The sequence below is a fragment of the Barbus barbus genome, assembly GCF_936440315.1.
Source record: "Barbus barbus genome assembly, chromosome: 21".
NCBI classification, from domain to species: domain Eukaryota; kingdom Metazoa; phylum Chordata; class Actinopteri; order Cypriniformes; family Cyprinidae; genus Barbus; species Barbus barbus.
In genome coordinates this window covers 3131567-3194035 of record NC_136749.1, presented here as the reverse complement: position 1 = coordinate 3194035, position 62469 = coordinate 3131567, and the positions used below count along the sequence as shown (strand labels likewise).

At 37.5% G+C, this 62469-nt stretch overlaps 2 protein-coding genes across 2 annotated transcripts; one reads left to right on the top strand and one right to left on the bottom strand.

The window, feature by feature from the left end:
* Window positions 1-1797: 1797 nt before the first annotated feature.
* Window positions 1798-33691, bottom strand: LOC306887348 (adenylate cyclase type 3-like). The gene is made up of 20 exons (XM_079445007.1): window positions 31034-33691; window positions 28001-28150; window positions 23741-23871; window positions 23529-23640; window positions 22674-22801; window positions 22382-22540; window positions 20615-20780; window positions 20416-20535; window positions 19830-19972; window positions 19368-19529; window positions 17132-17219; window positions 16220-16336; window positions 13761-14029; window positions 11987-12068; window positions 6645-6803; window positions 6411-6557; window positions 6208-6321; window positions 4461-4587; window positions 4262-4386; window positions 1798-3978 (listed from the first exon to the last, which is right to left on the bottom strand). The coding sequence occupies exons 1-20, from the start codon at window positions 31706-31708 to the stop codon at window positions 3796-3798; spliced, it is 3357 nt and encodes a 1118-aa protein (XP_079301133.1). The 5' UTR covers window positions 31709-33691; the 3' UTR covers window positions 1798-3795.
* A 4219-nt stretch (window positions 33692-37910) lies between these two features.
* On the top strand, window positions 37911-46454 carry preb (prolactin regulatory element binding). The gene is made up of 10 exons (XM_079444731.1): window positions 37911-38101; window positions 39160-39316; window positions 41475-41670; window positions 41752-41984; window positions 42059-42139; window positions 42262-42389; window positions 43329-43502; window positions 43590-43662; window positions 44018-44177; window positions 44608-46454. Exons 2-10 carry the CDS (start codon window positions 39182-39184, stop codon window positions 44700-44702), a joined length of 1275 nt encoding a protein of 424 aa, XP_079300857.1. The 5' UTR covers window positions 37911-38101; window positions 39160-39181; the 3' UTR covers window positions 44703-46454.
* Window positions 46455-62469: the final 16015 nt, after the last annotated feature.

The window sequence follows — 62469 nt, the reverse complement described above, 5'->3', positions numbered from 1 at the left end:
AGCATGAAGCGGTCTATTAAATAGTTAGTCATAACCTCTGACTAATGATCAGACTGGAGGGTTTGTGACCGTGGGATACATGTACACTTCCCAACGAAGATGTGACATATTGGAGCTATATGATGATATGGAGTTAATAAAACGATACTTGATTGTTGAGATCAAAAAGTTTTTTGTAACTGACAAAGTAAGAAATTTAATAACCTCTTCCACTCAAGTCAATGCTCTAACTGCAGAAATGAAAGTAGTAATTAATTTTTTTTTGGCTGGAAAATTGGAAAAATGCAGCAATGATGACACTGTAAGCAGGGTCTTACATATTGTGGCACTAACCCAACCAAACACAACAGTGGCCAAAACCCCACATTTCACTTAAACCATTAAAATACAAAGGACAGAAAAATACTGACCAGTGTTGCCATCTGCTTTCAATTCTAAGTAGCTAAAACTGGTCACTATATTGCAAGGTGAGTACACTGATCTATATTTACACTTCTATAGCTCAGTGAACTCACCTCTATGATGTCATGCGAGAGTCTCGGAATGTAGATCAGGTTTGTCCAAGAAACTGATTTTGTTGCTAGGCTTTTGAAAAAAAGTCTCTAAAGGGACGAGGAAGTCACTAAATCTAGTAACAAATCACTAAATTGGCAACACTGGCACATTGACTACAACATAAGTTATTAGCTTTTCACTGGTCCTCTTGTTTTTGCATGTGTTCATCATTTCTTTGTATGACAAAACCTGTGACTGCACAATTTGGCATGTTTCATTGCATTATTATCACAAATAAAACAACTGACTCTAAGCAACTATGCAATATGCTTACAAAATCTTGCACATTATAATTTTTTTTTTAATTAAGGGTGAAGATGTCAAATTTCTTAGGCCGGACATCACTTTGGCCACTACTATATGGCAGTTTATTGACTTTCCAACTCACCGCCAAACCATATTGCAAAAACAAGCCACTTTTATGAGGATTGTGGGCTTTCCTGGAGTTGTCGGAGCCATTGATGCAACTCATGCCCAATGCTCCAGCTGTAAATGAGGAGACGTACCTATAGAAAACAAAGCATCAGTAATAATTTGTGATCATTTTGCACATGTAAAAAAATACATTTAAATATTCAAATATTTCAGTGTCTTAATTAAATGATTTTATTGTAGTTACATTAAATGAGTGGTGTTCTTTACATGGCTCATTATTGGCTGATTCAGAGGTCTAGGTTAGCCATTTTGTGTTGACACCATTGCAGTCTTTAGGTCACAACACTTAAGCGTCACCTCAGTCAACACTTAAGACTTTACTGGAAGTTGCTTCTTTAGGGTCTCTTAACTAGTCGCTTATTAGCATGCATATTACTAGAATATTAGTAGTAATTAAGCACATATTAATGCCTTATCCTAAATATTTAAAATAAAGTGTTACCCTAATATTTTAATAATTTTGTTTTTGTGCTAAAGTGCCTAAAACTCCTCTAAAACCAGACCAGCAAACCTGATTTTAACAATTATATCAAGTGTAAACATTGTTAATGAAGTATTTGCCCAAACAGCTGTCAGCTGTTAACCATTCTCAAACAATTATAAATATCAGTTTTCCTCAAAACAGCAGAACTTTATGTGTTGCTTTAATTATTTTGTTGATGACAGTGTTGTAATACCCCATTACCAAACTTTTAATGTAATAGCAATAATTGGAGTATTTATGGTAATTGGTGAACCATTACGTTGAATAAATTCAAAAATGTTTTTAAATTAAACGTTTAAAATAATCAAACTCAGACAGGATTTGGTAACAGATCATTCAAAGTGCCATTTTATTCCATATCTAAGGATAATTCAAAAATATCAAATTTTAGCAAAATCCTGCATCAAACCACAGAGATTGGCCACAATTGTCATGCCTTCATAAACCATTTCAACATCTGAAAGTCAAAATCAAATGCATTTCTGCTTACCGACAGAGAAGGTCCCTGGCACTGGTAATAAATGAACTGTCTGGCCAGTTTATAAGACCAGCCTAGAGTCCTGTCTCTTTGTACAATACTCTTTAACTACAACTTTACATCATAATATAAAAATATGAGTTGCTGGGAGAGGAGGGCTCTTTTGAAAACTGCACCGGAGAGCAGAATGCCGTAAAAGAATAAACTATTGCACATTCATCTAATCCTTGAGGAAAGACACCATGGGGAATATATTCTGAACTAAGAAATGTTCATCCCTGCAATACTGCCCATGAATGACACGCACAATGAACCCGTTCACAGTGATACTCAGACACCTCTGCTATACTTGCATCCTCAGAGTACCACAAACTGACGCACATAGTGGCTTGTATTTGGCACACGTGGAACACTAGAACGTATGATGAGGTCCAAAAGTCTGAGAGCACCAGTGAAAGTGCTTCGGGTTTATTTTTAGAATTTAGTACAATATTTTTTATTACTACTTACATTGACAACATAATCATTTTAGTAAAACTTAATTTTTTGGAGTTTTACAGTTGAGGTCAAAAGTTTACATACCCCTTTCAGAATCTGAATTTTTTAATTTGAAGATCAGGGTAAATTTAACTTATTTTGTCTTCTGGGAAACATGTAACTATCTTTTGTAACCTCTGAAGGGCAGTACCAAATGAAAAAATATGATATTATTTAGGCAAAATAAGAAAAATGTATCACTCATCAGTGAGCGTTTGAACCTTCTGTAATAGAGTCCCTCAGTTGTCCTCAGTGTGAAAAGATGGATCTTAAAACCATACAGTCATTGTTGGAAAGGGTTCAAATACACAAAAATGCTGGAAAACCAAAGAATTTGTGGGAGCTGAAGGATTTGTCTGAAGAACAGCAGACAGTTTAACTGATCAGGACAAACAAGGGACTCATGAACAACCATCACTAAACAAAAATCACAGCTGTGGATCATTCAGGAAACAACACAGTATTAAGAATCAAGTGGATGTAAACTTTTGAGCGTTATAAACAATAACATGCATTTTGCATGATCCCTCTTATCTTGGTAAAATAATGAACATTTTGCAGAATCTGAAAGGGGGATGTAAACTTTTGGCCTAAACTGTAAATATTCTTATTTTTTTAACCTAGAACTGTACGGTTATTTCCAGGGTTAAAACCCATGATTTAATGTGGTCTCAGACTTTCAAAACCTCATGTATGTCCATTATTAATGGTTGAACGTCAAAAAAAGAAAAAAGGTGACTATAGAGTTTAGAAATGCATGAATACACACACACACACACACACACTTTCATAAGAGGCAAAGGCAGTCAGAATGCTTTCCTACAGTCATTTGGAGTAGCTTTTCAATGGCAAACAACATTCAGATATATCAGGGACTTTCAGGGCAATCTTTAAATAAAGGATTAAATAATGAAAGGATTTCAAATGAAAGAAGAACAAAAATAGATAATTCATCGGTTCATTTGAGCAGCGCAGTGCGTAATATACAGTAGAGTTCATTGTATTCGCTGCGGTTTAAGTTTAAAACCTGTTCATCTCTTTAGCAACCTAATAAAATCATTCAGCTTGTTTGATTTCATTCATTCATCTCTGTGCACACTTCCAAAATGTATATTATATAGTACTTCTCTCATATAAACAGAAAGTCTCTCTCATTTCCTGGCAACATTTCTTCCCTCATCCTAATAAATAGAGAAAACACGTTTGAAAGTACTAATTACTGGAGCACATGTACTCGGCAGAAGAGGCATGAGGTGAGGTGTGCGCGAGCAAGAGTTTGGTGTAGGACAGTGTGTGTGCGTGTCGGTCAAGAGCTGTCCACCACTTGGTGCGGCAGGGTGACAAAAGAGCCGTTAATGAAGGAGCCTTGTTTTTCACGTCCCTTTAGGAAATAGGTGAGCAGCTCTCCTTTCCCCTTGACGAATATGGGTCCTCTCCTGACGAAGCGGAAGCCGTAGTCCTTCAGGATGCAGTAGCAGTCCTCCACCACCTGGGGAAGCAGAGTTTGTTTAGCTGTCCTACAGCGCCGTCACTGATACACTGCAGTAGTAGAGTGGTGGAACTATGAGTACAGCGCTCTATTTCTAGTGTTGGGGAAGCTCCTTTGAAAGAAGCTCACCTAAAGTCAAGCTAACTAGCATCTTTTTTAATAACCAGATGAAATATGACAGCCTGTAGTATTGCTACCTTTAGTAACAGAGTCCCTGATGCTGAACTAAATTTAGCAAAATTGTTTCCAGAAGGTATCATTAAAACAATGTGAAAGCCATCACCTGGATGTTTCCCATCACCCCTGTGGACTCCATGCGACTGGCGACATTCACAGTGTTTCCCCAGATGTCAAAATGAGGTTTACGGGCCCCAATAACACCAGCCAAAACACCCCCTTTATTCAGCCCTATGGAGAAAACACACAGCATGAGGCGTAATCATTGTGTCGTTTACACACAGCTGGAAGGTCATGCCACTAACCGATGCGGAGCATGAAGTTATTGAAGGACTGGTAGTTGATGTTCATTAATGTGACTTTCATGGCCAGAGCAAAATCTGCAAGATCTGCCAAGTGCTGCCACCGTTCCCGGTCTGAAATCTCTTCTTTCTGTTGGGAAAGACAAAACAAAATTGTTTTATTACAACCCCAATTCCAGAAAAGTTGGGGTGTTTTGTAAAATGCAATAAAATCGAGAATCTGTGATTTGTTCATTCACTTTAACTTTGACAAAAGTACAAAGAAAAGATTTTCTAAGTTTTCACTGACCAACGTAAATGGATTTTGTAAAAATGAACATATTTTGAATTTAATGGCTGCAACACACTTGAAAAAAAGTTGGGACAGAGGCAAAATAAAAGTGAAAGGTTTATAGAATATCCATGTTAAACTGTTTTGAAAGAGCTCACAGTAAGCAGGTGAATTGGTAATAGGTCAAGGTATCATGTTTGGGTATAAAAGGAGCATCTCAGTCTTTTATCATGGCTCGTCACTTTGTGCCAAATTTCACAAGAGAAGTGTCAAACAAATCAAAAATCACATTACACAATGCAAAATAGCAAAGAAATTAGGTCATTCACCAAGTACCATATATAATATTGTGAGAAGATTCAGGGAATCCAGAGAAATCACAGTACATGTAGAGTAAGGCAGGAAAGCTCAGTTGAATGTGCTTGACCTTTGAACCCTTAAGATAGCATTGCATAAGAAAGCAGTGTTAAATATAGCCACATGAGCTCAGGAGTACTTCAGAAAATCACTGTCATTTACCACAGTCTGCTGCTGCATCAAGAAATGCAACTTGAATCTCTGTTATAGGAGAAAGCTATACATCAGTTCTGTGCAGCGATGCTGCCGGGTTCTCTGGGCCAGAGCTCACCTCAGATAGTCAAGAAGACAGTGAAAATATGTGCTGTACACATTTCAACTTGTTTTCTGGAAAAATGGATTTCGAGTTCTCAGTCCCAAAGACCAAAGGGACCATCCAGACTCTCATCAGCGACAGAAGCAAAGCAAACGTCTGTCATGGTATGGGAGTGCAGCAGAGATAACAGCATGGGTGACTGGGATATGTGCAAAGGTACCATTGACATGGAGGCATATATTGGGATTGTACAGAGATATATAATGCCATCAAGATGATGTCTTTCATGGGAAGTCCATGGTTATTGTATCAAGACAATGCTAGGTCTCATTCTGCATGTGCTACAAGCGTGGTTTCGTAGAATCAGAGTGAATGTGCTAGACCGGCCTGCCTGCAGTCCAGATCTGACTCCTGTTGAAAATGTATGACCAGTCATGAAAAAGAGAATCAGACAATGAAGATCACAGGCTGCTGAGCATCTGAAGTCTTGTATCAAGTGAGACTGGACAAAAAGTTTGCTTGCAAAAATTTAACAATTAGTATCCTCAATTCCTAAACAATGAAACATTGTAATTAAAAGAAAGGTTGATGTGACACACTGTTAAACATGCCTCTGTCCCAACTTTTCTGGAGTGTGTTGCAGCCATCAAAATCAAAATTTGTCTGTATTTACTAAATAAAAATGAAGTTGGTCAGTGAAAACAATGGACATTTTTTTCTTTGTACTTTCGTCAATTAAATATCAGTTAAAGAGAATGAACAGATAACATATTCCCTGATTTTATGGCATTTCACAAAACGTCCTAACTTTTCTGGGATTGGGGTTGTAGAACTAGATGGATATATATCACATGTACCTCCTTTACCTTCATACAAGCATAACCGTTAGTGCTATTGTCTGTGACTCCTGATGCTGCCATGTAGGTGCTGCCAATAGTCTTGATTTTGGTTATACAGCGAAACTGAGGCTCGTCTAAAAGCTAAAGAGCAAACAAATAACAGTATAAAGTCTCAACTTGTCCTTTTATTGGCAACAACTGGGAGAAATACTCCTACTACTAGTACTTACACTATCAAAATCGGAAATGATTTCATTGAGGAACCTCAGACACTCAATCCCGCCATTGTTGATGCTTTCCTCCGTATAGAAATCAGAGAAGTTTGGGATGGAGGCGAACATGACTCCAATCTCGTCGTAGGACTGGCTGTAGAGCTCCTGGGACGTGTGCAAGGGAAAGTTCATTGAGTTTGACAGAATTTGTGTCAAACATGGAATCTGAGACTGACAGGCTGGATTTCTCACCTCATCCCTCTTCTTGGAGCCCAGGAAATGCCGGGCGACGTGCTCCGGAAGCATATTAGTGACCAGAGCCTCGTTCCAGCGCCGCATCTCGTACACCTTCTCCTTCTGCTCATGCACTTCAATCTTCCACAGGAACAGCGTGCGTGCCAGCTTCTCCACCTGAGCGACGCCAACAGAGAGAAAGGTGAGAATGTACAAGACCGCTCAAAGGTTTGGGTTGTTTCTCCAGTGTAAGATTATTGATGCCATTTGTCTGAAGGAGACCACAGTCTGAGAAAACAAAGAACTTTCAAACAAAGAATCAACGCCTGAACTCTGTCTCGCAAGTTTAAGATGACACACCCAACTGAGAGAGACAAATGTTCCACACCTTATGCATGAACCTCCACCTCCTTTGTTCACTCTACCCCTCTCTCTCCCCTCATTTCCATCTAAACACAGGACACTATAGTGGTCACTGAAACCTTTCTTAATCAGAGTTTATTATAATGCAACAATTCATGTTTGAAATCGTTTGAAAGGTGTGACTGGTAAAAGGGTCTCATTCACCTCAAAAGTAAAAGACAGACTACTCCCAGGTCTTTCACACAAATTACCCCTCTATGTAAATGCTAAGTTATTTACCTAAAACCGGTGATATGCTAAACCCCTGCAATAAACAGACAATGCCATTTGGTGACTTCGGGGTTCTTCTGGATATTTAAGGGAGAGTGACAAAGAGCTCAAGGAATCTGTAGGCAGATCTCCCACATACTTGCTGTGTGTAGTCTTTCGTTATCAGGTAATATTTCTAGATTCTCTCATTTCGGTATTATTGATTTTTTTATGTGATTGATCAGTGTGTTTAGAATGTTTGAACTGAACTTTGAATTATTATCTTGATTATCTGATTAATAAATGATGCTGATTCCTCCGAAATTATTCATTCTAGTAGATTACATTGTATCCTTGTTACCGCATTTCTACATCAGGTTAGTAACAGACTAAAACTGTACACATCAACTGTATTTTTAGAGATCCGGCTAACGCTTGGCATTAGTTCAAGTGTACTTAGATTGTAAAAGCTAAAAGGGAATTTCCGTCTAGGTCAACTGAATGTTGTTCGACCAACCTAGATAGGTTAGGCCTAACCTCTGTTTATTGTAATATTACTCTAGCTAAGTGTACATGGGACACCATGGCATGACCATACCAAAGCTACTATTAGAGAAAGCAATGTTGGTTGGCTTATATCTTAGTAGTGGTGATGACCTCTGACTAAGGTTAATGTTGCTTTATTCAAGTGTGTTCAAATCTAAGCGGACTACATAAAAATGCTGTTAGAATGAGCAAGAATAGGAGCGGCCATCTAAAGTATTAGTCAATTACCTCTGTCTAATAATCAAGACTGCTGAGTATGTGATCGTGGGGTACGCTAACGGCTGATGCGATATCGACATGAGAATCCAAATGAATGAACTAATAAATAAATAGTTAAATCAGGAACTGTCAAACATTTATCTAAATTTAATAAATTCTTGAGTATCACTAAAACCTTATTAATTTTTGGAGTCAGATGAAATCAAGAGGTAATACATATGAGAAAATGTATTTATTTTAATGTTATTGTATTGCATAAAAGGAAAGACAGCATCACGCAAGAATCCTTCTGCCGTGCCATTGGCTGCCGTCGTTGGACCAGTGGGCGTACCTTACACCAGTAAGGATGCATTAAATTGATCAAAAGTGACAAAGAATCAAAGAATCCTGAAAAATAAAATGTTTCACAGTTTCCACAAAAATATTGGCCAGCACAACTGTTTTCAACATTGATTTTTTTTTGCAGCAAATCAGCATATTAGAATGATTTCTGAAGGATCATGTGACATTGAAGACTGGCGTAATGATGCTGAAAATACAGCTTTAATCACAGAAATAAATTACATTTTAATATTTCTTTAACTTCACGTTCTTCCAAACCCACATGACCTTTTTTCTTCTATGGAAAACAAAAATTGAGTGTTTTTAAAAAAAATATCCTGGATGCTCTTTACCATATATTGCTGGTAAATGGAAACTCTAAAGCTCTAAATTGTCAAAACAATCATCCTAAAAGTATTATAATAGTAGATTGTTTTACTAGTGCACTGCATCCCAAGTCCTTTAAAGCCATATGATAGCTGTGAGGAATAGGCTAAAATTGAAAACGTCCTCTCTGCCGAAGTTCAAAAACAGACTACACAAGCCGTTCGGACAAAAATAGTGCATTAATGTCATCTGATGCAACAAACATTACTTCTTGTATCTTCTAATCAAATGTCACTGACGTCAAACCTGACAGAGCACATCTAATATGGCATTTTTTTTGACAGTTTTGACAATAAATAACAACATAAATTTCGGCTTCAGAAGACTTGGAATAGAACACATGAGTTGTATTTGTCAGGGTTCTGTCACTTCAGTCTAGTTTATTCATGGTTTTGTGACAGAGCCCTGACACTCCCTTCTTGTCTTGTTTACTGGTGTGCATACTCGGAACTGCGCGCTCTCTTGTCTATGTGCTCTGTTTCATGTTGGAGCGTAGGGTTCGGATCCCGGCACTCTTGTCTTGTTCGGGCTCATTTCTGGTTTCGTGTCGGGGTTCGGACACTCATGCTCCAGGTTTGTTCTTGCTGTAGGAGCGTGCGATTTCGAGTTCGCTCGGGCCATGCGCTCCTCTGTCTGTGTGTGTTTTGTTCGGCGTGCTTTTTCGTTGTTTTGTTGCACGCAGCTCGTTCTTTGGCTGCATGCTTTCTCTTGTTTTGTCTTGTTCTGTGTTGAACGCAGCTTGTGTTTTTTCACTGGCTGCGTACTTTCATGTTTGTCATGTTTTGTGAACACATGGCTTATGAGTCTCCTCATTAGCTGCGTGTTCGTGTCCTGTTTTGCACATGGCTAGTGATTTTGTTTTGCTGGCCATGTGCTTGTGTTTTTGTTTTGTGTGCGCACATGGCTTGTCTTGTTTGGTTCTATGTGCCATGTGCTCTCATGTCAATTGTCTTGACCCCACCCAACTTGTTTCCTGATTATTGGTTAATTTGCCCCACCTGTGTTATCTCGTTACCCTCCTCATTTGCTCCCTTCATAATCTCCTTGTGTTTGCAGTCCTGTGCCAGTTCGTCATCGAATGTCATGTGTGCCTGGTGCCTTGCCTTGCCCTGCCCTGCCCATCCCATCTGTTTTCCCTTACGGGGTAGTTTTTGTTTGTTGATTTTATTTTATTATTAATAAAGCCCTATTCCTAGTCCTTGCTCTCATCCCTTCACCCACACCTGACAGAACGAACTGGCCACTATGAGGACTCAGCGGAGGAAGGGCTTAGGCCATCCACCACCCTCCACTCTCTCCAGCCCCCTCTACCAACGCATCCTCCAATTCAAGGCCCTGAGCTCCCTCCGTCAGTGGGGGACAGATGTCAGTAGGTTTGCCCTGGAGTTCAGTGGTGCAGCAGAGGCGTTGGGGTTCAATGATGCGGCCCTCAAGGACCGCTTCAATAGTGCCCTTGATGAGCCCCTCGACTGGTGAAGGATGAGGGGGCTGGACCACCTGACGTTTGGGGGATTTGTGGAGTTCCTGGCACGTTCCCCGGCTAAGGAGGCTGGTATGCCTCAGGTGGTGACCGATGAAGCTGCAGAGCCCCCAGTGGTGGCTGACGATGCTGCAGTGCCCCACTCTTGGAGGAGGAGGAAGGCTTCTTCCACCCTTCAAGGCCTGGAGGCTGTTCCAGAGCCCTCTGCTGGCCAGAAGGCTGTCTATGAGCCTGCCAAGCTCCTTTGCCTGCCGGCGCCGCCCAAGCTCCTTGCTCCGATGCTGGCACCGTCCAAACTCCTTGCCCTGCCGGCTCCACCCAAGTTCCTTGTCCTGACGGCTCCACCCAAGCTCCTGGCCCTGCAGGCTCCGCCCAAGCTCAAGCTCCTGGCCCTGCCGGCTCCGCCCAAGCTCCTTGCCCTGTTGGCGCCGCCCAAGCTCCTTGCTCTGACTGCTCCACTCTTGCTTCCTGTCCTGCTGGGGCCGCCCTTGCTGCCTGCCGAGCTGCTGGTCCTGCTTTGGCCTCCTGCCGGGGTTTCAGAAGCGCAAGAGCCCGCCTGGTCCGTCCCTCCAGCTCCACCCTGGCCCTCAGCCAGGTCTCCTGAACTGCTGGAGCCTCACTGGTCCTTCCCTCCAGCTCCACCCTGGCCCTCAGCCAGGTCTCCCAAACTGCCTGAGCCTCCCTGGCTCAACCCTCCCGTCCCACCCTGGACCATCCTAAAGACTTCCTGGGCTTATTTCCTGGTTCTGGCTTGGCTTCCCTCCTTCCCACCCTTCCTTCCTTGTCTCTGTGTGTTGACCCCTGTCTGTCTTGTGTTCTCATGTTTGTGCTAGTCTTGTTTTGTGTCAAGTTCCTGTCTTGTTTTTGGTGTCCTCATTAGGGACGCCAGGTGGAGGGGGTAGTGTCAGGGTTCTGTCACTTCGGTCTAGTTTATTCATTGTTTTGTGGTAGAGCCCTGACACTCCCTTCTTGTCTTGTTTTCTGGTGAGCGCGCGGATCCGAGTGTGCTCGGGCCACGCGCTCTCTTGTCTATGTGCTCCGTTTCATGTTGGAGCATAGGGTTCGGATCCCGGCACTCTTGTCTTGTTCAGGCTCCGTTCTGGTTTCGTGTCGGGGTTCGGATACTCACGCTCCAGGTTTGTTCTTGCTGTAGGAGCGTGCGATTTCGAGTTCTGATTTTGTTTTGCTGGCCATGTGCTTGTGTTTTTGTTTTGTGTGAGCACATGGCTTGTCTTGTTTGGTTCTATGTGCCATGTGCTCATGTCAATTGTCTTAACCCCACCCACCTGGTTTCCTGATTATTGGTTAATTTGCCCCACCTGTGTTATCTCGTTACCCTCCTCATTTGCTCCTTTCATAATCTCTTTGTTTTTGCAGTCCTGTGCTAGTTCTTCATCGAATGTTGTGTGTGCCTGGTGTCCTGTCCTGCCCTGCCCTGCCTTGCCTTGCCTTGTCCAGGCTTGCCAGTCTGTTTTCCCCTATGGGGTAGTTTTTGTTTGTTGATTTTATTTTATTATTAATAAAGCCCTATTTCCTCCTGCAAGTGAGTCCTCGCTCTCATCCCTTCACCCACACCTGACAGTATTTGGTGTAATTTTATTTTTAAGGTGCTTTTATGTCATTTTTAAGCTTGACAGTCCCAGTCCTCACACTTTCATTATATGGAAAAGTATGACCAAGGTATTGTTCAAAAATTCTACTCGCTAAAGAAAGTCATAGTGAATAATTACAGAATCTCAATTTTTGAGAGAACTAAAAATGATCACACAGAGAGAAAGAGAGAAGTAAATCTCACATGTCGGGAGAAGTAGTAGAAGCTGACCATCATGATGAAGATCATCACACTCATGGAGTATTTGGAGGGCACAAGATGAACTCTGTAAAAAAAAATAATAATTACTTGAAAAGTACCACACAATTTCTCTATGATATTATAATACCTAGAGATAACAATCAATGTAAATAAGAGATGTTTTATAATCCAACAGTCACAATCACTTAAAGGGACAGTTCATCCAAAAATGAAAATTCTGTCATTTACACACTCTGAAGTTTCTTTCTTGTGTTAAACACATTTTAAATAATACTGGTAACCCAACTGTTGACGGTAGCCATTGACTTCTTGAAAATTCTTTGTGGGGTTCCACAGGGCTCTGTCCTGGGACCAAAATTGTTTATTTTATATTTAAATGATCTCTGCAGGGTCTCAAGTGTTCTCAAGTCTATTCTTTTTGCGGATGATACCAATTTTTTTTATTCTGGGAAAGAGTTAAAGGATATTGTGAGAAATGTGGAAAGGGAGATGGAATGGGTTAAGAAATGGTTTGATATTAATAAGCTGTCCCTGAATATGAGTAAAACAAAGTTTATGATTTGGGGTAAAAATAGTGTGACAGACATGAAAGTAAGAATAGGGGTGGAGGAAATAGAAAGAGTTAATGAAATAAAATTTTTGGGTGTTATATTAGATTCTAAATTGGGGTGGAAAAAGCACATTGATTATGTAAAATCCAAAATCTCAAAGTCAGTTGCGATATTAAATAGGATTGGGAATTTGTTAAATAAGAAGGCATTATTTATGTTATATTCATCATTATTTGTTCCATATTTAACTTATTGTCTGGAGATTTGGGGTAATACGTACAAGACATACACCCAACCACTTTTTATTTTACAAAAGAGAGGCTTACGTATCATCACAAGATCACAATATAGGGATCATACAAACGATTTATTTTTAAAATTAAATATTTTAAAATTCTATGATTTAGTGGATTACAAGGTTACATTGACAATGTATAAAGCATATTATAAAATGTTGCCTGATAAAATTTTGAGTATGTTTGAGAAACGTTATTGTAAGTATGAGTTAAAAAGAACATGTTTGTTTAAAAAACTGAAGGTACGAACAAATATTAGATGTAGAACTATCTCTGTAAGAGGAGTGAATTTATGGAATTGTTTGCATATAGACCTTAAATTGACACAAACAATAAGTGGATTTAAAAGGCTTCTAAGAAATAAGATGATACTTTCATATAGATAAGTTTTGGGTAATTAAATTCTATGACTTTGTTGTTTCAAGTGTTTGCAAGAAGAGAATTGAGCACTGATTGACTGTTTGTGAATATTGAGAGGGATAGGCGTTAATAAGCTTTGAGCTTCAGCCTATACCCTTTGGTTTAATGAAAAGTTATGTATATGAGTTGTATATTTGTTATTGTATATTTGTTAGTGATAAACCAAATAAACGAAACGAAACGAAACGAAACTTCCATAGTATGGGGAACAAAAATGAATTCTACGCAAGTCAATGGCTACCTCCAACTGTTGGGTTACCAATATTATTTAAAGTATCTTCTTTTGTGTTCAGCAGAAGAAACTCATACACGTTTGGAAAAACATGAGGGTGAATTTAGATTTTGGGGTGAACTATCCCTTTAAATAAGTAAATAACCTCTGCTAAACAGACTGCTTGATTTGAGATGTTACTCACATGATACTAGAGTACTAATGGGTAATAACGGTGTAATACTGCAGATCCTTGGTGTGATTAGTGCTTGACCCACCTGTATTCTTTAAAGCGCGTCAGATCGTACTGGTCAAAGATGTCCCTCCAGCTGTAGATGTTGACCACACCTGTAGCTCCGGTGATCAGCAGCATGAGGGTGAGTTTGACCATGTGGCTGACCTGCACCAGCATGGTGGTGGCGATAAGAGCCAGTACTGCGATGTAGCTGTAGTATTTAGGATTCTCCGAACAGCCGCTGGCGGCCAGAGTGACTGGAGTGACCACAGTCGCCTCATTGGTGGAGGACTCTGGTGGACGACAGCTCAACTACAGAAGACATCAGAAAAAAGTACAGCTTTCAAAAACATCATCTTAAAGGTCATGTGTGTTGCTTTTTCTCTGTTTTAGATGTTAAAATTTAATCTCACTGGTGTAATAAAATGTTGGAGTTATATGACCATTCAAAAGTTTGGGTTGTTTTTGAAAGAAACTCTCTTCTGCTCAACAAGGCTGCATTTATTTGATCAAAAATGCAGTAAAATCAGTAATATTGTGAAATATTATTACAATTTTAAAAAACAATTTTCTATGTGAATATATTTTAAAATGTAATTTATTTCTGTGATCAGTTTTCAGCATCATTACTCCAGTCTTCAGTGTCGCATGATCCTTCAGAAATCATTCTAATATACTGATTTACTGCTCAAGAAACATGTCTGATTATTATCAGTTGAAAACAGTTGTGCCGCTAACTATTTTTGCAAACCGTGGTACTTTTGCCCACTATTTGGTGAATAGAAAGTTAAAAAGAACAGCATTTATTTAAAAATAGAAATCTTTTGTAACATAACAGACATTATAAATGTCTGTACTGTCACTTTTGATCAATGTAATGCATCCTTGCTAAATAAAAGCAGTGAATCTTATTAAGTATTAAATCCTACTCACAAAATTATGAGCGGTAGTATATATAATCTATGTAAAAAAAAGTAGTATTATGATGATTTACCTTTAACGTAATCCCATTTTTTGGTAGATATGTAAATATTTTAAATTATACATAGCAGATTCATAAAATATAAGTAAAATGATCATAAACCATTATTAGTCATAAAATACAGGACAAAATATATTTATATAATTTAAAGAGAATTGTAAATCTACCAAATTACAATAAATAAATAAATAAATACATAGGCCCCAAATTACAATTAGTTTGAATTTGCAACACTGTTTTTCCTTATTTATTTTACAGAAAAAAATACATAAAATAAAATAAAACTGACTTTCTGAGGTAGATGATTTTTTTTTGAAGATTAAGCACCTGGATCATTCCTAGTATTCGGTGCCATTTGAGTCCTCATGACATAATGTGGTATATTTAGCATAAAAATTAGTTAATACTTGTTTCTGAATACTAATCTTACAAAGTTACTGCCCTCTACAATCAAACACAATAAATATGTGCTTAAAAAGTAATGAATTAAAAAGAATTACTCTTATTTTAGTGCAAGTAGGCTAAAATGCCATGTACCCAAGTAAGCCACAAATATCAGTAATAAAAATCAAACAATTTTTTTCAATATTGTTGTATATTCTTATTTATAATATTCCTCAACAAAATATATTTATTGTTATTTATACATTTTTAATGTTTAAAGTCTTGATGTTGTGTCCCTGAATTGAATGTCCCCCCTGTTACTCTGATGAAAAGTCCCTCTGAACACAGAATGTTTCTCTAATAACACGATTCTCAGGAAGTATAACACTTTTTTGTGGCAAACTATCTACAAGAAGTAGAGTAATTAACTTTCAAACTTTAAAATTCACCCTTTTTCAGAGTTTTATAATAATTCACTGATGTGGTAAAGCATAACATGTCCACTCTGTTATGTTTATTTCTAATGGAAACTGATAATTTTTTGCAATTTTGAAAATATGGTTAATTGAATGAAGGTGGATATAATAAACACGAGTAGCAATAGCTGACTTTAGCATAAAATGTCCCTCCTGTTACTGTTTTGCACTGTAACAGGGTGGACATATTCTAACATTTGATGTAAAAATGGCATAAATAAGCGTTTAAAGCATGTATAGGTACTTATATTATATAATTAATTTATTATGCATTTAAAAGAAAGAGTTGCTTAAATAGTATGCATGTATTATCAACACTTTGTTCAAATACATTGGGGACATTTTAGCTCTTAGAAAATGTAAATATTACAATCACTGTGCATTCAAAAAACGTATTAATTGAGATGAGAATGTCCTGTAACAGGGTGGACATTTGGTCCTTGCACATGTGAGCATTTTTGTGAAAAACTATTAAAGAATAACAGCTGGACCAATATATTTTTCTTATAGTGTAACAAGCCCTTCTTCAGATAAAATGATTACATCATGGAAATTTAAACATTTTTTATGGAAAGTTACCAAGTTACCCACCTCATTTCATAATACATTTCTTGAATTAGAAAAAAAAAATTTTGTTTACTTAATTCACTTGTTTCTTACCATATCTACAATGTCAGCCATTGTGACTATGACGATGGCCGCCATGGCCCAAGTGTTGCGAGCCCAGCGCGTGTGATCAATCCAAGTGGAGAACGACACCAATCTCTTAGGAAATACCTTTGAAAAACAAAACAAAATGGTACATAAACATCCAATCACAGCAGAAGTTGTTAACCTTGTACGCACATGACCTGTTCTGACAGTAAGTGAGCAGAGAGGTCAATGAACAGGCCTGTGATCTAATCACAGTGTGCATGTGTTCAGCTCAGCCCCGCGGCGGCTGCATGTACAGTGATTGTGGAAACAATTGATTTAATTCACAGCAACATGCTTTTTAAAATCAATAAATTCTTCAGTTAAGCCATATGGACTCATACGTCCTTCATCTGTTGTGTGTGTGTGTGACCATCTCCCCTACCAGAAACACATTATCTCTGTGCTCGCTCAATCTGTGTGTGTGTGCTTGAGAGGGAATCAATACCGGGAGCTTTATTAGTCAATTGGGAATGTGTTGACCTAACTAATGAGAATGAGTCAAATATACTGCTGCATGTTCCAACAGTAAATGGAAGAGCCTCGGGAACTACAATTCAGTCATGTGACTGCTTATATTAATATTACATAAGAAGTTGACAAAGATGCATTGGAAACATTTGTCATCATGTTCTTGGCAAATAATAGAAAGCATAATCGTGCATGTTTCAGGAAATCTCATAGCAAAGAAATCTAATACAGCAAACGAGGGCCAAAAACTTAGTGGTGAGATGCATTGAATTTCATGTTAAAGTTGACATCACACAGAAGCTGGAACCAACTTTACTACTGTATTTTTGAGTGAAACAAGAAATTCGCAAACAAGTGGACACATGTTCTGTGTGATTGGCCGAGGAAGGTGTAAGAACAGAAACTCACCCGTGGGAAAATGGCTGCCAGTGAACAGAGAGTAAGAACGAGCAGCAAGACTTCACCGACGGCCAGAGTCACATAGTTTGCAACCAACCTGTGCGGAGCAAAAATACATAGACAGATGAACATTGCCATTCCTACCCTAATGCTTTTCAAACACATACTGTATGCAAAAGAAGTGTGGTTAATTTGTATTAAATCTGCATTGATATTCTACTTCAAATCATAAACATATAAAACTGTACTTGCACACATAAAAATGGTAACATCTAAATTAACTGCATTTTTTCAAGTCAAAAATATGATCTAATATCGCTCGATCAACCCAAATACATGAATTTATACCAACAAAACATCTTTATATGATTTAAATAAGGTAGAAACATCTCTCTAAAGTAAGAATGGCTGGTTATCACTTTTTGCAGTGACGATAATATGATATTAGATAATATAAAAAAGTTGCAGAACTATACAAAGCACAACAGACAAAACTATTCAATGAATTCAAAACTGATGACATCACTTTTTAATGACACTGCCAAATGAATTGAAAATAAGAAAAAATAATGATTAAAGGGATAGTTCACCCAAAAATGAAAATTCTGTCATAATTTACTCATCCTCAAGTAGCTCCAAACCTGTATGAATGTCTTTGTTCTGCTGAACACAAAGGAAGATATTCTGAAGAAAGTTTGTAATCAGGTTGTTTTGGGGCACCATTGACTTCCATAGTAGGAAAAAAAATACTATGGAAGTCAATGGTGCTCCAGAAGTGCTCCGTTTCCCACATTCTTCAGAATATCTTCCTTTGTGTTCAGCAGAACAAAGACAGGTTTGGAGCTACTTGAGGGTGAGTAAATGATGACAGAATTTTCATTTTTGGGTGAACTATCCCTTTAATCATTATTTTTTCTTATTTTTGGAGCCTGACAGCCCCAGTCTCCGTTCACTGTCATTTGATCGATAAGTGCAGTTTGAAGGAAAAAATATTTTGCAATTTTTTGTGTTCTCTCGCAAAACTTTTGCAACGCGCTAATGCACATCACGTTTTTCTCCCTCACAGAAAACCGTTATAAAAAAAACTTAAGGTAGGCTAATGAACGCAGACTGTGACCAAATCTGGTATATTGTTAATTAATAAAATATATTACGCACAGGGAAACAGATGAGCCCAGAATATTAACCGAACGCGCAAAGTTTCACGTGTTTTCTCCCCCGTAGAAAAACAAAGAAAACTCTTAACGTGGCTAAATGGATTTGGATTAGCGTGTTGATTGCCTGTATATATTTTTAATAAAGGATCAAATTTGCTCTTCTTATATTGAGCCAACGCTTCTCATGCAATTCAGCTCATATTTTGGGCTCATCTGCTTGAATATGTACACAGCATATATTTTTAATAATTTGTATTGAATATTTGGTCTTTTTTATCACCGTCTTCATTAAGCCGTGTTTTCTTAATGGCTTCTATGAGAGGAAAATGCTTAACGTGCAATTTAGCACTTTCTGTTAATATTCTGGGCCTACAGAAAAGCTTCTGTAGGCTATGAAATATATTTTATTAATAAACTGTAAAACCGTGTCTTGAACTCAGCACTGACTGTATTTCTTTAGGCTGTATGAACCACTGCAAGCTGTAAAGTAAACAGGAAGCTTTTGTCCGAACTCAACTTGTTTTGTGAGAGAACGCAAAAGTTTTGCGAGGGAATGCAATTATCTTTGCGAGAGAACACAACGTTTCTTGGGGGAACACAAAAGCAAAAACCCCATATTTGTTAGGGTCTCCGTTGCTGCATGCAGAAACATACAGCATGATCAGTGTAGTTTGATTTAAGAATGAATGACTCTTTTAAGCCATTTATCAAAGCCGTTTGAAGTTCACTTAAGTTGGCATCCAAAAGGTTGTTTTGTTGTGCTGATTATTTTATCAGTTAAATAAATAGCAATTAAACTTCTTAGTTTGGACTAAGAGTTTTGAATCGATATCAAATCTAAATCGGGAAACTGAACTGAATCAGGAAACCTGTACAATTCCCAGCCTTGAATGAAGGTGGATATTTCAAAGCCAGAGACAAAGGCAAACGCCAAATAGCAACAGGACCTTATTTTTAGACCAACAAATAGATGCTATAATAACTGTAAACAGATCATGACTGGCCTCCGTTGACCTTTGGCTGCTAAAATAGGAGGCTGGGCTGAGGCTGACGGTGTTTGTGTGGTGATGTGTTAATAGTTAACCGACCAGGGGTCAATGAGAGCCTCCATGACAGCGGTGAAGAGCAGCACCACACATGAGCAGCTAAACGCCGCTCCGCTCTGCTTCTCCTTCTCCACCGAGAAGCGCGTCTCCAGCTCCGGATCAGTAAAGCGCAGAGACAGACGATTAGTGTACTTCCCTTTCAGCCTGAAAACACACACATGCACAAACATTGTGAAAAAGAAGTGCGCTGACTAGTAGTGCACAACAAATCCTAAAAGTCTACTGTTTAAAAACCTGTACTAGCAGATAATATTAATGAAAAAGGCCACTTAAGTATACTTAAAGCGTGTTCTTTCTTAACACACTTAAGTACACTTTTAAAGAGTGCATTTTATAACATTGTCATATTAAAAGTTTTATTTAAAGTACATTTGAAATCATTAGGTTTTAATAGTCATGCTTATGTAAGTTCTTTTGAAGTATATTATTTTGATAATAACGTACGCCTGTACTGTCTCTCTCTCCAGCAGCGCTTCATTGAGGAGTTTGTTGAGCTCCTGCTCGTTCTCCTGAGCGTCGATCACTCTCTCAGCCAGATCACGCAGACGCAAACGACGCCGAGGGTTTGGAAACGAGGGGTTCACCACCTACCACCAAAAACACACACACACACAATCACATGCTGTCTGTTCTCTGTGATCAGCAACCTTATATATCCAAAAACCATTATCATCTGAAACACATAAATATTAAAACTAATTTTACGATTCAATGCATTGATGGATCTCGTCACACTAACTGTGAAAAGTTCACACACTGAAGGATATTTGTGACCAATAAGAATGAAACTTTTACATTTTTTTTGTCTGGTACTATCTAATATATAAACATACTGAAATATACTGTTTGAAGGGCCATTTTGATAAAGCCACCCTTGCTCATATTTCATATTTGATCATATTTGCCAATATTAGTGGAGGATTGAAAACCTTTGCCATTTGAATCTGTAAAGAACTTAAAGAAGTTAACAGATTCTATTGGCTTTAGAAGAGTTGCACATGAGTGTGTGAGATGATGATCATGTCATTACCCGCGCGTCCAGCTCCTCTGGCTCCTCCGGTGTGGTGCAGGCCGTGTGGACGCTCCCGTTGCACTCCGTAGTGTTGATCAGCAATGGAGAATTCCCATTAGACGACGTCACTGAAAGCTTCTGGAGGAAACCACCGGCGAGAGCGTGAGAATGAGAGAGACAGAGAAACGGAAACGACAGTGGCAGAAATGACACTCACTACCCCGTTGATGCCGTTTTTACCCACGGGTCCCTTGGGCACCACCACCAAGTACGTCTCAATGCCCCTTTCCTTCAGGTACTCGCAGCGGTCTCCTCCGTTCCCCGGCTCCACATCAAACTCTCCATGCAGGCCCTCCAGGGTATTCTGGGAGATGTGCACTCGCCTACCAGACACACATGTGAGTGAGCTCAAACACAGCCTGAGTGTGTTACTCTCAAACACAACCAGCTGCTTCACTCATTACACAATACTTGCAGACAATGTTGCTGTTTCACTGTTAGAAACTACAGGGCAAATTCATTAACCGGTTTTAGGATCCATAGCTTAACTTTTTTTGACTCACTTAAGTAGGACTTAAGTGTATCTTTATATGTAATCTCATAATTACTTCTATTGTATATTGAAATATGGTTAAAGTGAGCTGCTGAATGCACTGACAAGCATTTATGATAAACTAAAATATACTTTAATGTCATTTCATAACATATGTGTCATGTATTTAAATGTGTGCAATTACACATTTGTAAAGAAGTTGTAATTTAGTACATCTACAATAGATTAACCTTGAAAAACACACTAATTATAATCAAGTGCTTTGCATGTGCTTTAGTATGCTAGTCAACAACAACAAAAAAAGAAAAGAAAAAACTTTTCTGTAAGGGATAAAAACTTTGTAAATGCTTTAAGACCCTGAAAATAAACATTATTATTATTATTATTATTATTATTTCAGTTTCTTCTATTATTTTGTAAGATGCATCTTTTTATAAACATGAATTTGTATGGCTTTTGACAAACCATTGCAGCATGAAAAATTAATCCCTTTTTTCATCTGAAAGTGAAAGTTTATGCAAGTAAAATAAATTAATTTTGTTTGAAAACTTTATAGAGTAATATTTATGTTGTTTTGACGTTGGTTTGTTAGAAATACGTATGTAGGTTTCATGAATTTGGACCGTTTTTTGAGCAATCATTAGTTAAAATCATAATCATAATAAAATCATAAATTCAAAGGAATGCAATAAAAAATTTTTCATTCCAAAAAGGGTTAATACTGGTAATTCTCAGATTATATGTTCTGATAAATTTCATATATATATATATTTTTCTTAGTAGTTCCATCAATAGTTTTTCTGCTCTGCTTTAATTAAAAATTCATGCTGCTATTTTTAATTTTATTTTCAATCACTCATTAATTAGAAGATGTTGATCAGATACAATATGGTTTTAGTTGAAAAACTATTATGACCCAAAATGTGAAAATAATATACAAATTTTGAATGCATTATGAGGGTTAAATGTTTTAAGAATTATAGTCACGAAAAGTACGCTTAAGTGGCCTTTTATTTCATTAATATCATAGTATCTACAGTTAAATAAAAATTCAGTTCACTAAAAGTGGACATTCTGTACAATTAAGCAATTAAGGGTGGGTCTCATTCTAATTGAGTCTCACTAATGAGTCTAATAATCAAACATATATCCAGATGTTTCCGTCCATGAGTCTCATCCATGCCTGCAGCGCTCCTGTATTCAGGCGCAGTTCATTTAGGGAGGAGTGGAGTTTATATATGTGACCTGAACAGCCAGATACATTTACACTCATCTGAGTCACTTCCTGGATTCCCGTCTGTCTTGACTACTCTGAAGGCATTCACACTTAATATTTTCATAAATGGATAACTAGTGAACGTCTAGTGAACTTCCCCCAGCATTCAGAACCAAACTAAACCCTTTATCACTGGTGAATGTGCAGGTTTTTACCCTGGTATTCCTCCTGCCTCCATCTTGTTGGCCACCGTCACATCAGTCGACCACACGTCGTACTGCCAGCGCTTCTGTCCGAGCACGCCGCCCAGAACCGTCCCAGAATGCACCCCGACACGCATATCCACGTCTGTCTGCGTTTTCTCTCGAACGTATCTGAAATCCAGATGAACGTGTCAGACTTCATCATACTCAAGCACGCCCGACTCGAGCTATTTAAAAATCCTTGTCACGAAGCAGTCACTAATTCTCATGAACGCTCCTGGACAGTTCAGCATGCATCACTCACGAAATGGCCTCAACCATGGCCAAACCCATCATGATTGAGCAGGCCGCATGGTCATCGCGGTAATCTGGAAGGCCACAAATACAGTAATAGCAGTCGCCCAGAATCTTGATCCTCAGCTGGTGGTATTTCTGAAAGCAGAGCATCTTAGTTAGCTTCAGACTTCACCAGTAGTTAACTGAGCATCAGTGATCAGTAATGTAATCAAATTACAGTTTTAAATTAGTCATTTGTAGTGGATTACTTTTTTTGAGTAATTTACCCAGCACTTTACATGACGTAAGTGTAAAAGCCTGCCAAGTGTGAGTACACCCTGAGCTACTCATCCCATGAAGCATTGTGAATTATGTAATCAAATATATATACAACTAAAATATATACAATTATACATAAGTTTGGGGTTGGTAAGATATTAAAATATTTTTGAAATATGTCTCTTCTGCTCACCAAGGCTGCGTTTATTAGATTTTTTTAATATTGTGAAATATTATTACAAAAGAACAGCATTTATTTGAAGTAGAAATGTTTTGTGACATTATAAATGTCTTTGCTGTCACTTTTAATCAATTTAATGCATCCTTGATGAATAAATTATGAATTTCATAATGTTTTATCTCTTCATGATTTAATTTGTTTTTTAACATTTGTTGGAAATAAGCTGAAATCATGCTTATCCATACACTGTAGTAAAAAAATCTGATTCTCTATGGAGAAAATGAATGTGATTTTTACGTTAAATTCCACTGTTGCACTCTATATGAATAGCTTAAGATCATTAGTCTCCAAAAATATTTTCATCTTGCAGAAATGATCAAACGTGTGTTAAATAAAGCTTGCATACAGATATCAGTAACTCACAGCTGCTAGCTTGTCGAAACGGGCGAACAATTCGTTCAGCAGCTTCACCAGTTCATGTGCGCTACAGGACGAGGACAGCTGAGTGAAGCCCACGATGTCTGCGAACAGAATACTGCAACACAAACACAGTCAACTTCAGACAATCAGCAAACGACCACATCAAGCTTTGCCCTCGTTTACTGAAACACCTCTGGCAACCGTCACACACAGACCTGACGTTCTCGTGCCGATACATGTACATGGTGTTGAACTGCTGCATCTCTTTCTGACTGGCTTCTTTCTTCATGTCCTGAAGCATCTCGTCTGCGATGTGCTTGGGTAAGATGGACAGCAGGAGACGCTCCTGTTCGCAGAAGAACAAACGCTGATTATACACCCATATCTGCATCTGCAGAATTTAGGGATATAGTCACACAATTCTGCACATAAACCACTTCTTGCATGTTTGCTTACTAAAACCTCATTTTTTTACAGTTTCGGTTACTAATATCAAAACACAAAACTCTTAAATGAACACAAATTTTAAACCAATTTTACTGTGTTTAATTCCATTTTTAATCATGCTTAATTCCAAGAAATCTTTTTGCATTTAATTTCATTTTTTAATCATGTTTAATTCCAAGAAATTAAGAAAACAAGAAATTAAAACAACAACAAAAAAATAGGGCACAATATATCTGTCGACAATAAAGCAGACTTGACTTGACTTGATCTGGCCTAAACAGGATTTGTAAAAATTATATTTGTTATATTAGATTTGTATATATATAAAAAATAACTTTAAAAAAAAAACAAAAAAAAAAAAACAAACTGAACAGAAAATATTTTTTAATAACTAAACTAAAAAAAGAAACAGTATAAAGATATTTGTAAATTATATAAAACAAGGAAATAAATGCAACAGGCAATAATATTCTAAGAAATAAAAAATTGAACAGACAATAATTTCCAAAAATGTTATATAATATATATATATATATATATATATATAAATAAACAGAAAATAACTGAACAGAAAATATTTTTTGAAAGTTCTAAAAAGAAAAAGAAAAAAATATATTTTTTTTTACAAATTCTGTAAAGACAATGAACAAAACAATTTTCAAAAGATTTCTAAAAAAAAAAAAGGAAAGAAAGAAATTGAAAAAAAAAGAAAAGAAAAAACATGAACAGAAAATAATTTTACATAAAAATAATTAATAAAATAATTAACATTCAACATGGACACATTAAATTGATCATAAGTGATAAAAATAAATAAATAAATACATTGTAAATACACATTAAATTGATCATAAGTGACAGTAAAGACACTTACAATGTCACAAAAAGATTTATATTTCAAATAAAATGCTGTTCTTTCTGAACTTCCTATTTATCAGAGAATCCTGAAAAATAATACTGAATCACAATTTACACAAAAATATGAAACAGCACGACTATTGATCATCATTGATAATAATCAGAAATGTTTGTTGAGCAGTAAATCAGTATATTATAATGATTTCTGAAGATCATGTGACACTGAAGACTGGAGGAATGATGCTGAAAATACAGCTGCAGATCACAGAAATAAATTAGTTTAACAGATATATTCAAACAGAAAACAGCCATTTTAAATTGTAATAATATTTCACATTTTTACTGTTTTTACAGTATTTTTGATCCCTTGATGAGAATATGAGAAATCTTAACAAACTTTGATTTCTATCTATGCTAAAAGTTTAGTCAGTTTTTGGTATGACCTCTCAGCTAACAGACACTGACTATCATTTACTCGCTCAAAGAAAAGGAAAAGCAATTTAACCTCTTGGGGAAAGACTGCACAAATATATGCAAATTTATTGGTCAAATATGTTCCTTGACGCATCGACGGCACTAATCATTAACTGATGCTCCAGATGGCGACCTGTTAACACAGCAGGCCCTTTCAGGCCCAAACACATTTCACACGTGAACACATCAAGCCGCTCCGCTTTGACCGGTGCGCCATCGACGTGATGCCACTCTGACACGGCAAGCACACACACACACACGCACACACACACACACACGCACACACACACACACTCTCTCCTCCGACACATTCTAGCACTCCCACACACACACACACACACACACACTCTCTCCTCCGACACATTCTAGCACTCCCACACACACTCCCACACACACACACACACACTCTCTCCTCCGACACATTCTAGCACTCCCACACACACACACACACACACACACTCACGCTTGAACACCAGGTCAGTGTATTCACCCGAGAGTCTGACAATAAAAGAAGATAAAGGTTGAGAAGGCTCAAGAGGAGGGAGTCGCTAGTGTGATTACAGCTGACATCGTCTCAGGAGGTTGGTTGCCATGGTAACCTGGTAGCCGGATGCTCTTTGATTGGCTGACGGACCCCTTCTCCCAGCAGCCCCTGCTCCTCCATTAGTATTCAGGGAGTTTCTCCTCATATGCTTCTTATCGGCCTGTTTTACTCTCTCGCTCTCTCTCTCTCTCTCTCTCACACACACACACACACCTATTTCTCTACTCAACTTGCAGCTAATAGGAGCCGTTCACTCTGTAAATGTCGCACTGACTGCTAAATCTCTACACACAGACACAAATCAACTCCAGAAGCATATCCTCACAAAATCTGAAAATGCTGTATCACACATTCCCAGTTAATCAAATCATGTCATATGTATGATTGACAGTTTTGCAGGGAGGGATTTTAGGCCAATCAGATGTCACGGTGGGCGGGGCTACAAGGTATGACATCCCAGACAAACAAACCAAGCAATTGTCAAAAGCTGAAGTGAGTTATTACATATAACATTATGAAGGTTCTGTGTCATGTTAAAACTGCCTTGGAGAGATCTGCAGAATAGCAGTAAATGTGACCATATGTGACCGAAGACCACAAAACCAGTCATAAGGGTCCATTTTCAGAAATTGACATTTATACATCATATGAAAGCTGAATCAATAAGCTTTCCACTGATGTATGGTTTGTTAGGATCGGACAATATTTGGCTGAGATACAACTATTTGAACATCTGGAATCTGAGGGAGCAAAAAAATCTAAATATTGAGAAAATCACCTTTAAAGTTGTTCAAATGAAGTTCTTAGCAATGCATATTACTAATAAAAATGAAGTTTTGATATATTTACAGTAAGAAATTTACTAAATATCTTCATGGAACATGATCTTTACTTAATATCCTAATGATTTTTGGCATGAAAGAAAAATGGATAATTTTGACCCATGCAATGTATTTTTGGCTATTGCTACAAATATACCCCAGCGACTGAAGACTGCTTTTGTGCTCCAGGGTCACATATTTTGTTGAGTTTCACCACCATAAGCTATTTTCACATGAGAGAGAAAGATTAAGCTGGTTCAAGTTTGTCAACGTTGATCAACAGAAAGCTGCTTGATTAGAAGATGCTTCATACATCCCTGCACAACTGACAAACAACTTGCAAAATTCACTTATTCAAAATTCATGTTATTCAATGCACTGACTGCATCTTAAGACCAGGAATATCCCTGCATGATTAATCAAAATTGAAATTGCAATATGGCTTAGAGCGATTAACAAACCACAAAGGCTGTGATTCAATTAAATAGATGAATGGCCTGCATGTTTCTGAGTGAAGCGCAGCACTGTGTTCAGTTACACACGAGCAGCTCGTGATGACTGCAGCATCTCACAGTAAATGCTGTGCCTTTGGAAACAAAACACGTGCTGTGCACTTTCCCAAACATGTAATGAGAAGTGATTATCAACACTTAAGCACTTCCTGTGGATAAAATTGCCAAGAAATTAAGTTGTAAATAAAACAAAGATTTTTTGCACGCAAATACTATTTCAGTCTTTGTTTAATTCAATGTGTTACTTGTTATTTTCTAGCAGTTCTGATGTTTCTCATGTATGTGTACATACGTGTGTGTTATTCAAAGGTGAAGTGTGTATGTGATTTCTGCACCACTAGCGGCATCAAACGGAACTGCATAAATAATGACTAGCTATGTTGGAAATTGAACACGGCCTTACTGTACACTGTACACAGTAAATGTTTCAGTATATACAGTATGATGCCTTGTACGTTAAGCAACAGCATGTGAAATAGTGCACATTATGCAATGTTTCAAACACTAGTATGCAGCACTGTTGTCCCACGACCTCACTACACTGCATGTTTAATTCACAGAGTTCACTAATTATCATCAAGGTGTCGGTGACGCACAGAAAAGGTTTATAAATTCCACTTTTCTATTGGTTTTCTATGTAAGCTTGCCCTGTGACATCTGTGAGCGCTGCTCTTGAGTCTTTTGCATGACACTGAGTCCTAAAAATGCTACTCTCAAGTTAAAAGTACTTTTAAAAAACGCGTCTCCAGACCTTGCATCTCTGGTGATTGACCAGCATAAAATTCCCCACGTTCATGTTGGTTTGGTTGTTTCTCTCACCTGCTGCTGACTTTGCTCCTCCATGTTGAGCTTCACCTCCAGCGACTGCCGGGCCTCCAGAAAGGCCTTGCGGTGTTTGCGGTCGGCCATGTAATACGACATGACGCCCACTGTGATGGCACAGAAGTAGATCACAATGTTGGCCAGCAACTGCAAAACACAACAGCACCATCATGACATGACAAACAAGTCATTGTATGGGTCAAAATTATTGATTTTTCTTTTATGCCAAAAATCATTAGGATATTAAGTAAAGATCATGTTCCATGAAGATATTTTGTCAATTTCCTATCATAAATATATCAAAATTTCATTATTGATTAGCAATATGCATTGCTTAGAACTTCATTTGAACAACTTTAAAGGCGATTTTTGTCAATATTTAGATTTTTTTGCACCCTCAGATTCCAGATTTGCAAATAGTTGCATCTCTACCAAATATTGTCCGATCCTAACAAACCATACATCAATGGAAAGATTATTTATTTAGCTTTCAGATGATATATAAATCTCAATTTTGAAAAATTGACCCTTATGACTGGTTTTGTGGTCCAGGGTCACATATGTATTTGTATATATAATTTAGAAAACTTTTAAAAATAACATAATAATTGAATAACTAAATAAATAAAAATACTGTAATGTTTTTGTCAACACAACAAAAGACATTACAACAAATACTACCATTATGTAAAAATGCTATATTTATTTGCATATGTAATTTAGAAAACATGATTAATCATCATGAAAAATGGTAATAAATGAATAACTGATTAAATAAATCAGTATTTTTTTTAAATCACCACAAAAAAGGCAGTACAACAAATACAGCCATTATGTATAAATACTATATTTATCAGTAGATATAATTTAGAATACAAGATTAATCATCATTTAAAATACTGTTATAATTGCAAAACTAAGTAAATAAAACATTACTGTAATATGTTTTTAAATTAGCACAAAAAGGCACTACTAAAATCACGCATAAATACTATTTTATATGTGTGTGTGTATATATATATATATATATATATATATATATATATATATATATATATATATATATATATATATATATATATAATTTTGAAAACATGTAATACTGTAAAAATACTGTAATTAGTTATTGAATAACTTAGTAAAAGTTACTGTACTTTTTTTTTTTTTTTTTTTAAATCCGCACAAAAACGGTAGTGTCACTAAATAAATACATTGTAAAGGTTTTGATTTTGGGGTGAAGCAGCCTGAACTTGTTCTTCCTGAAATTCACTGCTATGAAGCTTTGATCTCCGGGTTTTTGCTCTGTAATGTGTTTGAATAAACTGCTTTCTGTGTTATGCCTCTCGGGGCTGCAGTTTGAACCAAAAACAGTCTTGCTGAGTAAGAAGAGCGAAGCACCTCGGCTGGACACCCACCTGCCGGCCCTTCTGGCCCCGTCACAATCTTATGACACAAACGCCACTAAAGCAAATACCAGCTTACTATTTATGCTGTATTAGATGAATCTGATGAACTCATGTCCAGTCTTATTTCATCCCAAAAACTAAAGATATTATATTATATCAAGAAGACCAGTACACATGAATGTGATCTGGATGCTTGATGCCTTTGAATTTAAACATACTTACAGTGGAGGCCAAAATGATTAGAGCACTAGTATGTTCAGCAGCTCAAACATGGTTTTAAGTCAGTTATTTCTATCGTTTGCCGTAGTGTGTCAGTTTTTGTGTTTCCAAACATTAATTTTGCCATTAATTGTAATAATCCAATGAGATGTGTGTCTACAACAGCCAGTGCTCCACACAGACATCTGATCTGATCATCATCCAGTCTGTCTGGAATGACATGAAGAAACAGAACAAACTGAGACAGACTAAATCCAGAAGAACTGTGAAGTCTCCAGACAGACTGTTGATGTTTTAATCATTTTGGCCACCACTGTACTTTGTCTTTAGGCTGCTGGTTGGTTAACGCTGCAAAAAGGAGTTTTCACAGTCATAGAAAAACTATTTGGGTTCCCCATAAGCGAACAGTTCTTTAAACAACTATTTTTTTTTAGTGTGAAGAACATTTGAATAATCTAAACCTCCTTTTTCCATTATAATGAACCTTTTTGTGGAATAGAACGGTTCCATGGATGTTAAAGGCTCTTCATTGGACCATCATAAAATAATTGTATTACTAAATCTGACGTTCAGTCTGGATAAAATGATTCTGATAATAATTTGTACAATATAAATAAAAATATAAACTATTCTAACTAGCTATATTAATTAGTTAGATATCTATGTGTGTGTGTAAAATTGTCCCCCGAGTCTGCGAGGCTTGAAGGCTTTTTTAAGAGGTATTCCCGTCAAAAGACAAGTACTAATTTAATGATGCGTATCTTAACCATTTAAGATTTAAATGACTGAGATATATATTAAAGAGAGTCGACTCTTCATGCAGCCTTTAAACTACAAAGCATGTGCTTGTTTGATGTTTTAACACCAGTTGAATCGGACTTTGATCAGAAACCTCAGGAAGAACGGTGAGAAGATATGAACACATCACAGAACCATGTTAATTTAAAGAAACTTTTTCCAATATAGTTCTAAAAATAAAGGCTCTTTATTGGGATTGATGGTTCCATTAAGAACCTTTAACATCCGTGGAATTGTTTCATTCCACAAAAGGTTCTTTAGATTAGTCAAATGTTCTTCACAGTAAGAAAAAAATGGTTATTTTAAGAACTGTTCACTTAAGGGTTCTTTGGGAAACCAAAACTGGTTCTTCTATGGCATCGCTGTGACACCCCCCCCCCCCTCCCTTCCCCCTTGGAACCTTTATTTTTAAGAGTGTGATCACAGAAAGGTTCTTTAGGGAACCAAAAATGGTTCTTTTGGTGGACCTTTTGTGGATTGGAAAGGTTCCATAGAGATTTTAAACCTTCTTCATGGAACAGTAGATGCCAATAAAGAACCTTATGATCGTTTGAATCTCTCAAGACCCATCTTTACTCCTCCAAACTGCTGGTATCATTTTTCTCACCTGTCTTCCCAGAGCCTCCCCCTGAATGTCCTCCTGCTGCTGCTGGGCAATCGTGACGCCCAGGACGAGTGTGTGCACGCCGCAGGACACGGCCGTGATCAGCACTATAGGGGTCAGCCGCAGCGGCAGTGTCAAAAAGAAGGAAAAGCTAAAAAACGCCTGCCAGCCCACCGTGTCGCTGGGCTGATGGAAGCGGGCAAAGTTCAGTCCTAGGTAACAGAAGATCTGGGCCGCTATGAGCACCCACAAGGCGTAGGGCACCAGGCGGCGCGTCACGCGGTCCGGGAGCAGACCGAACCGGCACAGCAAGTACAGCAGGATGTCCGCCGCCAGCCCCACCGACGCCACGGCCACAGACGCCAGCTTATCGCCGGTGTAGAGCACAGTGCACATCACGATGACATAGCAGTCGAAGAGGGCTGCGAACACCACCAGCACCAGCAGGGTCTCGTGCCTCTGCCGGCGGAAGTAGGTCTGGTAGAGGTTCTCCAGAGAGTCCGGCGCGAAGGTCAGACGCATGAACCGTGGCAGACACAGGCAGCAGCCGGAGCTGCGCACCGTCACCTCGTGGGTGCGTCCCACCGCATGCCCGGGGTCCGAGGGCAGGGTGACCGAACAGTCCGCTGAATACTCCGCAGAATACTCGGGCTCCGAAAACGCCCGGTTCCGAAGCATTCTGGGGTGCTGGATTGTACAATATGCTATAAAAACTAAGGGTGTATTCACACCTGTCTTGTTTGGTTCGATTGAATCGAACTCGAGTCTTACTATAGGGAGATGAGAGGGCCTGTATCACTTACTATTGGAGAAAGCGCAACTTGTATCACGTGGGCCTTAATAAACAATCACATTCCAGCCTTGACATCATTGAATTTCGGTCAGAGTTGTGCGACACTCAATTGCCGTTTACGGATACCATAGGAATGAATGAGAAGTGCTGTAAGCTGAATCCCACCTGTCGCAAAAAGTCAGTGGCTTCTCTTATTAAACAGCATTTTAAACTCTAAAAATAGTTCAATCCAAAAGTATTGTTTAGTGTAAAACATGTTGATTCATTAAATGATAAGCCGTTTCCTCTAAAAAGCTGTTTATTCAGCGTAGTGGAGCCTCTCCTCCATTGACATGCATTAAAAAAATGGCCTCTGGTCTCCTTTCCCACGTACTGCCTTAGCATTAGTCGTTATGCTTTTTTGGCTAAAGGTGGCAGGCTTGCCTTCTAGTGGCTTTGCTCAAGTTCGTTTCCCCTCTTGGTGCAGATCTTTTGGTGTGAGGTGTGAATACAGCAATCGCACTCATGTGAGGACCAAACATCTGTACCGAGACCCAGCTGAAGAGGTGGTCTGCTTCCAAACAAACTCTGGTGAATGGATGAACTAATGAATGGATGACCTTAGCACACGTGTGGTTTTGTTTACAATTTCTGGTTCACTTGCAAAAAGGGCAGCGTGAAAGCAAACTGCATCAAACAAAAACAAAATCTACATTCTATTTGGTCTGCACCAAAGCAAGTGAACTAGCAGACTTTCCTGGTGTGAATACACACTAACACTCTGTGTGGGTTTTAATGCATCAGATGCTGGAAAAGCATTGCCTGGAAACCTGTTCGCCAATGTCCAAACTTGAGATCAGATCCGAAGCGGCCACCTGATTGTCATGCCTGGCATGTTTAGACAGCGAAACAGGTCTTGCATGCATGTTTGTGGCATCGGCCCCGCCAGTGCCTAGAGCACTTGGGATGTGCTTCTCGAACAAATGCCCCCAGCTAGGCTACACGCCTTTGTTTTTCTGAGATCTGCAAAGACAAGTCTCAGCAAGTTGACATGAAGGCGACAAAAAGAGCTGTTTACACATCCGTCAGCCTCTCTGTTTCCAGCCCAGGATCCAGTCTCGGTGTCCACCAGCGCTCACTGTGGGTCTCCATGGTGAATCCTCGCATGGATGAAGAACATCAGGACTCAGGAAGGAAGCGAGGCGACCGATGTTTTGCTCCAGATCAGCATCACACCCCGTGATAAGCAAAATAATACCCGAACAGCAGCTTAAATCGAGAAAACTGACGCGATCGTGATCGGAGAGCGTATCTTGGCCTGATACAGTCTGTTAAAATGCATTACAGGATTCACGCAGGAAATACATGTTGCGCTCCGGTGCTGTGAGAAATACAGAAATGCATTTACAATACAGCGCTGCTGCCTTCTGTTATACTTATAAATGGCACATATCCTCACATTTTCACTATTGAAATGACCACAAGACGTGCAAATGAAGATTTTCGCAGAGGTTCAGTGATGGCAACGAGGATCTCTCTTCAGAAAGATCCGTATCTCATGGAAATGCAGCTGCGTTTATCCGTAACGCATCCATAGCACGCTCCGATCTGTGGCTCCTTCGAGGATGTAAAGTGTGCCAAAGATCAATCTCTCACCCGTGAAACACATGAAAATCCACCGTATGCTCGACCCGAAGGCTTTTTCCAACAGAAGTCATTAATAATCAGGCGACTTCCCGTTTGATGGATGAAAGAAGGTGATACTGGCACAGCTTCAGTTTCGCTGTCCTGATAAACCTGGCTTTTCAGGCAGTCTGTGTGTTTATACGGAACGATACCGGAGAGATCACTTTCTAGATGCAAACGAACGCGATGTCCGATTCGCGGAGGAATCGTTGTATTGAGTCGGTTCTTAATGATTCGTACGAACCGATTCTTAAAGCTTTCAGTGAAGCTGTTTTTTTTTCTTTGCAGAGCAGGATTCCCAATGTCGTTTTTTCCTATAGGTTACACATATATAGCGTAAGTAACGCCAAACGCTATTTATAATTCATAATCGAAAGCATCTCGTTAAATAGTATTTAGGAAAATGTTGTTTGTAAGGGAGACATTGCTGTCATGTTGAAAGCTCTCTTTAATGCGGTCACAAACTTCGTTATAAAGACAAACTATTTGTTTCTACAACAACAACAACAACAAAATAAATAAATAAGTGCCTCTTTCTAAGAGCGCTTTTCAGCGTTGACTCGTTTGAACCGACTCTCTAAAATGACCACTTCGAGCGAACCGATTCTCTTAAATGAATCAGACTTCTCAACGCTACAAACGAAAATTACCAATCGTACTATAGCGACGGCTCGCTCACATGAATATTAATGCAATTGTGCTGACGTATGTTTGGAAGCGTCCAATCACGCGCCCTGTTTAATATTCATGAGCTTGACCTTCTTTATAGTAGGATGGGTAAACTCGCCTCGATGTCACCCCCTCAGCTTCACACCCCTTCAGTGGAGCAAGGACACAGGCCAGTCTGTGTGTCAACAGCTAAAAATATGCAGCCCATCTTATTACAGAACCGATAGGGAGTTTTTATGGATAAATAATGCAACACTATGTGAATAATATTGGGCTTTTTTTAATGTTCTCAACAAAACACTCTCAGTGTAAACAACATTATGAATTTACTTGCAAAAGAATTCAAATGTAAAGCACAAATGCACGTTTTAGGTCTAAAACAAGGAGTAAGAAGTTACACACAATTAAGTCTGTAAATGTATAACCCCCCCCCCCCCCCCCCCCCCACTCACACACACACACACACACACACACACAAAAGGAAGTTGCTTTACCACGGTAAGGGCTAAATTTATAGCTGATTTGAAAGCTGTGGACCTTTGCATGTTTTAAAAGGGTTGGTTGATTTTTATCATTACATAAAATGACATGTTTTCGCTATAACTGACACGGCGGTCTGACACCGGATGCCTCCGCTGACATCACCACAGGGTCATATTGATTATTCCACTGAAACCCTGTATTGAACAAGTAATCAATAATCAGACAGCTGACCTTTATAAAGCATAGATAGAACACATCAGCATCACATCATGCCTGACAAACACATCACATCAACTCACACTACTCAACCATGAATGTGACATCACATTATCACCCAGCAAACCTATCTGTTATGAGAGAGCTTCATAGGCCTGACGCTGTTTACCGTAATTAATATCTATTCCCAGGCTCTAGTTGCTAAGTACACAAAGAGAACCTGAGGGAGACCAGGAGCATGGTAATTATTCAATTCGCTCTGCCTCAGAGGTTCACAGGGGAACAATTATCATTATACATGAGGAAGTTTGGGATTTAAAGCTTCAGGGAAGAGTGAAGAAACTGACCTTTTAGCACCTCATTTAGTCATTTTCTCTTCTGCTCCACTCCTAGTTCAAGCATCGCCCAATTCTATGTTAAAATTCACATCATAAGCTGTTTTATTTAAATACTGCCGTATGAAACTGGATTCTTGCAGGGCGAAGCGGGGGTTAATATATTAGTTTCTATCATTGTGCTTCTGGGTTTTTGTAAATAATGCTTTTTAAATGTTGACGTCACACCACGATTTCCCAGAAAACACAGTTTTTGTTGACTCTCTCTGAAAAGGAAAATGACATTAAAACTCACTTTGACAAATATATGTGCTTGTGCTTTACATGTGGTTCAGGAGGTGATTATTAAAATACTTTAAAATATATAAATCCGATTTTTTTTTTTTTAACCCGTCTCTATACGATTGTTCTTTAAAGGTAAGTAAATGCTAAACAAGAGTCATTAAGCTTAAACTCATTAAGAGTAAAGAGCAAAATGCATGCAGGTTAGATTTTAAAAACGCTGGGTTATTTCTTAAACCCAAATGCTGGGTTGAGACCGCTGGGTTGTTTTAACCCAATTTTGGGTTGAAAATTGGTCTTGATCATAACCCAGACTAAAATAATGTTTGTTTTTTGTAGATGTTGAAAGCCAGAGACATAAGATAACTTCATTCTTTTGAGTTATTTTTTAGAAAATAAATGTTTCTGTTGGCTCCTGCCTGTTTCACATTTTGATGCAACAACAGTGTGATTACTTAAATTATATGATAGCGAACATGTCTGTTCAGAAGAAAATATTGCTCTGACTTGCAATGGAGGACAAATGAAGAGAAAATGAAATATATTTATTTGTGTTCCAAAAATTAGCAGAGTTTGTACGGGTCTGGAACAACACGGGGGAGAGTAAATTATGACCATTTTCATTTTTTGGTGAACTAACCCTTTAAAGAGCAGCCCTCCTCGTACATGGAAGATTGTGAGGTATGTCATGTCTGTTTTAATGTTTCAGTAAAGAAGTAGCTTTCTGAACACAATATATTTATTTAAACAATATTACATGCCCTCACACTAGTGAGTGACTGGGATGAATGCTGGTCAAAGAGGCGAATGGCATCTCCCCCAAACTGATGCAACAGTGGTTTTAAAGGAGGACGCTGCCCTGGATGCTGTGCTGATGGGGCTTCTTCATGACTACATCAATTATGCTAAAGAGATCATGAAAATTGACAGTGATGCATGATCTGTATTCATGGACTATGAAACAAACTGTAAGTGTATAATTTGTAAAAACTAAATGTGAAATGTGTTGTTTAGTAGAAGTGGAGTTTACACGCTGTCACATGCATCTGTTGAATGTTATAATATCAGTGTTAATGTTGTGGTTTATTTGTGTACTGCCATGCCAGAATAGTTTGTAAAGAACTTAAGTGTTAACTAATTGTCCAATTAAATAGTGTTTTTGTATATTTTTATACAATATATAAGATTTACCAAAAAAAATCAAATTTGATCAGAAGTTATATTCAGTAAATGTTCAATGCTTCATTTATAAACTCTGCAGCTGTTACTTTTCTGCATTTTTTCTTACATGCATGTTACTTTATGATTGTTTTCTCTTGTTTTTAATAGATATGTCATTCTTTGTGTGATTTTAAAATGAACATGATTTGTAGGTTTAATGCCTAGCTCGATTTGGGAACATTTTAGCCTAGCAATGTAGTAATTGTAATCCATAAAAAAGCAACCCAGCATGCTGGGTTAAACATAATCCAACTTGTTGGGTTAAAATAACCCAGCGCTGGGTTCGTCCCTTTTTGACCCAGCTGTTCTTATATGTGCTGTCCATTTGCATATAACACCATTTTGTGCTACAAACATGTATTTTATGCATATAATTTGAATATAGACATTTTCCCGGCAGCTGTTTTTCAGTTTAATAACAGCTTTGATAATTTAGAGTCTCAGGTTGCCACCTAGAGTACACTAGTATACTAAAGTAATATTAATTCATTAATGAAATTCAGTTTTTCATATAATTTCAGTCACATGTAAGTTATTTAATATGTTTAATTTTTAAATTTGATATTGCATTTGAATTATATTTATTATCTACTTAAAGTATTAAATTTAATTTGAAATAATTGATTTAATTTAGTTTAAACTGTTAAGTATGCATTTGTTTATTTAACCATTTCAGAATTGCACCGCATTTTTTGAAAATGGCTAGCAGAGAAGGAAAAAAATTGATTATTAGCTGAATATTTTGGTCAAAGTTCATATTTTGAATCAATATTTAAATATAAAAAATTCTTAAAAATATTTGGAATTTATTTTATAATATTATAATATTATTACATAATGCAAAGAGCAAAATAAATTCCTTTTTTTAAGAAATATTTTTTATATTTAAATATTGATTCAAAATATGAATTTAGACCAATAAATAAATAATAAATATAGACCTAATATAAAGTTATAAATAGCTCCATTTAGTTTCGTTAGTTTTATAATTTCATATTATATTTATTAGTTATTTAAGTATGTAATTGAATTGATATAATTGATTGCATTTTGTTTAATTGTTAAAATATTTATTTATGAATTTCCGTATTTAAGCATTTCAAAACTGCACCACACCTTAAGCGCTTGATTAAATCTGGGTAGGTCTGTTTATTTTACATTTACATTACAACCTGGATTAATGCACAAATCACTTCAGACTTGCATCTGCGTTATTACTGCGCGGATGACGCCATGCACGCAGGCGCGTAGGATCTGACGCTCTGCTGACGTGTATCTAGGGAAACAGGAAGTAGATGGTGGTTCTGTGACTAATGTTGTGAGAGATCCAGTGGGAAAAGACAGTGGCATGTCCACTAAACACTGGACTAACTGGAGTAAGAGACTGGAGCGCGTCCGCAGACACAGGTGCAGTGACTCACAGCTAGCGAACACACACACACACACACACACACACAGTGTATCCGTGCAGCGATGCTAGGTTTATGCAACTGACAGGGCTTAGATCAAGCCAGGATTAAGCCATAGTTCAACATTTTAAATGGCTTTTATAAACGTGCCTTAGAAAAAACATTATTGGTGTTGACACTTTTAAAGATATGTCAGTGCAAGTTTCTTTCAGTTTAATCAAACGTGATCGTTTTCTCCCCCCCGGAACACCCCAGATGCAGATGAGTTTGTTTCTTCATCAGGTTTGGAGAAATGTGTCTCTGCATCAGTGTCTGGATGCTCTGCAGTGAATGGGTGCCGTCAGAATGAGAGTCTGAACAGCTGATAAACACATCCACACCACTCCAGGCCATCACTTAACATACTGTAAAGTGAAAAACTGTGTGTTTATAAGAAACAAATCCCTAATTTTCAAGACATTTTAACTTTACAACATTCTTGATCTGTGCATGTGTCTCACTTAATTCAGACGAGACAATTTTTCACTGGAGAACGCAGTGTTATGGATAGACTTGTATTTTATCCGGGAGCAAAGGTTTGAAAATGCATTATGTATGATGGATTTGTTTATTGCAAACATGCAGCTTGTGGATTATTGTGATGTTTTTATCAGCTGTTTGGACTCTTATTCTGACGGCACCCATTCACTGCAGAGCATCCATTGCTGAGCAAGTGATGAAACAACATACTTATTCTGACCTGTACTTATTAAAAAATATAAAAGAGTAATTTTTTTTTCTCTGAAAAAAAAAAAATAATTAAACAGGACAGATTCTAATGTACGGAAATAAAATGTAAAATTCATTCAACTTTAATTGTTTTGATACTTGAAAACCAGTTTTTTTCTTTCACCCAAATTCACTCATACAGAAAATATGTACACTGTGCACATTATATATACTACTACAGAAATACCAAAATTTGTATGGATGATGATATTGAGCTGTGTATCGTTTTGTTTTTTTGTTGTTGTTTTTTGGTGGAATTGTCTGTAACAATCAGTAATTTACTTTCAGACCATAGTCCAGAGATCACAGCATGGGTAAACGAAGAGCGCCAGAGCTGTACAGAGCCCCCTTCCCTCTCTATACTGTGAAAATCGACCCCCAGACCGGCCTGATCATCACAGCTGGAGGAGGCGGCGCGTCCAAGACCGGGATCAAGAATGGAATGGTACTGTCTCTAACAAAGATCCGCTGCCATTCAGAAATGACTTCCATGGCCCTCCACTTGTGCAAAGCAGCTTGGTTATATACTCGTAATTAATCAGTCAATGTAATTGCATATTTAAAATTTATGTTCTTTACATAGGATATATAAGGTAAGGGTACAACATAGAATCAGGTGCTTTATATTCTCGAATCCTCTGAATTATGAATACCCTTCCAATGATCTTTTTCATTTGGCTTCAAATAAATTAATTCAGTCATTAATGATTATCTGTTGTTTTATAGAAAAATAAACAAATATTTTATTTAGTTAGACTTTGTTAGATTACTTAATTCTAATTTAACAATTAAAATGCAATCCAGAAAAATTCAAACGGAAACACCAAAATTTGGGGAAAATGAGATGGATTTCACATTTTGTACCATTTAGCTGTTGAAAGTGACTAAAGTGAAGTGATGAGCAGTGTTGAGGGTAACACAATACAAGTAAAGCCAGTTACATAATCAGATTACTTTAAGTAACTACTAAAGTAATGCATTACGTTTTAATTTGGAAGGTAATATCAGAGTTACTTTGTTTCCCATGTCTTGATTGACAGCTCTGGTGTTGCCATGTTGAGCGTTGTGTGTGAACATGATCTTACTGTTGTTCTAGACTGAATAGCAACATGTATTTACTCATCTCACCTGCACACAAACAGATTCAGTATTCCTCAAAATGAATAAAAACAGTCAAATGCAATCGATTATGAATATGACGCAAACCTGCAATAATTAAATATGTTCAATAAGACAAATATCATGTAATCACATTTTATTAATCAACGTCTTTGCTACTGACCTTCGATGATCCAATTTAACCATACTAAGCAAAAATGACACTTTTGTGTTTAATTTTTGTTATTGCTGAACAGTGTTGAACTTTCTTCTGCGTCATTAGGGCCCGAGCACCAGTGGTGCGGGACCCTATTGGAATTGCTCCGTTTCTTCTTCTCCAAAATGAATCGCATTTTTGAGGGCCTAAACATGCTCGAAAACTCATGAAACTTTGCACACATGCCAGAAGTGGCGAAAATTTACATCTGATTGTGGGTGTGGCAAAATGGCTCAATAGAGCCACCTATAAAATTTCAACGAAGTCGATCGATGTTTCACGTACATGTACAAAATTCGGTAGACACATGTAACACACCCATACCTAACAAAACCTAACAGGAAGTCTTAACATGGTTTATAAGTGTCATGTCCTGAACACATGCCCATATTCAGTTATAGTCATAGCGCCACCTGCTGGCAACAGCAAGTGCATGTTTTACCCTCGAACGACTCCTCCTAGAGATTTAATGACATCAACATTATATTTGGTCAGTGTAATCTAAAGGCCTTTGTGATGTTAAATTGTGAAGATTTTGAGTTTTCGTTAAAGGGCGTGTCCGTGACGGCCTGACAAAGTTCCATGTTTCGCCATGGAAAAGGAAGTTGTTGTAACCATACAATGTTTGATCTGCCCCAAGAGTCCTGGCCTGAACACACCTAAAGGCCAATATTGTGTTATAATCATAGCGCCACCTGCTGGCAACCGGTAGTGACTTGTTTTACACTAACTTAAACATGCAATGTCCAATCTGCACTAGACTTCACATGTTTGGTAAGAGTCCTGACCTGAACACATCTAAAGGCCAAAATACAGTTATAATTATAGCGCCACCTGTTGGCATCAGGATATGTCATGCTTTACAATAACCTAAACATGCAATGTTCAATCTGCACCAAACTTCATATGTTTGATCAAAGTCCTGGCTTGAAGACATCTAAATGCCAATATTCAGTTATAACCATATGTATTACTTTCCATAAAAAGTAACTAAGTAACGTAATTAGTTATTTTTTTACATTTACATTTACATTTATTCATTTAGCTGACGCTTTTATCCAAAGCGACTTACAATTGCTATATATGTCAGAGGTCGCACGCCTCTGGAGCAACTTGGGGTTAAGTGTCTTGCTCATGGACACATTGGTGTCTCACAGTGGATTCGAACCCGGGTCTCTCACACCAAAGGCATTTTTAGGGAGTAATGCAATATTGTAATGCATTACTTTTAAAAGTAACTTTCCCCAACACTGGTGACAGGGTGTTTAGTGTTACCTTTTCGTTGCAGCATTTCCTCAGTCTGGATCTGGTTGGTGGTGTGCACAGCTCCACCTTGCTGCACACTCATGAAACAGACACACGAGCCACCATGTGCATGTCTCTGGGTGGGGATGTGATCGCCGCGGGACAGGATGCCAACTGCAGCCTGATGAGGTTCAGTCACCGTGCGGCCAAACAGGCGAAGAAACCTGCAGCCAAAGATGGTCAGTAGAGGCTAAATGAAGACATTAATGGTCATGCATAACCATTTTCATGTCATCGTTTCCTCTGACACCTCTTAATAGGGGCTGGAGATAAAGGTGCAGCCAGGAAGAGAGGCGGGAAAGGCCAGAACGGAGATGGAGGAGGAGACGTGACCCAGATGAAGGAGGATTCTCCTCAGGTTGTGGTGGAGGATGTTGGAGCGGTGCAGGCCGACCTCAGCCCGCAGGACCCCTGCGTGAAGTGTGTGCGCTTCAGCGCCGACCTCACGCTTCTGCTGAGCGGCGGGGCTGACGGTTTCGTCAGAGTGTGGGAGGTGAGAGTCTCCCATGAGTCTGTGTAGTTTTTATCTGCACTGTCCTTGTCTCAACTCGTTTCGTCTCTCTCCAGTTCCCCTCTTTGAAAGAGAAGTTCAGCTTCAAAGCTCACAAGGATGAGCTGGAGGATATAGACATCAGTCCTGATAACAAGGTGTGTTCTGTGAGGATTTGTTGTAGTTATTATGAACTGAGAAAAAGCAACTAAGCAATCTTCTCTATTGTGCATTTTACGCTGTTTCATCCAAGTAGTTCTGGTTCTCTTTCTTGATGTAGCACATTGTAACTGTTGGCCGTGATTTCGAGTGCAGCGTGTGGAGCGGCGATCAGCTGGCCGTGGGTTTGTGTTGGCATGAAAACATGCCTCAGATCACAGAGAAGATGTACCGCTACAAGTCATGCAGGCAAGTTGTGCACTTCCTGACAGCTGCCACTTTTCATAAATAGGCTAAAAGATAAGTCAATTGTTTTTTTTTCTGTTGTCTATTTTTTCAGAGGCTCAGTGAAAGGATGTGTTGTTTGCCAGCCTTTGGACGTTTTATTATTGTCTTTATATTTATTATGTTATTGTATATTTACACTACTATTCAAAAGTTTGGGGTCAGTAAGATTTTTAAATGTTTATTAAAGAAGTCTCTTCTGCTCACCAAGGCTGCATTTATTTAACGAAAAATACAATAAAAACAGTAATATTGTGAAAAATTATTACAATTTAAAATAAGTGTTTTCTATGTGAATACATAGTAAAGTGTAATTTATTCCTGTGATGTAAAGCTGAATTTTCCAGTCTTCAGCGTCACATGATCCTTCAGAAATCATTCTAATAGGATGATTTGCTGCTCAAAAAACATTTCTTACTATTATCAGTGTTGAAAACAGTGGTGCTGCTTCGTATTTTTCTTGCGTGAGCTACTTTGTGTTGTTCGTTGCCATGATGTTCACACGCACACAAAACTACTAAGATGGTACATCAACGTTTCACAGACACGCTGGGAAACATTGCAAACATAGGCTTTGAGGACAACAGGAGATGCACTGGAGGAAGTGTTATGGATTTTGGACTTGACGGAAGGGATAGTTTAGAGTTAAAATGTCTTGATGGATTTGTTTCTTACAAACACGCAGCTTTTGGCTTCTCAAGACATTAACTGATGGACTGGAGTGTTGTGGATTACTTGTAGGATATTGTGATGTTTTTATCAGCTGTTAGGACAACTGTATTTGCATCACTCTAGCTATACAAAAATAATGAGACACCAAAGTCTACTCTGTTCGTGGAAGGAGCCAGCTGGTATCTGTCAGTTCCGCTAATGTTTTGTCATTATTTTCTTGCTCGAAACCAGGTTTGCAAAGGTAGAGGACCAGAAAGATGCTTTAAGACTCTATACAGTCCAAATCCCCCACAAACGGGATCGCAGACCCCCCCCGTGCTACATCACTAAATGGGACGGACGAGCTTTCCTGCCGCTGCTCACGAAGCCTTGTGGGAATGAAGTTATATCTTGTCTTGCAGTGAGGTAGAGGGAATATGTCTGCATCTCTCATGCATTATTCATTGTTCTGGTGAATTATCATGTGTTTGATGGTTGTGTGTTATTTTTCAGTGACTCGGGAACATTTCTTGGTCTTGGAACGGTGACGGGATCCGTGGCCATCTATATAGCGTTTTCCCTGCAGGTACAAACAGCATAATCACTAATCAGTTACTTACAGTCAAAACCTATTCAGCTGCTATTGTAGGCTTAGCATTTTAAGGCGGAAAAATTAAGATGCTTTCTTTTGTGCAAGATTTTAAGACGGCATTGATTGATCAAAAATACAGTAAATACAGTAACCCAAGTATTTGTGCTTGTCGCGCGGGAATGTTGGACGAAGTTGTTGCCAATTTAAATAATTTCAGATCAGTCCACCAATGAGATTCCACATCTGTTAGGATGCTGACTTAAAAGGTAGCTGCTTATGTAGTCAGTAAGAAAAGGCAGCTCACTAGGTGTTGAAACCTACTGACCGTCTCTTCTGATCGACCCTCCAGAAATTGTACTACATCCAGGAATCTCACGGCATTGTCGTCACGGACCTGACGTTCCTACCTGATGCTCCTGAAAGTAAAGCCGTGCAGGGCAATAATGAAGTGGTCATGTTGAGCGTAGCCGTCGACAGCCGCTGTCAGATGCATGCTGTGTCCAACCGGAGTAAGTATGATGTGATCAGATATATGTATTCATACATGTCCAACTTCTTCTGCCTACGTGAAGACAACCGAGTGTATGAAATTAACCTTAATGTGGATAAAATGCACATCTGTATTTTCTCTAATCATTGGGATCAGGTCATATAAACAAGATGCCAAATGGGACATTTCAAACTCACACACTATTAATATCAACTAAAACACCAACAAACCACATACTTATACTCAGTATTCTCACGTAAAGCAATATATACTATATAGCAAATCTCAACTTTTGCAAAATATAACCGTATTATAGCCCCGCTCTATATGTAAAGTTGGATATATGTGACCCTGGACCACAAAAACAGCATTTCTTTTCATTGCAACTTGTTGTTTTTGTGCATTGTGAATGCTGATGCGTCAATAATGCTGTGATATTTCTATTTCAGGGTCCTTCCCGCTGTGGCTGGTGCTGTTCTTCTGTGGTCTGATGGTGGTTGGAGTGATTCTGCTCCTGCAGTCTCTCTTCCCAGGATTCATTTAGTGTATAGAGTATCCATTCTCACCATCACCTAAGCGTGACATTTTATATACTTAAAAAAATGACTTGAAAACAAACCTGGATCGATGAAATTGTTCGAATCAATTGGAAATAATAATGGAAATGGGAATGACTGTGTTTAGCATCATGTTTTTAACTGAAGTATCATCTCTGGAGTGTGAATTTGAGCTTATGAATCAGATCAGATGAAGAATTTGGGCATGACCTGAAGATCCTGAACCGCTCTTTCTCCTCATCGGTGAAAGAAATGTTTCAGGATGGTTGAAAAGCTGGTTGGAAACAGGACTGGATTTCCTCGTATGGACGTCAACTGCTCCACCAGCAGCATGAAATGCCTTTTAATGGAGAAATATATATGCAGGGAATTTCAACAGTGAATTATTTTAAATATTTAAAACCAGGTAAAAATATAAATATACATCTGAACAACACATGCTGTTGCCACGTCTGTCCAGTTATTTATGTTATGATCATCAATATCCCAATGAACACTTCATTCATTGAGTTTTCTACAAACTAACAGTACTCGTATGTAAGGCACATCCCATTTTACTTGCGTAATCCAAGATATTTCAGAGTAAAATCTGATATTTAGGGAGAAAGCAGTAGGATGGGATTGAATTTAATCCATTGGAAATTGATTGGATTGTGAAACACAAATCCATGCTTAGTGGATTTGTGACGTCATGCAATACGGAAAGTACTTTCAGAAACGGTGCAAAAGATTACAGAGCCAAACGTTTATCTTTTTGGAAGAACATGCAATAATGAATCACCCAAGAAGACGAGGAAGATGTCTTGGGTAAATAGTCAAATTTGAAGTGAGTGGTGTTTTCATGCACTCCACTAGGGGACGCCATTGCATTTATTTGACCAGCTGCTCTCAGATCCAGATTGAGCCAACATCATAATTGATTATTGTACAAAAATAAACACGCATATACAGTACTGTTAAAAGTTTTAGGCTCTAGGTCTGTCCCAGTTTTTTCTATTTCTTTGTCATTTCTGACAGACTGGATATAAGACATATGTGACCCTGGACCACAAAACCAGTGTCAATTTGTCAAAATTGAAATGTATACATCATCTGAAAGCTGAATAAAGAATCTTTCTATTGATGTATTGTTAGGATAGGACAATATTTGAAAATCTGGAATCTGAGGGTGCAAAAAAATCTAAATATTGAGAAAATCACCTTTAAAGTTGTTCAAATGAAGTTCTTAGCAATGCATATTACTAATCAAACATTAAGTTTTGATATATTTACAGTAGGAAATATACAAAATATCTTCATGGAACATGATATTTACTTAATATTCTAATGATTTTTGGCATAAAAGAAAAATGGATAATTTTGGCCCATACAATGTATTTTTGGCTATTTCTACAAATATACCCCAGAGACCTAAGACTGCTTTTGTGCTCCAGGGTCACATATTAATAAAACTATTATGTCATAAAGTAGTGTCATATATAAATCATGACTTTATGACTGTTAACACATTTAAGTAGACTTTAAAAAAGTGCACTTTATAATATAAAAGTTTTACTTTAAAGTATGTTTTTCAATAATCTTTTGTTTTAAAAGTACTCTTAAAAAGTACTTTTATATTGTACTAAATTGCAAGTTCGTAATTACATAAGTGTGTAATTAATTAACAATTATAATATATTTAAATACATAACATGCATGTTTCAATAGAAATTACATTCAAGTATATTTGAGTTTATCATAAATGCTTGTCAGTGCATTCAGCAGTAACATGTTAACTATATTTCAAAGAAAATGGAAATAATTATGAAATTACATATGCAAATGTACCAAAATCCTACTTAAATGGATCAACAAACACTCTGAAGTTCTGCTAATTGCATTTAATATCAATTTAAACTATAATACATTTCAACTCAATTCCAGATAACATTCAGATGAGTGTCTGAAAACATTACATTCAGTTCACACGTAAGTATATTATTTTTAGTTATATTATTTTCATAGTAAGTACTCTTGTGTACATTTTCACAAGGGTAATGAGTTCACATAGAACAATTTCTGGAGTAGTTTAGGTGTAATAGTAACATGGACTGGAGTGGTGTTTGGACTCTCATTCTGACGGCACCCATTCACTGCAGAGCATCCACTGCTGAGACACTGATGCAGTGCTACATTTCTTCACATCTGAAACTCATACATATTCGATGGCCTGAGGCTGAGTACATTTTCAGCAAATTAAAAGTTTTGTTGAACTATTCTTTTGAACAACGGTAATTATAAATCAGCAACTACAGAGTTTTTATCCAATAACTCTTCGGTTCAAGTAAAACAACAAACCCAACTCTTTTTCTCTCTCATCATTGCAGACTATTTTAAATGTTTGCATGCTAATGATTTCCAGACTAGTCCGGGTCGTTCAGAGAATCATTGTGTTGAGACTGACGCATGATAACGGTCAGTGTTTGTCATTCTCAGTCTTCTAGATATTCGTGAGGACTCAAACAGTTGTCCACATTCCCTGTTTAGTGCCAGCATGGGAACAAAGGGAGAGGGAGATTTCAATAGCTGGTTGAGTAGCGGCCTTCAGAAGAAGAAAGCTGGATATGGAGCGGAGTTAATCCAGAATCCTTTAAAACTGAATACGCCACCATTTAAACCTGGACACCATGACACTGAAAGCCTCGAACCCTTTGAACGCGGTTGATATGTTTTACAGCAGTGCCTTAAATATCTCAGGGTAAATAAGTCTAATTATTTTCATACAGTTAAGCTCTTTGTCTAAGTTTATATTTGTAGCTTAATGGCCTTTAAGCGAACGACTTACATTAGTTTTGCCTTTTTACCATCACGTAAAACTGGTCCATTTAACCACTAGCTGATCCACAGAAATATTCTCAATCTGAGACACTAACTGTGTTACAAAACCTATTTTGTATGTTTGCCCACTGACAAAGAAATGACCAGTCTATAACTTTAATGGTAGGTTTATTTGAACAGTGAGAGACAGAATAACAACAACAACAACAAAAAATCAAGAAAAACGCATTTCAGAAAAGTTATAAATTGATTTGCATTTTAATGAGACAAATAAATATTTGACTCCTTCGCAAAACATGACTTAGTACTCTGTGGCAAAACCCTTGTTGGCAATCACAGAGGTCAGACGTTTCTTGTAGTTGGCCACCAGGTTTGCACACATCTCAGGAGGGATTTTGTCCCACTCCTCTTTGCAGATCCTCTCCAAGTCATTAAGGTTTTGAGGCTGACGTTTGGCAACTTGAACCTTCAGCTCCCTCCACAGATTTTCTATGGGATTAAGGTCTGGAGACTGGTTAGGCCACTCCAGGACCTTAATGTGCTTCTTCTTGAGACACTCCTTTGTTGCTTGGCCGTGTGTTTGGGGTCATTGTCATGCTGGAATACCCATCCACCACCCATTTTCAATGCCCTGGCCCTGACGGTACCTGGCCCCGTCTATCGTCCCTTTGATGCGGTGCAGTTGTCCTGTCCACCCCCAAAGCATGATGTTTCCACCTCCATGTTTGACGGTGGGGATGGTGTTCTTGGGGTCATAGGCAGCATTCCTCCTCCTCCAAACACGGCGAGTTGAGTTGATGCCAAAGAGCTGGATTTTGATCTCATCTGACCACAACACTTTCGCCCAGTTCTCCTCTGAATCATTGGCAAACTTCAGACGGGTCTGTACATGTGCTTTCTTGAGCAGGGGGACCTTGCGGGCACTGCAGGATTTCAGTCCTTCACAGTGTAGTGTGTTACCAATTGTTTTCTTGGTGGCTATGGTCCCAGCTGCCTTGAGATCATTGACAAGATCCTCCTGTGTAGTTCTGGGCTGATTCATCACCGTTCTCATGATCATTGAAACTCCACGAGGTGAGCCTTGTTTAGGTCTACAATCTTGTCCCTGAATCCTCGGACAGCTCTTTAGTCTTGGCCATGGTGGAGAGTTTGGAATCTGATTGATTGATTGCTTCTGTGGACAGGTGTCTTTTATACAGGTAACAAACTGAGATTAGGAGTACTCCCTTTAAGAGAGTGCTCCTAATCTCAGATCCTTACTTGTATAAAAGACACCTAGGAGACAGAAATCTTGCTGATTGATAGGGGATCAAATACTTATTTCACTCATTAAAATGCAAATCAATTTATAACTTTTTTGAAATACGTTTTTCTGTTTTTTTTTGTTGTTATTCTGTCTCTCACTTTTCAAATAAACCTACCATTAAAATTATAGATTGATTATTTCTTTGTCAGTGGGTCAACGTACAAAATCAGCAGGGGTTCAAATCCCCCCCCCCCCATGTGTATATTACTATTTTCATTTAAATTTTAGCTTAAACTTTTAGTAATTTTGCAGGTTTTTTTTATACTGTATACAATTTTTATTTCAGTTTTAGTTTGAGTTATTTTAGTACATAAAGTTAAACTAAATTAAAATGAGAAATGTTACTTTGGCAACAACATCAACAAGGCTCAATTCTTGCACCGCTCTTGTTTAATCTGTATATGCTCCCACTAAGTCAGATAATGAGGAAGAACCAAATTGCCTATCACAGCTATGCTGATGATACCCAGATTTACCTAGCCTTATCTCCAAATGACTACAGTCCCATTGACTCCCTCTGCCAATGCATTGATGAAATTAACAGTTGGATGTGCCAGAACTTTCTTCAGTTAAACAAGGAGAAAACTGAAGTCATTGCATTTGGAAATAAAGATGAAGTTCTCAAGGTGAATGCATACCTTGACTCTAGGGGTCAAACAACTAAAAATCAAGTCAGAAATCTTGGGGTGATTCTGGAGACAGACCTTAGTTTCAGTAGTCATGTCAAAGCAATAACTAAATCAGCATACTATCATCTCAAAAATATTGCAAGAATTAGATGTTTTGTCTCCAATCAAGACTTGGAGAAACTTGTTCATGCCTTTATCACCAGCAGGGTGGATTACTGTAATGGTCTCCTCACCGGCCTTCCCAAGAAGACCATTAGACAACTGCAGCTCATCCAGAACGCTGCTGCCAGGATTCTGACTAGAACCAGAAAATCTGAGCATGTCACACCAGTCCTCAGGTCCTTACACTGGCTTCCAGTTACATTTAGGATTGATTTTAAAGTACTTTTACTCGTTTATAAGTCACTCAATGGCCTAGGACCTAAATATATTGCTGATATGCTCACTGAATATAAACCAAACAGACCACTCAGATCATTAGGATCGAGTCAGTTAGAAATACCAAGGGTTCACACAAAACAAGGGGAGTCTGCGTTTAGCTATTATGCGGCCCGCAGCTGGAACCAGCTTCCAGAAGAGATCAGATGTGCTAAAACATTAGCCACATTTAAATCAAGACTCAAAACTCATCTGTTTAACTGTGCATTTGTTGAATGAGCACTGTGCTATATGTCCGAACTGACTGCAATACATTTTATGTATAATCATTTTCTTTAAATTTATTTTAAATCATTTTCTATATCATTTTAAAATTCTTTGTTTTTATTATTTTTATTTCCATGTTTTTATTGATTTTAAATGTCTATTTCACTTTCTTTTATGTAAAGCACTTTGAATTACCACTGTGTATGAAATGTGCTATATAAATAAACTTGCCTTGCCTTGCCTTGCAAGCTGAAAAAGTTTGTTTTTTATCATTTATTTAATTTCAGTTAAAATTTGGTTTATTTTAAGCAAATATATTTTATGCTTATATGGTTTACTATAATAACCCTGTCTATAAATCTATGTTTATTATTATTTTTTACCTATTTATTGTCCACACCTAGTTTCGATGTAAATAAATGACTTTATGATTATGATTTCTTTGTCTATAGACAATAAAATAGGTGAAAATAGATTTACATTGAGTGAAGTCCAGTTTGGTATGGACAAACATCTCCCACATTGAAAAAAATAAGTGTGTGTGTGAATGCATGTATGAAATATGATACAGTTAAATATTTTACATTTATTTCATATGTATATTCAGTTTTCATTTTAATTATAGTTTTAGTAATTTTTGTATGTGCTTTTGGCATTTCATTTCATTTTATTTTTAGCTTAATTTTTAGTAGTACTACTTAAGTGTTATTTTAGAAAAAAATATATACTATTATAGTATTTGTTAACCTTTTTTGAGGTAGCTTTTATTTTCATATTTGTAGTTTTTATCTGAATTTTTTTTATTAATTTTGTTATGTGCTTTTGTAATTTTATATATAAAAATATATTTTTATTAAATTTATTTTTAGCTTTTTTAGCTGATTTTATTTCAGTTCCACCAAGACAACATTTAGAATTTCATTAAAGGTTTTTTTTTAAGTTTAAGCTTTCATCTCAGATATAAATCTAATATTTATATCTGATTTTATTTCTGCTTAATTTTTCATTAACAAAAAACATTTTTAATAGTTTTATTTCATGATAAACCTGCTTGGATTTATAGAGTAGAAGCTCCAGATCTGGCCGCCAGATAGCGCTGTGAGCTCCGGCTGTCTTGTTGACCTAACCTATATTTCCCAAGCGCAGCACAACACTCTTCCCACACACTAGAGCAGCGCTGAGGCTCATCTCCAGTCACTCGCCTCAGTGTGAGGTGAAAACACTGCTGTCCGATCCCATGGAAAAGAAGCCAGTGTGTGCAGAAGCGCCGAGGCATCCGTCAAACGGACAACACGATGTGGTAGAAGGTTGGCGGCTCATATTTGTTTAGGCCTTTGGAAATGTCATCCTGCAGGCCACACTGAGGGATTGAGACACTCTCTAAACACGCCCTCAGCGGTGGGCAGGAAACACAACACCCCCCTCACACCTACGCCCGAGCCGGCAGGAAATGAAAGGCCAGACAGACGCTGCAGGAACAAACAGCATTCCTCTTTCCCTCTCTCAGCCTGTTCAGGGAGTCTGGGTTTATTTCCAACATCATGAAATCCCAAAGATTAGAGTGACTAATTCATCCACTATTTTTATCTCTTTGCTTAATGTCAGTCCATGCCACAAGATGAACAGCTGTAGCGCTGTCCAAGCCTGCTGACATTCACCCGATAAATCATAATGCTTTGATCTCTCTAACATATTGAAGGATTGACGTCATTAAAGTCTTTTTGACCACAGCACGGTTCAAACTGAATTTTGATTGGGTACACTTTATTTTAAGGTGTCCTTGTTACAGTGTAATTATACATTTAAGTACTGTGTAATATTAATTAACTACATGCACTTACTTAGGGTTACTTGCATTTAATTATGCATAATTTATTGTTATTATCATAGTAAGCACATGTATGTGTAACAAGGACACCTTAAAATCCTAGCTTTGATTCTCTTACATCTATTATAAGTATTTCATCAAGCTCTATATTTCAAATCTGTTTTATTTATTTAGATTTTTTTAACAATATAAACATAATGCACTTATAGTGTACAAGTGTACTAACATAAGGGTTCAGGGTTAGTGCATAGTTATTACATGAACATTTTTGGGTTCAAATCGCAGTGACCCGTATATATAATGAGTTACGTGTACCATCTTGCTTTTCTGAAAGAACGATTGGTTCGTGGCTGGTCCTCAGTACTATAAAATCATAAATCAGAGTTGGAGAGAGTTATGGGTTAAGTGAGCGGCTCTTATGATGGGATTTCAAAAGTGTGATCTAAAATATGGGAAACATGCACGTTTGCCCCATAAATACTGGGCCTCTCTGATGCCGCCCGTAACACGCACAGGAAGATCAAGCATTTCAAATTAAGGAGAGAAAAATGCATTCTGCCAGATGAAAAAGGTTTCCTGGGGTCAATTTCACATAAAAAAATCCTCTTAAATGCAGAACAGTCAAGTAACCATGAAAGCTAATGTAAAACAGACAGAGCAGAGCAACTTAACCTGCTTCTGCTGGTGTCAGCAACACAAACAACACACACACACACACGCTGTGAACATCTTCGGCATGTCTGATATCAACATTCAGTAACACATCACGTGAAGCACATCTGAAGTTCAGTTATTACAGCTGCTGCACTGAAATATCTGACAATTCTGCTCCAAGTGTCAAGTGCCAAATGTCACTTTCTTTCTTTCTGAAATGACTGCTTAATAAAAAAATATTGTTCACAAAAACAACAAAAAACTAAAAAACCCACACAGCTTATATAAAAAAACAACATAATGTGAATTACATTTATTTCACTTCTATTTTATATTTTGTATACTTTTATTCAAGTGACAGAAATATTTTGTAACATTTTAAATGTCTTTACTATTTCAAAATCAATTTCAAATATTTATTTAAAATAAATGCCGTTCTTTTGAACTTTATATTCTTCACAAAAAATAAAATAACTTTTTTCATTTTATTTTTAATATTATAATGCCATTTATTGGTGCTATATGGGCAAAAGAGTTTTAATTTAATCAAATTAAGAAATGTAGTTTCGATGGCTGTTACTTATGACAATACTGAACCATTGTTATTATACATAACTAAAACTAAAATCATAATCAAATCCCCATAACAGAAATAACAAAATAAAATAAAATTAATACAAATAATAAAATAAAAACTAAATTAAAATACAAACAGTAAATGTTAATTCAAAAACATTAAAACAAATAAACTGCATTGAACTCAATTTAGAGAAATATGTCATATTCATAATCAGCTGAAAAAATGTTTGTATAGGGAAGTAAAAGAAAGCATGAAAGTTTCCACAAACATATTCAGCAGCATAACTGTCTTCAGCATTGATAATAATCAGAAATGTTTCTTGAGCATCAAATCAGAATATCATTATTATTTCTGAAGGATCATGTGACACTGAAGACTGGAGTAATGATGCTGGAAATACAGCTTTGATCACAGGAATAAATTACATTTTAACCCATATTCACATAGAAAACGGCTACAACCCACGTTTATCCACTAAATGAGTTCATTTAAAATTTGATGTTACAGGTCACAAAAAAGTTGGCACGGGGGCAACAAAGGGCTGAAAAAGCATGAAATTTTGAAAAGATTCACCTGGGAGAACATCTAGCAACTAATTAAGTTAACTGACATCAGGTCTGTAACATGATTAGCTATAAAAGGGATGTCTTAGAGAGGCGGACTTCTCTCAGAACTAAATATGGGCAGAGGCTCTCCAATCTGTGAAAGAGTGCGTAAAAATATTGTGGAATACTTTAAAAACAACGTTCCTCAACATCAAATTGCAAAGGCTTTGCAAATCTCATCATCTACAGTGCATAACATCATCAAACGATTCAGAGAAACTGCAGAAATCTCTGTGCGTAAGGGACAAGGCCGAAGACCTTTGTTGGATGCCCGTGGTCTTCAGGCTCTCAATGACGATTCTGTCATTGACATTACTAAATGAGCCCAGGAATACTTCCAGAAAGCACTGTTGATAAACACAATCCGCCGTGGATTATTTATCTGCAGATGCCAACTAAAGCTCTAGCATGCAAAAAGGAAGCCATATGTGAACATGGTCCAGAAGCGCCGTCGTGTCCTGTGGGCCAAGTCTCATTTAAAATAAACCGTTTCAAAGTGGAAAAGTGTTCTATGGTCAGATGAGTCCAAATTTGACATTCTTGTTGGAAATCATGGACATCGTGTCCGCCGAGCTAAAAAGGAGGGAGACTTTCCAGCGTGTCATCAGCGTTCAGTTCAAAAGCCAGCATCTCTGATGGTATGGGGGTGCATAAGTGCATACGGTATGGGCAGCTTGCATGTTTTGGAAGGCACTATGAATGCTGAAAGGTATACAAAGGTTTTAGAGCAACATATGCTGCCCTCCAGATGACGTCTATTTCAGGGAAGGCCTTGTGTATTTCAGCAGGACAATGCAAAACCACATACTTCAGCTATTACAACAGCATGGCTTCATAGTAGAAGAGTTTGGGTGATGAAAGAGGAGATGCTACACCAAGGTAAACATGCCCCCGTCCCAACTATTTTGAGACCTGCAGCAGGCATCAAATTTGAAATGAGCTAATTTTGTGCATAAAATTGTAAAATTTGTCCTTGTTAACCTTTATGTTATCTATGTTCTATTTATTTGCTCATGTGATTTGAAATTCTTTGTTTTCATTTTATTCAATTTTTTTTTTTAAAAGTCCCAACATTTCCAGAATTCGGGTTGCATTTTGAATTGTAATAATATTTCACAATATTACTGTCTTGTATTTTCGATCAAATAGCTTTGATGAGCATAAGATCCTTCTTTCAAAAACATTTTAAAAGTTTACCGACCCTAAACTCTTGAACAGTAGTGTATGTCCTCCTATGGGAAAACATCCATATGTGAACTGTGGGAGAAACTTTTCTGTATAAGACGTTAACAGTAGATCACAGCTGGACAGTTTTAGGAATATATGTCTGTAGGTGCGCTGTGAAGTGTGTGTGTGTGTGTGTGTGTGCTGGTATGAGATGGAGGCGTATATAGTCAGAGTGGCACCAGGTACAGCGCTTTATGAGAGATGGAACACATTAGAGCATTATTGCTTCAGCATGTTTGAAGCCACACATTATTTCTGTTTCACTGACTCCTATCATAAGCAGCATACACCGGATGGGTTAGAGGCTAGCTTTACATTTCACAGATAAAACTGTAGATTTATTTTCCTTGAATCTGTTGAGAGTGTGGCCCCGCTGTGTGCATGGAAACTCAAGATAAACAGAGAACGACCGCTAACGAGGTTGTTGGTGGTCGTGTGTACAGTAAAATGTGATCCGCACAGTTTCATTTTGTGGTGGGCAAAACCCTGAAGAGCTTCCAAAACCAGTTTGTTTTTGACTGAGGGCTGCAGGGCATGGCATGGAAGAAAATAGCAAAAATGTGCGTCAAGAACTTTAATTGTGGGGCCCCTAATCTGGCGTGATTCAGCCACGTCTGGGTGTTTAAATGTGAACGAGAGGCTCATCTCTGTCTCACCGTAAACTCTGTTTGTACTGGATTGGCCAAGCATTTCTGGGGTTTATTATTCAGTTTCACTAATTTCGATGATTATTTTTTGTCTGTGTCCTACTGTATATTTTTAGATTGATTAGACAAATATTAGTGTCACTGAGGGTTTCTTTTATTTAGTTGTGTATTTTCATTATGTTTTTTATGTTTATGTTGTTTTCACAGCAGCGTCCTGGAAATGGTCCAGTGCCATGGATGAGACACTTCATCACTGCACCTGCCCTTACTGCCTCATCTGGACCGGATGCTGCTGTGGTGTCTTCATCTTCAGTGACCCCAGAGGCAGCAAGAGCATCTAGAGAAAGAGCAAAATACATTGAGGATGTGATTTTGGTCAGGTTTGTCCTGCTGGTTTCTGTTCATACAACATCAGTCAATGAAACCTGAGTTTCAGAAGCTTCAAAGTTTCACGTTTGACGCTGTTTAAATGTTTTACAGGTAGTCGTGCTCATGGAGCAGACACAACGATAGCCAGATTGTCCCACATGTTCTCCCGCTCTTGCTTCAAGGTTGTGTGGTTCAGGGGACATCATCATGGTCCTCCTCATCCTCTCTGTGCACTCAGGCAAGGACAGCTTCGATGTCCCTTTCTCATCCATGATCAGATTCTGAGTGCAGCAGTGAGGGATGTGATGGACAGCAGAGACGGGTGAATGTGGGCATGGTGGTCAGCTGCAGAACTGGCTCAGCTGTGTTCAGATGGCAGTAGGATGTGGGTTCACCGCCTGTCAATACATAATTGTTAGAACAATAAGTTTGAAAAAAGCTTTGTTTGTGTTGTTGACTTGTATTTGTATTGTTACTTTTATTCATTCTTTTACTCATTTATTAATGTTTCCTGTTGTTGTCAGTAAATGAAATATAATTATTTCATTAACATGTATTCATTCAGTGCTTGAATGAAAATTGAGATGTATTCACTTTGGCTGCATTTTGTTTGTCTTACTAAAACATACAGTAATTTTCAGTAAACAAAAATGATGGTCATTATTTATCATTATTATTGTAGTGTTGGTAAGAGCTAGTAATGCATTCTGGGGTAATCATCTTTTTTAAGTAGTAATACTTACATTTTTCCAGTATAAAATAAACTCTTCTCCAAAGGCGAGATCTTCGAGCAGCTGCACTACATCTCCATTATGCAGACATTGCAAACACTGCAAAGGCTGAGGAAAACAGTACTAGGTAGGGTTGTCGAGTTACTGATGCTATGCGGTGTTAGTGAACCTCTCCCTTTTATATATATTTTTTTTCTATTGCACAATTTATAATTGCATACATGATCGGGGAAGATGAACAATCTTCCCCGTTTATGTTTATGATTGTTTATGAACAATCATAAACAATCATAATTACAAAAAAAGGAAAACATAAATGTTGTGTTTGCGTACATCAAAGTATGAGATCACATACACAGAAAAAAGGCACAATGATATAATATTCATATGATCATGATGCATGAAAAATTGGATTTTTGTTGTTGTTTTTTTTATTTATAAGCCTGAGAGATGAAACAAGACTTAAATTCAACAAGAAACATCAACATATTTTCATCTTTAAACCTGAACTAAACCCGTCGATCGTAACTTTTAAGTTATTGCACTTGTCAAAACGTCATAGGTCACATGATAACGTCAACATGGAGCATCGTATTCATACTCAACGAGATTTGGCTGTAGAGTACGTACTTTTTTAGCGCTCGTTAAGTAAGTACTTATTGTACCTACTCATTGAGTAGGGGGTTTCGAACGCAGCCATGCTGTCATGGCATTAAGTCACATGACCTGCAAGAACCAATGAGACCTGATAATATTGACATGCCACTATATTCCATTACACATGAGTTGATCAATGTTTTGGTTTGCGCTGAGAGCAAATTGCAAATGAGAGCACAAATTACAAATTTCTGGTCACTTGAGTGCACATAAATTAAATCCACAATTTAAGATTAGGTTTTATTCTGTTCATTGGGCATACATAACCGTGATACTAGTCACTAAAATTATTTTATTAGTGCTTTATTAGTTATATATATATATATATTAGTGTTGTCAAACGATTAATCGCGATTAATCGCATCCATAACAAACTGCTCCAGGTGTGTGTTCACGCTGGGATGGGTTAAATGCAGAGCACAAATTCCAAGTATGGGTAACCATACTTGGCCACATGTCACGTCACTCACACTAAACTAATTAAAGTTTTTGTTTACATAATATATGTGTGTATACTGTGTATATTTATTATGTATATATAAATACAAACACATGCATGTATATACTCACATAAAATATGTTATGTTTATATATTAAATATAGTTATATACAATATAAAATATAAGAATATGAATATATATATATATATATATATATATATAATATATAAACATATAAACGTAAATATTTTCAAAATATATACTGTATGTGTGTGTATTTATATATACATAATAAATATACACAGTACACATACATATATTATGTAAACAAAGTTTTTTTATTTTGAATGTGATTAATCATTTGACAGCACTAGTATATATATATATATATATACCTGCAAGAACCACACAATAGCACACCTGGGTTCCTAACGGATGAGGAAGAATTGACAGAACAGCCATCAAGTGTTAGACAGTGTTCAGGGTTATTACATGCAGAGGTTTTTGGTCCGAATATAACACCTCTGTTTTTTCAGAATTTAGCAGGAGGAAATTACTAGTCATCTTTCAGTAACTTTTTATATCCACTATGCATTGCTAGTTTTGTGAAATGGTATGTTTTGTCGGGTTGCAAAGAAATATAGAGTTGAGTATCATCAACATAACAGTGAAAGCTAACACCATGTTTCCTGATGATTTCTCACAATGGTAGAAAAAGCATGAAAAACAGAGGTCTTAGTGCCGGTCACGATCTCTACCTGGAGTGCCCAAGAGCTCAGCTAGAGGGCACTCCATCCTGTATCCTTTACGACTCACACCGGGCTCCATTTCCCATAATCCTTTGCCTGGACACATCATCAATTGCAATCACCTGTCTCTCATCACCTCACCAGTCTCCCACTATAACAATAGCACACACACACCATCACTTTGCTGGTGATTGAATGTTGTACAACATTTCCGTGGTCTCTAATTTTCCATGTTTCCTTTCCTACATGTTTACTTGTTCATGATTGTTTTGCTGCCTGCCCTGACCATAGCCTGATTACCTGGATTACTCTTTTGCCTTGCCTCTGCCATCGTTGTTTGCTGTTGTTGACCATACCTGTTTGATCACGCTCTTATTAAAGCTTGCTTTTGGATCCCTACTCCACTGTCAAGCCCAGTGTTGGGGTAACGCATTACAAGTAACGCGAGTTACGTAATAATATTACTTTTTTCAAGTAACTAGTAAAGTAACGCATTACTTTTTAATTTACAAGAAAATATCTGATACTTTTGTTTCCATTTATTGCCTGACAGTGCACTGTGTGAACATGCTGTTACTGTAGTCCTAGACTAAATGTGAATGTGCATTAATTCATCCCACTCGCAAAAACAGATTTAGTATTAATCAAAATTAATTAAAACAGTGAAATGCAAACTCAATACTGCAATAATTAAATGTTAAACAACACAAATGTATCTAATCCCATTTTATTAACCAATGTCTTTGCTGCTGACCTTTGATGATCCAGTTCAACCATACTAATAAGCCAAAATGACTTTAGATAAATTAACAACTGTGCTTCATTGTTTTTTTATTGCTGAAGAGTGTTGAACCTTCTTCTCCTGCGTTCTACTTTACAGACGTGAATTTACTCTTCCTTCAGCCTGAGGTTTATTCATTACACTTTTTGGTGTGAAAGGGCTTTTACATTTGCTATAATTAGAACTTCTTGTATTAAAAACAATCAAGCCCTGCTCATATTTAAAAAGTAACGCAACGCATTACTTTCCATAAAAAGTAGCTAAGTAACCTAATTAGTTAATTTTTTAGGGAGTAACGCAATATTGTAATGCATTAGTTTTAAAAGTAACTTTCCCCAACACTGGTCACGCCTCCCTCGTTACAGTACAGAGCCTTGAGGTACGCCATACTGTATTTGTGACTGATATGATACCTCTTTATTCACTGCTAAAAATAAAATTTTTATCAAGGTACAGTTCCCAACTAAAGTATTGTTTAGTGTAAAACATGTTTAGCGAACAGGCTGTTGATTCATTAAATTATATGCTATTTCTTCACAAAACCCAGTGTAGTGAATTATCTTGTCTCCTTCCCTGCATACTGCCAAAGCATTAGCTAACTGTCAGCGTTAGCTTATGCTTTTTTTGGCTAAAGGTTGCAGGCTTGCCTTCCAGTGGCTTTGGACTTGTTATAAACGATGCAATTTAGCATTAAATTTAGATCTGCTCAGTGTTGCGACATTATTTTTTTACATGTTTTTATAGTGTTGTGTATTATAACCAATCACACTCGAGTCTGTTGAGCTTGATCTTATAAATGCAATGGCCAATCAGAGGCATTCAGAAGAGTTTTTGTTCAGTGCAGGCGCTCACTGACTGAATTCAGCTCTCATGTGAATTCATCGTAAACAACAAAGTGCAGATGTATGTATGATGTGATTAATTCATCAAACCATGTATAGACAGCTGTACTGATTATAGGGGACGTTTTTTGAGAGAGCTTAAACTTGTGCTAGACAGAAGTCAGTCATAATGTTCATAATGTCCCCGGCAAAAATCACGTTTTTTTGCGGGGTTCCCCTGGTAAAATATCATGTTATTGGGGTCGCTTAAACTCGTGGACATAAAAAACAACCCGCGGCAACAGTGTTAAAGTAGCCCAATTAACGCGGGAAAACCACGGACTTAGCAACACTGCCTCTAGTGGCAAAAACTTACATATTGTGCCTTTAAGATTAAAATGTATCAAAATGTTGCATTTTGGAACTGAACTTGTATTATTAATACAAACTGTATTCTGTCATTGTGTGGGCAAAGGAAGAGGAGCACAGGATCTCAAATGCAGCAGATTTACTTTATTTACTAGAACAAAGGCAATCCAGAAGGATATATTCTACATAACAGCTTCACACATGTAAAGACAATATAGGAAAAAGAGAAGAACCAAACTGAGGGTTTCTGAGTGAATGTAATCAATTAACCAATGAGTAACCATAGACAAAACAAGTTAGCAACTAAACATGGAAATAAAACACTGGAAACAAACAAAACACAACATAGTCCACAAACAGAATTATTACAGTAGCTATACATATATATTTTTTATTCAAATTGTTTTTAAAAAGTTGTATTGCCCTGTAATGATTGCAATGCATGATAATTTATTTTCTTTTTTTATGTGAATTGTAAAAGGTGTTGTGTTTTTGGGTCCTGTGGCTCCACACACAGACGCGGAAGGGAGGCAGTGAGTAAGCTGGGTGTTGCAGGGAGAAAACCCAATCTTATTTACAGTACATTGCAAGGGTTTGTGGAGATCTGACGTCAATCCACCAGTCACCACACAGCCAAAATGAAAAAGCTGCAGCATGAAGCTAAAAGTAGACAAGACAGTGTAAACATGATTAATGCAAGACTACCAAAAATATACAGATTCCTTTGACCCCTCGCTGAACTTCAGCGTTTACAACTCCTCATAGAATATTTCAGTCATAGTGTACAGTGATCCATACTCAGTAGAAAACCGCTAATTATATTTAGTATCAGTTTGGGCCATTTTGTAAAACACAAGGCTTAAAAAAATCTAAATACTGGCGATTTCTTGGCACTATATTGAAAGCTCTGAACAGACAGATGTTTGAGATGAAGACAAGAAATCGAATGGCAATCAAAATCCCATATCCACTACAATACAAAATCAATCAATAAATAATTGGTATAAAAACTATTTCCACTCAGAAATAGCTAGTCAATTTTAGAAATACTTGCAAAGAAAAGGCAAGGTGACATTTTTTTTGTAGAAAGACTTAATAGCATTTTCTTGTAAAACTTATTCCAATAATCTGTGTAATACCAAAAATGCTAATTATCAGATTTTCTTTTGTTTGTAGTTCTGTTAAATAGAAGCATAATAAAGTTTAAAAATGTCATTGGCTTTGATATGGCATAATATTTTTCATATGGTTGAGACAATGTCATTAATAATTTGCATTGACAGATGTCAGATGCTGCTATATGCTGAACAACATTGGGACTTTACACTGTTTGTATCACTGGACAACAGGACAAAACCAAATAACATTTAAACCTCTTATTAGAAAAAAAAAGACCTACATTAAAATCTCTTAATGGGAACCAAAATTCAAGTCTCTTAATTGAATGTTCAAGTCACTGTGGCACTGATATATGTGGTAGACAATGCTATAAATACAACATAGCTAGATGTAAAGATTTTAGATTGGCTAAAATTATTAATATATTTTTCATAATTTTATTTAAATATACAAAATTAATAACATTTGTGCAATGTGTCAAGCCCTCAGCCAGCAGGGGAAACAATTAACCTCGACAATGATGTAAAAGTAGCTAAATTTCCTCACTTAGTAACTCTGAGCAACACTTGTTTGACATCACAAAACTTTAATTTACAGGCTTTTTACAAAATAATCTTTTCTCTCATTCATCCAGCAAAACAGCCTGGCTCAACTGTTTGTCTGTGCCGTGTGTGGAGAGACAGATGTGGCGTTTTCATGGGAGAACTGAAATATACATGCTGTTTCATTTCATCTGATATGATACTGTTTCCGATTTTGGAGATTACAGCATACGAGGTC

Coding starts and splice junctions, on each gene's coding strand:
- LOC306887348 (XM_079445007.1), bottom strand. CDS start 31,708: ATGCTTCGGAACCGGGCGTTTTCGGAGCCCGAGTATTCTGCGGAGTAT. Junction 23,872..28,000: donor AGGAGCAAAGTCAGCAGCAG/GTGAGAGAAACA, acceptor TTCTGCGAACAG/GAGCGTCTCCTGCTGTCCAT. Junction 20,536..20,614: donor AAAACGGCATCAACGGGGTA/GTGAGTGTCATT, acceptor GGTTTCCTCCAG/AAGCTTTCAGTGACGTCGTC.
- preb (XM_079444731.1), top strand. CDS start 39,182: ATGGGTAAACGAAGAGCGCCAGAGCTGTACAGAGCCCCCTTCCCTCTC. Junction 39,317..41,474: donor CCGGGATCAAGAATGGAATG/GTACTGTCTCTA, acceptor TTTTCGTTGCAG/CATTTCCTCAGTCTGGATCT. Junction 42,390..43,328: donor TACCGCTACAAGTCATGCAG/GCAAGTTGTGCA, acceptor GCTCGAAACCAG/GTTTGCAAAGGTAGAGGACC.